This window comes from Lathyrus oleraceus, chromosome 1, assembly GCF_024323335.1.
Source record: "Lathyrus oleraceus cultivar Zhongwan6 chromosome 1, CAAS_Psat_ZW6_1.0, whole genome shotgun sequence".
In the NCBI taxonomy this organism is placed as follows: domain Eukaryota; kingdom Viridiplantae; phylum Streptophyta; class Magnoliopsida; order Fabales; family Fabaceae; genus Lathyrus; species Lathyrus oleraceus.
Window position 1 is genome coordinate 113005147 of NC_066579.1, and position 72089 is coordinate 113077235.

Sequence of the window (72089 nt, forward strand, 5' to 3'; positions counted from 1 at the left end):
GATCTTCATGTGTAAACTCTTTAATGGTGAATATATGATGAAAACTTTGTTCTTATTCAAAACTCTTTGTGTTGGTTTATGATCGAGAGATGTTTACCAACTCTTAACCTAGGTTTTCATCCAATCTTGTTTGTTAGCTAGAGATAGTAATGAATGATTTTGTTCACCATAAGGTTGAACCAAAAAGTTGTCATTTTGATAGGTTGTGTTAGAGATAAACAATCGATCAAAATGGGAAAACTCACAATGTGTGTTCGAGAGAAACACATTGGGAGGACTTTGTGAAATAATTTATCAGCTAAAGGAGTTTATAAGATTGTTGACCGAACAAATACATGCAAAGTGATCGTTGAACCCTAACTTTGGCAATATTTCTCAAATATTCAAATCAAACTTTTACCGCATTGTATTACCTTTTTATACAAGATAACGTGATTAAAACCAAAACCCCTTGTGTTACTTAAGCTAAGATTAATACAACCATCAAACGGCGGTGATATCTTACAATCCCTGTGGATACGATAACAAAAACCCGACACTTAAAATTACAACTAACATGTCCTAGCAACGAAGAAAACAATCCCCTGAAAAAGATGAGGCTACTAGAAACATGGTGAAAGGCTTGTTAGATGCCAAATTCATTTCAGAAGCAAAATATAAAGAATGGCTATCTAACGCGGTTCTAGTTAAGAAGCCTACAGAAAAATGAAGGTTGTGTGTCGACTACACTGACCTCAATTGAGCATGTCCAAAGGATTCATATTCATTTCTGAACATCGACCAACTCGTCGATAATTCAGCCGACTATCAGTTGTTATCTATCATGAACATGCACTATGGATACAACGAAATACCAATGTTCAGACCTGACTGGGTAAAAATGATATTTATGACTGAGCAAGCTGATTACCAATACAATGTCATGTCATTCGGGTTGAAGAACGTCAGAGCAACCTGCCTAAGAATGATGAACAAAATCTTTAGAGAAGAGATAGGGAAAACTTTGGAAGTGTACATGGACGATATGATAGTGAAGTCCAGTACGAAAACATTTCATGCTCGACACCCCCAACGAATATTTAAAAGAGTTTAGGAGTACAATATGCGGCTTAATCCCGAAAAATTCATTTTCACAGTACGGACCAACTACTTTCTAGGTTTCTATTTGACAAAAAAAGGGATTGAGGCAAACTCGGATAAATGTGAGGTAGGTATCCAGATGAAGGAACCAACCAGAAAAAAGGATATACAAAGGCTAAATGGGATGCTAATTGCCTTGAACAGGTTCATCTCCATATCCTCTCAACAGGCGCTGCCTTTCTACATATTTATGAGGAAAAAGACATAATTCAAATGGAATACTGAATGCAACGACGAATTCAAGTCGTTGAAGAAGATTTTAGCTACCTCATCAGTACTTACCCAACCGTCCCTAAGGGAGATTTTATATCTCTACCTATAAGTTGTTAAGGAGGCGGTGATTGTCGTCCTCATAAGAGAAACTGATACCATGCAAAGTCTGGTCTATTTTATACCAAAATCCCTGGCTGGAGCAGAAACCCGATATCAAAAAATTGAGAAAGATGCTCTAACCATGATAGTGGCATCGTGGAAACTCGAAAGATATTTCCTGGCACATAGTGACTCAGACCAATTTGCCATTAAGGCATGTGCTTTATCGACCAAACCTAGCCGTGAGGTTGACTAAATGGGTGATTGGGTTGTCAGAGTTCAAAATTTCTTTTGAAACAAGAAAAACGCTAAAGGCTCAATTATTCGCTAACTTCCTAGTAAATATGGCTACATTATCGTCAGAAGCAGACTGCACCTGGGTAGTTTTTGCAGATGGATCATGAAAAGTCACGGAAGAAAATCAGGGGTCATCCTAGAGAACAATTGCGGACTCATGATAGATGTCTCACTGAGGTTCAAATTTCCAACTCTGACAATCAAGTGTAATACGAGGCGGTAATGGCGGGAATAACGTTAGTTGAATAAGTCAGAGAAAAATGCCTCAAGTTACGTATATATTCCCAGTTAGTCGTTTCCCAAATCATAGGCGACACTCAAGCTAAGGACACGTTGTTGAAAATATACCTTAAGCTGGCTATTGAAAAGTGGGAAAATTTCAAGGAGTATGAAATTACCCATGTTCCCCACGAATGAAATCACCCATAATCAATCATTCGTTCGTCCAAAAAAAACGAGCATCAATTCAAGAAGAAAAGTTATAATGGCCATAAGCGCACCATTCTCCCCCTCTTGGACCATTCTTATTAAATAATACATTAAGCACGAGAATCTGTCACTAGATCCTTCGGAAGCTACGCTCATAAAGAAAAAAGCTAGCGGGTATGCAATAATCTGGGGGGGTATATAAGAGAGGTCTCTCCACTTTCCTATTAAGATGCCTGGAGAAAGTGGAGGCTAATTATACTCTCTTAGAGGTACACTAAGGGATTTACACCTCAAGAACAGATGACGGTCCTCCGGTTTTCACGCCTAAAAGATAGTGAAAATGTTATTCCTCCTATAATATATAGATAATGTCGCCATTTCAGGTAACAGATTTCAAATACAATTACAATTCTCTTTACTCTCTACTTTTTCACATACTGGCTTGAGCGTCGGAATGCTAACCTTGTAGATACACCTCCGTTCCACCGCATCGGAAGCTCTACTCCGCCATAACTTCCGCACCTCTCTCTATTTTTAGTTCCAAAACGGAACAAAACCAAATGAGCCTCTATCATTTTTACTTTGTTGAGAGAAAAGAAGCAAAATCATAAACACAAAATTGATGAGACTAATCAATTGAATGAGTAAGGAAACAAAGTGTAACAACAAAGTCAGAGGAGAATTTTTTATTGTTACAAATAATACATTGAGTCAACCAAGCTCAACCAAGATCTTTAATACCATGTTAACAAAAGAGAAGAGATTCCAAGATTTCCATTAGAATGACAAAAGTCAATAGAATAAGGATTATAATATAGTAGATGCCCCTAGTTTTCAAAGTTTCTTCAATGATAATCACTACTTCTACTTCAAGCATTTCGTCCTTAACACCCATTCATCCTCAACACTTTTTGAGTAAGTTTCTCATTTAACTTATTTTGAGTTTTGATTAATGTATTAGGTAAAATATTTTTTTATAAATGCATTAGGTAGTATTCAAATTCGTAATACATAACTGTTAGAGACATGCACTATAGATTTGGTTAGATTTTAAGTTGTTATGGCAAGACTGATATCAAGTTATGTCATTAATGTAGGCACGATCTTTTTCAGAAATGCATCTTTGAATTGCATCCTTACTGATTTTCGGATTTGCATATTTGAAACTGTTCGGGATGCAAATTAATGTCTTTTTCTCGTATCGTTTCAGGAGAAATGGATGCAAACAACAACGACAAACCGAGACTCGACCGTGAAACTCAACACGCGTTCATTCAACATTAGAAGGCTAGGCTTTAGAGTGAGAAGGTTAGAGTTAGGTGGGGAACTATCCCTAGGCCTAATGAGGGGGAATCATCGACTTCTAGGAGCCGTCTGTCACAAGGGTCCTCATCTCAGGGGCACCTCTCCTCTGATCACATAGACCGGGAGGAAGCTCTTGTTGCTATACATGATGGTGTTCCTCCAATTACATACATTCCAGGTGGGCCCTCTAGCACCTCCTTACTGATATACTATAGAAATCATGTTGTTAGGGATGTCTGAGCTTGAGTGATATTTTTGTTAACGATTGTTATCTATATGTTTTAAACATTTTCCCTGCGACTGATATTTTGTTTTTTAACATGAGCGTGATTCTTTGAAGTCTGTTAACCACAACAGAAAGATTATGAAGCTTTATCCATCTAAGGATCATTGGTTCCAGAGTGTCCTCCAGTACTACGATCTTACAGACCCGTGTTGCTCTGGGTACAAGACCATTAGTCATGGCATGCATGGGGCTTTTGCTGAGAGATAGCATAAGGAAACGTCATTTTTCCATTTCCCCATTATCGAGATTACGACCAATCTGGATCATGTTGCTTGCCTTCTACACCTTCCCATCAGAGGGAGGTTACTTGATTATTCCAGGATCAAATGTGATGAAGCCCATCAAATGATGGTCATCTATTTGGGAGTTGACCCAATGGATGACATGATGCGGTGTGAGAGCACCAGAAGTGAACGTGCAAAATTTTCTTACTTGGAGACGCTATATCAAAATAACTTGGAGTTGGACGAGAATGTCGACGGCGATGATCTACACATTACCTATCACATGGAGTGTGCTTTGAGGTGTTTCCTCCTATTCCTGGTTGGCACGTCCATTTTTGTGGACAAAAGTGCAACCTACGATGTGGCATACCTTAAGTATCTCATCGACTTATCAACCATTCACGAGTGGAACTAGGGGGACGTCTGCTTGATATATATGTACTCCAAGCTACAAAGATTCTCTTTGGACGACAAAGCAAATGATATGCTCCTGCACCCTGCTGACAGTAATTTCCATAGCCACTATTAATATTAAAACTGCTTTTTTTACACTTGTTACTAATACTATTTTCTTATTCATTTTCAGGGATGGATTATATCTCCATTTCACTGCATACACGAGTTTGATTGTGTGCTAGATTATACTAAGGATTGGCCACATGCTTGCATATATTGTTTGCAGAGATTGAATGATGATGTGCGGCTGTTCCGTGTTATATTAATCGGACTAAACACAATGGACACCATACAACACTCATCAGGACACTGTTCCCTTCGATAGTTTGGAGGCATGCGCCAGTTTGAATGCATGCGTCAGTTTGGATATGTGCAGATCATTCTGAGACCCCCCCTTTCGTGTCTGCTCCTAACAACATAGTCCACTGACATCTTGATGTCATACTGGTGGACTACGAGAGCCATCTAGAACCAAAAGAGTATCGAAGTATGTCATCCACAAGTCAACGGTCTTATGTGGACGTTTACATGACTTGGTTTTATAGTATCACACACCATGTCATGTAACCGAACGTTCCTGGACGTCCACCTAGACCTTCTCATGAGAAGATTCTAAAGAATGAGCAGGTCAGGGATGACTATGCCATTGATGTATTGCTGATATGCCAGAATATTATGCAAAATGATTACGTTGGAAGGCATAAAGTTTGGGTTGTTTGAGAGTGATGGCGATGATGGGGTCTCTCTAGCACGTCTCATTCTTAATGAGGCACGAAATACCATGGGTTACTGGCGGCAGAGGAGGAGCCATTGGGTTAGAATTACGCATATGCAGTAGAGTGTGCTTTTATTTTTATTCTGGGATTTTTTTCTATTTCTTTTATGCTTCGAGAACAATATTTATAATATGATTGGATGTTTTTTTAATAAATGCATTACCTTGTTCTACGATATTCATGTTTATTAATGTTTGAACCAAATAATGTCAACGTTAGTCAAATTAAAATGATTGGATTCAAAAAAGAATACAAACTTATGACAATGTTTATGTCCAAAAACTTGCATAGAAGATTTTGCATATGCATCTTCGAATTCACCCCAGAAATATTCGCAGATGCATATCCTAACTAAATTTTGGCAAATATGAGATTATGCGTTTGAAAATGCATCTACGAAAAAATTTGAGAGTATTTTTGGATTTTCAGAGGTGTCACTCACAACATAAAGGTGGGAAAAGAAACCGTCGTAACATTATAGTGCTAGAATGGGGATGCACTTGGTCTCCATTTTAAAACTCCATTCCATGTAAGGGTATTCAAAACCAAACCAATCCAATAGAAAATCGCAAATCGAACCAAACCAAATCAAAAATTACAAAAAATTACATTTGATTCGAATGTGTTTAAACCATATTTTAACATATCCGCATGATTCAGTTTAATTGCGGTTTGTATTTTACAAACCGATTGAAACTGCATTATGTTACGACTCAAATTTCACTTAATTCACATCCAACCCAAACTTAAACCTATTATTCCTTAACTTTACGAATACATACGACTTTCTCTCTCTCACACTTAGAATTTCATACTCAATTTTCGCAAATTTGTCCTAACAGGATCGTGCCTTCTTTGCCCGTCTTCTCTAATCTTTACTCTATTATATAATTATTATTTTTTTTCACCTTATCATTTTTATGCTATTGTCATCTCTTTCAATTTTATTTTTTATCACACCTCTTATTCTCTAATCTCTCGTCTATTTCGAGAACACCCCTAATTCCAAGTACTTATTCATTATAGTGCTAGAATGGAGATAAATTTAGTCTCCACTTTAAAACTTCATTACATGTATTGTTTTAATTGCAACAGATTTTAATTGTTATGTTACAATTATTTGTTTGCCTTGTAAAATCCATAACTTCTCTCTATTAATATTCTTTCTTTAGAGTAATGTTTAAATTAAATCAACTCAATCAATATTTTGAATAAATATAATATTTTGAATAAATATAATATTTTGAATAAATATAATATTTTGAATAAATATAAGTTGTACTATATATATAGATAGATCAATTGAACAAATACATAAATCAAATGAACAAATAATTTTAGTGAACTTGTATCTTTATTAAAAAATAATAGGGATATTAGTGTGTTAGAATTTTTGTAAAGAAAAAGTTAAATAAATATGCGGGCTGCCCGTAACTCAGTTGGGCTAGCCAGGTTAAACATTGGACTTTTAACAGGTCAGTCTCAAAAGCCCGGATATTAAATAGGCTCTAACTTTCTTGTTCAAACCCGAAAACTTTTACGGGCTTTCGGACCAGACCAAATTTATGGGGAGGCCCGATTAGTCCGGCTCTACTCTCAGCACACAAACACCCTCATTGTCTTTTTTTTAGCAAGTACACAACTTGATTATTTCATGAACATCATCCTTAACTAGTAAACATCTTTTGTCTATCATAATGACTCATTTCAAAAGTAACACGTTTTCATTAATATGTTAAAATGAAAACATTCTAAAAATGAAAATGAAAACAATGTTTTTACAAAAGTACATAGACCTAACTTTATGGTTCATTTGATTTGTAAGGATAAGATCAAACGTGATTGCTCATTTCCTTGCAACTTGCAAGTGTGCAGCTTTCAGAGAGAACAATTTAAATAGAAAATTGTTTCTCAGATATGATTGGTTAATAGGAATAAACCTAAGTGTAATTATGCATACAATACTTAATCAAATAGTCAATAACAACTAAATCATTATTCTTCCCAAAGTTTACTTCAGTTCTCTGTAACCAATTTGTATTTGGAGGTTAAAAACACAAAAATGTCTACTTGGTGTTGTTCCAATTCTAAAAAATAACAACTTTAGCCAAACTTCTACCTTAGCCACCATCTTTGAACTGCAGATAGAGGAGTCTTCAAGAACGGTGCATAACGGTGGACGAGTGGATTGATCGTCCTCCCAATTTTAGCCCAAACACTCTGATGGTATGCAGCAGTAACAGGAACATGATACATGAGCTTCAAAAGCTGCAGGATGAAAGACAAACTCAAATAAATGCCAGTATGTCTTGAGGTAATATTTTACTTATTCATTTAGAGGTTATGTATGGATCATCTACAGCTGCTGCACAGCACAACGTCCTGTAGAACCGATAGATTAAGAGAAAAAATATTTCTCTCAAAATCAAACAGCTCTGCAACTTGTTGCACCGTGCAGCGGCAATAAATGATCTAAATATTTAACTTGCGAGGAGATTTCTATCAGCACAAATAAGTTTTTTTTTTCTCTATGTATATTATAGTAAGGACAATGCTCATTGATACCAAAAAATTAAATAAAATAAAACTGGTAACTTTAACATCAACATGTAGTTGCAAAAAAAAAATCATCTATTAAGGTGACTTCTCACCTGATTTTTTGTTTTTCTTTCTATTCTATTCTCACACGTTTATGTAATGGATCTCATATTAAGGAGATATTTAGATAGACAACTTAATTAAATACTTGGTAAATAACCGCTAATTCAATAAACACTTATCATATGAAAGCCTGAATATAACTGTTAAGAGTCCCACATTGGATAATATATGACATGAAAATGTGTTTATAAGTGGGGGCAATCCTCACTCTACCAGCCGATTTTGTAGGGTTGAGTTAGACCCAAGAGAACAGCTTCTTGTCATACAATAAGATATTTCTTGTAAGTTCTACGGAATATTTGTCATCCAAATACTCTTTGGAAAACAAGTCTTTTTTAGTGATTTAGGTATCAAGCAGATTATAGATATTTCCGCCTTAGACAAATTAACTCATTAAATATGGTTTACCTAACCAAGCACTAGAGATAATTTCAGACTGCTTCTAGTCATGCATTTGTTATTCATTACATGAGCATGCACGGAAAGGAGTTTAATAGATTCAATTAGAATTACTCAAACCAATAAAAAATAAAATAGGCATGTATATATGTACAGATCAAATTGAAACAAACCTGCCAGTACATGAATGTTTGTATTATGTTGCGTTGCCACCTGCAAGTGTTGTTCGAAAATAAGGGTTACATGATGCAAACAACAACTTCCATAGAAAAATGATATGTCACGAAATATTAAGGAAAAGGTTGGAAAGAAAAAGTTTGAGAAACTAACGAGAACAGCGAGATGATGAGTAGAAATCCAAGTCCAATCTCTGCGTGCGATGTTAGTATATTGAGAGTAGTATTGTTTGACTCCACCCAAACACAAGGCTCTTCCAAGTACTTCCTATTCAAGCAAAAAAACAAACTTAGATTAGATATTTGACACTTGATGCATACCAAAAAATAGTCTCCCTAAACAAAAATTGCATGCAATCCACTATTTGGAGTTGAGCTAGGTGGAAGTCTAGAAAAATGACTAACAATAAACAATTATTACGCCTACAGATGTGATTATAAACATATATAGAGGGAGTTACGGTCCTATGCTTAATGAGAGTGATGATGTCGCTTTTAGCAATATTATAGTCTGTGGATCGCTACATTTTGGTATAAAACTGTGAGGCTATTTTTACCTGTACAAGGTAGAGCGACTGAAATTACGTCTAAGGAACTTGGCAACGTGTTCAAATGACCAACATAAGATAGGGATCAAAGCAACTGCAACATAATTAAAACTTGTTATTGAAGGCATGATGGGGAAGTATCCCTTCAGGAATAAACAGATAAGAATATGGTGGGATTGGACCAAGGAATACTCACATTTAAGGCAAAGATGCGATGTAACAAAGGTAAGGCAGTACACAAAGTATATAAAATCCTTTGAAGCAATTATTGATTGAAAGTAAACTTGCAAGGCCTGCATATTCCACGCTCTTGGTTTCTGCAATTGCACAAAATAACATACAACATATTGAAGATAGATGAACCATAACATAAAGAAGATAATGTTAGCTGTAAAATCAAAAGCAAAAACTTACCCCATATTGTGAGTACAATGAGTATAGAGAAGAACATGTAGTGCCCATAAAAGAAAGACGATAAGCCCTATGAGAAAGATGCTTAGGTATCACTGGAACAGCTGCAAGGAAAGCCACAACAAACACCTGCAGAAAACGTTTCAATGAAAACATCAGCAACAGCAACAGAAATGTAATTTATAAAAAAAAAATAGTATAAATTAAATTGGCACTAAATAAACATTTTACAACCATCTCTAAGAAGATTTGAACAGTGTCCATTGAGGTTATAACTTGATAAGGTCAAACTTTTACTACTGAGTTTGACACCTCATGGACATCAACAAAAGTGACTCCAAACATAAATAGAAAGAATCATTTATCATGTATATTTGCCAAATTCACAATTTCAATACATTCTTCCTAATTATAATTTCCCTCTCTCTTTCCCCATAACAAGTGCTCAACCTGGAAATTTGAATAGTAATCAAAACAAGTATGTTCGGCAGTTGCATACTAGCATATAATTGACATGTACAATTCTTAAGAACAAAGATCTTTTAGAATATAAATACAATTTCATCAAGTGATCAGAAACAAAGAGTCAAACACAGTAATCAAAACTGTCAATATGCCAATAGGGCATATCTGAACCAGAATATGATATGTCGGAATTTATGATCAACAGTGAAAAGACTTTACCCAAGCATTAACAGAGAATAGAATCGTTTGTCGATCCCAACGCAGAGGAGGTGGATTAGAACCCGCAGTTGCAGATGTTCCAGAAGTTCTATTAGTTGATCCTGCAGAAAAATCCAACGCATATAGTAAAACTCAGCGCAGCATGAAACAAAGATCAAATGAACATGGTAACCAAGATGTGCTCCACCCATCACAAGCTCTTTGTTCAATTAAAAAGATGAAATTAGCAGAAATAAAATATTCACCAGTGCTTCTTGCACGAGCTTGATCATTTGACCGGGGCGGTGCTGATGATGACGAGGGGGTAGGTGTCGGCCGTGGTGGCTGAGATGAACTGCCAAAAGACATCGGTTCTACCACAAGATCTGAATCCTGTTTGGTATCCAATAGTTACAATCAATTTTCGAATTTAGTGAAGACATGACATATTTTCTTGATATAAAATATGCAATTATGCAGCATCAAAATACAATGCCTTGTTTACAACAACAAAAAAGGCTTATATATTATATAAATGATATCATATGTTCTATCGTAAAACATGTGTAGACAATCTCTATACATACATACAACCCTCCAAAAAAGTTCACAATAAAATTAACACAGCCGAAATCTCATAAAGAAAACACGGTTTTGCACTGTTTTGATATACACAACTTTTACATGGAATTCCATTAACTAAGTTTGAAGTGAAGTGATTTATGTCTAGATGTTTTTACTTCAAAAGCAAGTTTGAAGCAAAAATTGGTAAAACAAAAATCAACTCAACGCAAAGGCTACCTGTATTAATTCTAGTCAAACCAAGTGTTGTAGTCAAAGTAAATTTTACCTAGTAGTAACGAAGCACATGTATTGTATTTTACCAAAACAATGTTTAAGAGGAGGCAAAATCAATTCCAACATTCCCACTGAAACTATACACACTATCATGTTAGAACTTTGAGTTCACGTCCACACCACAAATAGAAAGCACGGCAAAGCGAAAACACAAGTTTCCAAATACACACTAAATGTAAATTGCAAGAAGGCATATATATGTGGTGGAGTGCGAAGCTACATTCTAAACAACTTTTTCTTTAAAATCACCCCTATATTGATGTATATTCTCATCAATTTTTTGGTACAAAATAATGTTGATATGCTATTCTGATAAAACCCTCTAATACATACTACAAAATCACAAAACAATCTCAACAAAAACAGAACTTCACTCTTTTCATAATCAACTTTTACTAAAACAATCACCAACGAGCTCATCAAAAGCAAAATTTCACAAATAATCCAATAATCAGGGTTGTCAAATAATCAACTTCATCAACTTTTTATACTAAACAGTGTTGCTATTCTCATAAACATCCTCTAATTTACTAAAGAAAATCACAAACAACCTCATCAAAAACAAAATTTCACAAATAATCCAACAATCAAGGTCGTCAAGCATAGATAATCTAAAACATAGATTTGTTTAAATCGTACTTAGCCGCAATTCTATAGCAGGGATATAGCAACTACTCAACACCATGAATAATTGAATACAAATAATAAACCCAAAAAAAAAATATTTATTACTGTTGAAGATAAATGTAATACTAATTAAAAAATAAAAAATAAAATAAATAACACGAACCAATTCATGCTCTGCTATGGTGACCTAATTAGGGCAAAAAGAATGCTTACAACATAGCGTTGATAGAATTTGCGTTTGAAGTGCGAAACGACGTCGGAGCGAGAGGACATGTGAGGAGGGATGAGAACGTTGGCCCAATAATCGGGCCATCGTGAGTCGTTGTCGTAATCGTATGAATCCGCCGCTAATCGCTTCAGTTTCTGTGGATCTTCTTTCTCTTCCCCCATTTTTGTTTCTGCTACCTAACTTCTCAACACACTCTTCAGTTCTTCGATCACTGTGGTTTTTCTACACAAGTGGGGGAATATTTTTCTATTCTCATTAAACGCAGAACCACGTGTCGTTTTACAATTTTAATTTTTTTTATTGTCATTCCAGTTCAATAAATAGTTACGAGAATGTCCGATTGGAGCATCTCACTTTTACTAGTATATATATTATTTTTCAAGAAAGAAAAAAATATAACTTGTAACTTATTTTTAATTTATAATAAAATATAGTTTTCAAGTATTTATTTTGTTCAGAAGACTCATATTTTATATTCAATTATTTTTAAATTATGACTACTTAAATGATTTTTTTTAAATATAACATCGTATATAAATTTGTTATGAAATTTTATAGATTAAAATATAAATTAAAAAATAAATATATTATTAATTTTTTATGAAAAAACTTAAAAAGTTGATTAAAAATTTTTAAATTCAAAATAAAGAGAATTAATTTTATAAATTAAAATTAGAGGATTACTCGATCTAATTATTACTTTGGAAAAAATAATAGTAATTACTTTCTTTAGTTTATCTAAACATCATGATACTACACTTTCACATTTTGAGCTTAATGTTTTGGCAATGAGTCATTAGTATACTCAATTTGTCTATCATAAGGAACTAAGAAAAACATCATCATTGAGATTTTTTTTAAATAATCAAGTTTTTCAATTAAAATTCTAAAATAATTATTATTTTAAAATATTGATTAAAATAATCACTTTTACAAAAATATTTAACAAAGGCGCCAGATACATTGGCGCATCCAATAAAAATATTATTCATTGACGCTACATACACCGGCGCATCCATGGTCATAACGTCACTAGGAGTGGCGCATGCATATGTAGGCACCACATGCAATGACGCATGCATAGTCCACTCTATATACGTGTCAATGCATGTGACTATTGCTCCACCACTCCATCTATAAATACAACATCACCTTCCAATAATTTTTCACATATCTTCTTACTATCTCATTTCATTTTTCTTCATTCTCCTTTCATTTTTCTGTAAAATGTCTTCATATCATATATGTGTCATTATATTCACAAGAGAAATATCGATTTAATTTTTTCAATAGTGCAATCTCCAATAAAGATCCGACTTTGGAATGTAGATAAGTTCGAACATCTTAACATGATCTTGAACTGTTGGTTAGATGGAGAGATTGCAAAGGGTGAAAATATCAGAAGAATTGAATGGTTTGATACCACGTTCAACCAAAATGGAGAAGTTTGTTTTTGGGTGGATGTTAAAACTGACAGAGACATTCACATGATGATGTATACTTCTCACAAAATTATTTTGATGGTTGTAATCGCATAGTTATATTGTTTATGTGTTGTATTTGTTTGTGATGATATTTTATTTGTTGTAGTTGCTTGTGTTGTTGTTTAATTATTATATTTGTTCTACTTATCATATGAAATGAATGTTATTTTTAATATAAAGCAAAATGGTTACAATTAAACTTATGTTGTTGTGCTTGGTCCAATACTGGAAGAGTTTGTATGATTATGATCGGGTTGGCGACATAAACTACATAATTTAATCATTTTATTCGCCGTATCCATTTCGGTTCAAATACAGGTGCTGTTTGGGCGGTCCTTTTTCTTTCTTCACATTATTTCATTGTGCCAGAGAATGTCTCATTGATATGTAGGTCAGTAATCCTCTTTTACTACCACCGAAAAGCTAATTTCGTAAACATTGCAACAGTTTATGACTTTGTAAACGTTGGATAGTAAGTTGGAAGGATCTTGTCGAACCTTTGAACATGTCGCTATGACATGGGAGCAGGGCATACGAAAGGCTTGGAACTTTCCGCAGTCGCATCAACCTCTATCTAGTTCCACTTGATAGTGTCCCCTTAGCATGCTTTCATTGTGATTCATTGACTCAGCAACACTGTACCAACCTTTAGTACGGTCAAACACCATAACCACATGTGTGTTAGCTTTGACAGCTTCATCTTTAATGAATTTCAATGAAGCATCATTGAACAATTGCCCATATTGTAACACTGAACTCCATTTGGAACGTCTGATCTCAAACAACACCCCTAGCCTAAAATAGGTTGCTTGCACTAAAGCGGTTATCGGTAGGTTTCAGATGCCTTTGAAGACAGAGTTCATTGATTCCACAAGATTAATTGTCATGAGGTCTCATCATTGACCGTTGTCGTATGCCCTAGTCCACTTCTCCAATGGAATATTGTCGATCCACCTTACTGCATCTGCGTTTGACAATCTGATGCTTTCGCGGTAGTGTTTGAAAGAAGGTTTTATTAATGCATATCCTGCGTTGACAACCTTCTTCCGTAACATTTTGTCTTTGATCTCCCGCATAAAATTTTGAGCGATATGTCTAATGCAGTATACATGTGTCGAAGGAGGATCCTGCTAGCCATTATCAATGTTTTTATAGGCACTCACAATTGACGGGTGTCTGTCTGATATCAAACATAAGTTAGGTTGAGGAGCAATGTGCAATCAGAAATTTTTTAGGAAAAAACTCCATCCCCTAGCAGTCTCCCCTTCAACTAGTGCAAAGGCGATTGAAAAAATATTGTTGTTTTCATCTTGTGTCACTGCCATCAGTATCATTCCTTTATATTTCCCGTACAACCATGTACCATTAATTTGTATGATAGGTTTACAAAAATCAAAACATTTGATGCATGGTTGATACGCCTAAGAGAGTCGGTGGAATATGCCATTATCACTAACACAAGTCCCGTCTGGGTATACGCCGACAACATTTCCAAATTGACAATAGCCCCTGAAGCATAATGCTTAAGTGCCACCAAGTATTTTGGAAGTTCTTTGTATTACTCTTCCCAATTGCCAAACACTTTTTCAACTGCCTTAGTCCTAGCTATCTATGAATTCTTGTATGATAGAGTATACTCGTATTGTATAATAATATGCGAGATTATTGTACTCACCTTTAATGACGAATTATCATTAATGACAGACAAAATTTTATCGCATATTAAATGAGAGTTGAGTTTGTGATGATCCTGCACTGGGTTCGTGATTAAGCATGTGTGAACTGGACCCATAGAACCTATCTCCCAAGAATCACTCCTCTTCCAGTAAGATGCTAACAACCGGAATAGGTAGATCTCATTACGATAATAAATCTTATACCTCGTTGCATTAGTTTGATCAACCCTATAATCAACTGATAATTCCATGTGATGCTTTTTAATGGCTCTGACACAATCTTATTTTGTGCAAAATTTGTCTCCTTCTTTCAATGATCCTTGAATTTTCACATAAGGATTGTAAAATATATATGACGAAGGTTCATCTGCACCTAAATTTAAACTTGTCATGTGTTGAGGTGGACAATATACATGACTAATTGGTAATGGCTCTTGCTGGTGGTAGACAATTTCATCGTTCCTCATTTCATCAATCAATAACTCGTATTCTTCTTCTTCCTCGTCAACAACATCGACTTCAGCTTGTTTGTCGTCATCAGTTTCACAAAACACTTGTGACAAACCAACAAACTGAGACAATTGATTTTATTGTGTTAAAATATATAACTCAATATCATTGAATCTAGCTTGTTCATGACTGAGAAACATATGATGAACATCGTTATCATCTCGAATCTTCAACTGATAAAATTTAACTTGGTTGACTGCAAAAAACACCGGATTTTTGTAGATGATTTGTCCCACTTGACTACACTGCAATTTATTTTCTATTCTTTGTTTCAAATGTGAAAAATTTGATCGTTTATTTATTGGAAACCGAGTAACTTCTATGTTATGAAAACAAAAATCGAATAACTCATATTCAAATATTTCACCATCAGTATGGGCATTGATCATGTAATGTGGTGATGAATCCGTTTTTGTAAGATGCAAGTTTAGTGTTTGATAGTGAGTGTATTGATCACGTATTAACATGCATTTAAATAGGGATAATGGTGAATATCCATAAATCAAGGTATGTGACATAAGGTGTGGCGCATGCTATATGGTTTTAACTTAGGCGCCATTTGCAGTGGCTTATAAGAAGAATCTTTCATGCATAAGCCTGAGATTCAAACTACAACGAATCTCTGCCACGAGTCCCTGCATGATTCCATTTTCACTGTCCAACGCATGCGCCCTTACCAATGGCGCATGATCATAGAAAATAATGCATGCGCCATAACAAAACAAGGCATGTGCCATGCATGATTCCCTGCATGATCCCCCCTGTCCTAAAAGGACAAACACATGCACCAACCACAATGATGCCTGCTCTAAAAAGACATAAATGCGCCAACCCTAATGGCGTGTGTTCATACATCACATGCAAAAGAAACTTTTACGTGAATGCAACTTATCCTTAACCTTACACTCAACCTACTTTCACATCTATAAATACTGATGTTTATCAGTCTTTCCATCAAACACTCAACCTATCTGCAACGCTCAACCTATCAACAACAAATACTCAAACGCATTCAACAAAATGTCTCTATTGACCATGGATGATGAACATCGAGGAACAATCGACAATATTGCGACATTTGTATGTTATTACTTATTCTCTATTGTTTATTACTTATTCTTATTTCCTAACAAAATATCTCTATTTTTTATTACTTATTCTTACTTATTTCTTAATTATCTTTTGTTAGGACCCAAAGATATTTCGATCTCGTGTACATGAATATGTGCCACACGACCCTTTGATAGAACTGTATCTATGAAGACGTGATTTTGGTAATCTACTCAACATAGTCTCATACTCAGTTGATTACAAATTTATTCTTGCTTTGGTAGAAAGATGGAGACCCGAGACCCACACATTTCACCTTCCTTTCGGTGAGCGTACCGTCACACTTGAGGACGTCTATATGTTGTTAGGTCCACCTATCGATAGTAAGACTGTAAATGGTAGAGTTAACCAAGATAACTCCATTTGCGAGGAATTGTTTGGTGCCCTTTTGTGTGAAGACGCAACTACGGGACAGACTTCGGGTCAACCTAGGGGTCAAGGTATTAATTTAAAATATCTTAAATAGTATTATTCAAGTATAACATTAAACGAAGAATCTACTGAGTATGAAAAGATAATTAAAGCTCGATGTTATTCTATTTGGTAATTTATTATTTCCTAAAAGTACTGGTAATACGGTAAATATTATGTATTTTCCGTTGTTACGAAACATAAATAAAGTAGGCAGATATAGTTGGAGTTCAAGTGTTTTATCTCATCTATATAGTTTGTTGTGTAAAAATGCCAAAAAAATACTTGTACGTTTTATTCTTGCGCCTATTTGCTACAAGCATAAAGTTGGTCAAGAATACCGTCACTCGTCTCGGTCAACGAGAAACCATTCACATTCCTCTATGCAACAAAGTAAGTTTATCTTAAATCTTCTAATTTGTTAGACTTTATACTACAACTGACTGTAACTAATATATTTTCAATCTTTTCGATCTAAGTGGTTAGTTAAGGGGATGAACTACAACAGGTGTCCTAAACACGCTATAGTAGTCTATCGCAATATTTTAGACCACATTGGACCAGACGATGTATTACTACTAAACAACTATACTTTTGATTTTAAAAAGATCCAATTACATATCCTTTAATCATGTCAAATTCTTATATAGTTTATCTGGAGGCCGTATCTAGGTCTTGACCATTAGGTTAACCATGATGATGGTGCAGTTTGGTCTGCAAAAACACCAATAATCCGGTTCACTACTGTGGAGACGCACCAGAGTGACCATGTGAAACTACAGTTCGACATGCAACAACAAATTCCAAAACCTCCAACGTGTTTGGGAGATTGACATCAACAAAGAGTCGATGGCCAATGGGATTATTCTGATTGGAGAGACTTCGCAAAAGATATGTGTCGTCATTGGAGGAATCAACGATAACACATCTTAAACAAACCAATTATATATGATGCTAGACCAACTCAACTTTATATGACATGGTTTAGATCGGTTACAACGCCATGGTCTGTGTATGAGCCAAGATATTTGATTGATCCACGCCAACGACCTTCGTCATCATACGCCTAACAACAAATCCCTGCCCAAGAACAATGTCAACCACCCAAACCCAACGATCAACCTCACACCATCACCCTACTATATACACTCCACCACCAAACATCCAACCTCGCAACCAATTCATCCCACACACCCAAACTCAAAATCAAGAACCAAATTTTAACCACCAACAACCATACGCAACCACCACATCTGTCTATAACCCGTATGATTCATACGATTCAACCTCATGCCATCATAGCCCCTCACTTATGAACACCCAAACATCCCATCGTCACAATATTCAAACATTGTATGACTTTATTACACCACATGAATCATTGTTTCGTTTCCAAAATGATCCAATGTCCCAATTCGGGCAACTATACCGTCCACAAACAACCTAACCACAACGATCTAACTACGACAACATGGACACCAAACTCAATTACGGCAACACCCCCAATTATTGGGGAGAAATAATGACAAATTTATCAAATACCGCTGGACCTTCCACCGGACCTTCACACCAGCCACCATTGCATCATGTCAGCACTCAAAGACCCCAAACACCTCAAGGAAATTGTGGGAGACCTCGAAGGCAGCCTAATACACCAGGATGTGGAACAGAGACACGTTTCAATCAGGTGGGTTATTGATTTTTTTGTCAATTGTTATGTATTTTAAATTTATATCATAATATTAATAATTATTTTTCATTTATCTATTTATTTAGTTTATTTCAGTTTTATATAAATATAACATATAAAAAGTTCTAAAAAAATAATATAGAAAGCATGCGCCACGTGCAATAGCGCATACATTTGATATAATAGAGTATGCGCCAATTGCATTGGCTTCACCTGCATGCATGTGCCAATGATATTGGCGTTTATGTTCAAATGACAACATGCATGCGTCAGTCCAACTGACACATGTTTTAGAGGAGTGCATAAAACATGATTATATTAATAAATAATTTAAAATAATGGTTATTTTAAAAATTAAATTGAAAAATTTGGTTATTTTAAATAAATAAAATATATCATTTGAAAATTTAAATAGAAGAGTGCATTATAAGAAAACTATTTAAAAAATAGACTGAAGTTGGCTCTTAAATATCTTTATTTAAAATCATAGTATATTCTCAAATAAATGATTTTTCACCCAAAAATAACAAACTTCACATTCTCTTCGACTAATATCAAATATCTCAAAATAAAACATTAAATACACAAACATATATATTTTACACACTTAATCAATATTTTAAAAACCATACCCGTCAACAAATAAGAAAAATCTAAAAATCACACCGGACATCAAACCGGAGAAACCTATAAAAGTACGAATATCAAGACAATATCGCATTAAAATCTTTCAAATAAAGGCCAAACCATTTCCAACTTAATGGCAGTAATGGCCAAACCAGCAGTGTTTTCCATGATCAAACTCCTCTTCTTCACCATAACCTCTACTATGAATCCACCACAACAAATTACTCATTGAGTTACCATCATCAAAACCTTTCAATCCTCTAACCTTTACCAATGCACTTTCTTTATCATAAGTCCCTTCCATTGCATATATAAAACCTTTCCACCCTTCACTAACACCTTTCCTATTCAAATTAGGCAATGTCCACTCCACAAGCTCCTTCACATAACCAACATCAGAGAACAATGCCTCCGTAATCGGCAATAACGGTAAAACCTGAATACCAAGCCTGCATTCTCTCCATTGAGAAGGTGCAAACCATAGTCCACTATCTCTCTTATTAGACCAAACAACACTCACCACTTTGTTCTCTTTGGAAAATTCTTCAACATAGAGTGTATCTCCTCCTTTTATATGCCACCACATTTGAGCTGCATGGATTTCGAGCGCTGCAAGTGTTGATCCGGTTGCGATGAGTTGCGTGTCACCGTACGCCATTCCCATCAACGCTGCAGCATAGTATGCATTCACTGCTTCGCTAGTACTCTCTTGATTTCTTCCGTCTGCAAATTCGATTAACCCTCCAGCCCATGAATGAAACTTGTAGAGATCGAAACATCTTAAACGCGTATAATTTGAGTTTGACGATGATTTTCTTCCCAAGTTCATGAAATCTGCCATAAGTGAATAGGCTTGAGGTTTATTTTTCCTTCCCCAAAATGGATCAATCTTAGCAAGCACTGCGATTCCGTAGAGAAAGTATCCTAAATGGTAATGATGATCGTTATAAATACCGAATCCAAAATCTGCATTGGAATCAGTAGAGCCTTGTTTAGTAACAATTCCTCCCCATTTACCATCATAGAGAAAACCATTTCCATTAAACGTTCCGTTCAACCATGGCTCGATCATCATTTTCAAGAACTTATTGATAGCAGGTATGGAATCAAGGTCATTCACTTCTTCAGCTATCAATGCCAACCTTGCTGCTCTTGCTATCAGCTTTCCATAAAAATAGCATGATGTCGGTGTGGCTATTCCTAAGGGACTTAAAGCATCCACGTCGTCAGAAAGTGCTGAGCAAATTTCCTCATGGAATTCTTCATTGATACCTTTGGTTGAATGCCATGTAACAGAAACAGGATGAGTTTTCAATTGCCATGAGTCTCCAACAACACCAACGAGCTCGCCGTCGATGCTTCTATACTTCAAATCATGAAGCACTGTTACATCACAATTATCACTTGTAGCTAAAAGTTGAAGATGAACTGGATGAGCAAGGATTAACAATTCTCCCCAACCTTTCTTCTCCCATTTATATTCTACGCAGAATGGTTTCGTGAATGTTGCATCACCAGAAGTAGGGTAACAAGAACAGAACCTGTTGAGGATTATCTCGTACTTAGGATCAGAATCAGGCAACACTGCCATCCTTATTATGCCGGAATAGCTTTCGGAGGTAATCTCAGAAAGACTATGATTGAATGTGCTTGGGGAGGATGTGTATATGAGCCATGTTTGGCCATTGTTGAGCTTCAAGGTGTGCTTGGTTAGGGAGTTATTAGACGAGAATGAAAGGATGGAATGAATGGTGGTGATGGAAAGTGGCGTGTGGCCGGTCACTGATGCTGTCAAGAAAGGGCTTCCTCTTACAAGGAAGAATCGTAGGTTAGACGAGGGAATGTCCAAAGTGACACTAAGATCACTGAAGGAAGAAATCACATGGTTTTGATGTGAATCTTGGTTGGTTTTCGTGGAGGCGGAAATGGTGACATCAGGGTTGAAGACTTGGGTTATGAAAGAAGAGTTAGAGGTGCAAGAAGGGTAAGAGAGGGAGAGGGAGGAGTTTGAGGATTTGATGAGGTAAGGGTGAATATACTCAGGCGTGTCTCCATTTTTTAGAACAAAGTTTTGGAAGAAAGAGTTTGTAGGGAGTGGTGATGAGAGAAGGTTTGGAGAGAAGAAGTTTGAAGGGTCGGGGAGAACTGTGGAGTGGACTTGAGGGAAGAGAAAAGGAGTATTTGTTGGTTGTTTTCGAGGAGGAGGAGGTGGAGGTGGAGGAGGAGGAGGTGGAGGAGGTGATGGTTGTTGTTGTGGTGGTGGAGGAGGAGGAGGCGGTGGAGGTGGTGGAGGAGGAGGTGGAGGAGGAGGAGGAGGTAGAAGGGTTGGTCTTGGTCTTGGCTTTTGTTTACCTTTGAGAGTTCGACCGAGTTTTTTCAGCATGGTGAGTTTGAATATGACAAAGTAGCTTGGATTTGGATGTGACAGTTAAAGTTAGTTGGAGAGAAATAGAAAGGTTGGTGAATGTGTTTTATATTGAAGATAAAAGTTAAGCATAAAAGAAAAGAATTTGGAATTGTAAGAAGAAAGGAATTGATTGAACAAAATGAAAGGATCTTTACGAGTTATACATATTTCACAACAAAAACATGGAAACATAGTCCTAAGAAAAAGAACCTACGAAAGAAAATCTGTTTCTGTACTTGAATGTTCAAGGAAGAGATGGCATGAAGAAACTGTTTAGCATATTATGAGGTAACTTGTTTGAAGAAAGATTTTTCTTTTGTAGTTTTAAGAATATTGTTTTCTTATTCTTCCATTTTTATGGAAAAGTTCACTTTCAAATATTCTATAAACATCCTCATCTTTTATTCCTTGTGTGCTTCTGCAAAAAATCTCAACATCAAATCTTCTTTTATAAGAAACTAGATTTAAGACAAAAGTTATTATTTGAAATTTTCAAACTTTTATTGAGTGGCTTGTGGCACAATATATAATAAGCAGTACTGGATTGAAGCCAACATCTAGTTCACTGAAAAATACTCTGTTTTTGTGCACAGCGCATCTCTGCTATATAAAGCACCAGACGCAACACTGACACACGTTATCACTCGTAATAATTTGAAAAAGTGAAAGATTTGAAAATAACTACACGCGTCGGTGTCGTGTAGGAGTGTTCGAAACCAAACAAACCATCAATTTGAAGGGCCGGTGCTACATAAATGCTACATAGGTTTTCGGAAATTTGACTTTAGGATTTTGGATCATGAAGTATAATTTTTCTTGTTAAAATATTATTGGTGCAATGTATCACCAATTTCCCAGATGAAAAATACAGGACTTCCATCATAAAAAAACCTCTTTATGTTTCTGTAATTATAGGTATTACATAACAAGGATATGGAATTTTGGTTTTAGTGTAGTTATAATGTTATATAATACCGACATCTCGGAAAAAAAATGTGTCAATGTCATTGTCGGTGTCCGAAACCGACACCTACACATGTGATTATTTCAATGACTTTGGATAGCATCCATGAACTAATGGTTACCTTTACTTTTAAAATTGAAAATGTCAAAAAAGTATAAAGCAAACTCAGAATGAATTGAAAAGCAAACACAGCACACTTTTATTCACAGTGAAACAATAAGAGACCAACATTTGTTAACTACATAAATAAGAACAATGCATGAACTTTATTATAACTTATTTCAACTAAAATATTTGAAATCATTAAACAATACATAAATCCTAATGACAGTAATGACCAAACCAGCATTGTTTTCCATGATGACCAAACTCATCATCTTCATTACCTCTACTATGAATCCACCACAAGAGATTCGTCAACGAGTTTCCATCGTCAAAACCATTCAAGCTTCTTATCTTCTGCAATCCACTTTCATTATCATAAATTCCTTGCAATGCGTAAACAAACCCTTTCCATCCTTCTCCAACACCTTCCCGATTCAAAGCAGGCAATGTCCACTCCACAAGCTCCCTCACAAAATCGACATTCGAAAACAGAACTTCGGAAATAGGAAGCAACGGTAAGAGTTGAATCCCGAGTCTACATTCTTTCCAAGCAGCAGGAGCAAACCACAGTCCACTGTCTCTCTTGTTAGCCCAAAGAACACCAACTACCTTATTCTCTTTCTCAAAATCTTCGTCGTAAATATTATCACCGTCTTTTACATGCCACCATGTTTGAGCTGCATGAATTTCCAATGACGTAAGTGTCGATCCGATTGCAACAAGATGAGTGTCGCCGTACGCCAAACCCATCAAAGCTGCTGAATAATATGCATTCACAGCTTCACTAGTACTCTCCTGGTTTCTTCCATCTCCGAACTCGGTTAACCCTCCAGCCCATGAATGCAATTTAAAAAGATCGAAACACCTTAAACGCGTGTAATTCGAGCTCGGATTTCTACTCAAGGTCATAAAATCTGCCATGAGTGAATAAGCCTGAGGCTTATACTTTCTACCCCAAATTGGATCAATCTTAGCAAGCACCGCAATTCCATAGAGAAAGTATCCTAAATGATAATGATGATCATTATAAATACCGAACCCGAAATCAGCACCGGTATCAGTAGATCCTTGTTTGGTTATAATACCTCCCCATTTTTTATCATGAAGAAAACCATTTCCATTAAAAGTTCCATTAAGCCAAGGCTCAATGGTCTCCTTCAAAAACTTTCTTATTTTCGGAATCACATCAAGGAAACAAACCTCTTCAGCTATCAATGCTAACCTAGCAGCCCTTGCTATTAACTTACCGTAAAAGTAAGACGAGTTCGTTGCTATTGCAGATGCATTCAAATCTTCAACATCTCTCAAAAGAACCGAAACAATTTCATCATGAGATTCTTCTTTAACACCCTTGGTAGAATGCCAAGTTACAGAAACAGGATCAGTTTTCAAAATCCATGAATCACCAACAACACCAACAAGATCACCATCAATGCTTTTATACTTAAAATCATTCAAAACAGTAACATTATTATACTCATTCTCAGATAAAAGCTGAAGATGAAGAGGGTGTGCTAACAATAACAAATCACCCCAACCTCTCTTCTCCCATTTATACTCAACACAAAATGGTTTTGCAAAAACAGCATCACCACACAAAGGGTAACAAGAGCTAAACCTGTCAAGAACATCCTCATGTCTCAAATCAGAATCAGGCAACAAAGCAATCCGAATTACGCCAGAGAATGCTTCAGAAGTGATATCAGAAACACCATGACTCAACCTTATAGGTGAAGAAGCATACAAAATCCATGTTTGACCATTGTTAAAGCTGAAAGTATGTTTTGTAAGAGAATCATTGGAAGAGAACGAGAGAATGGCATGGATTGTAGTGATTGAAAGAGGGGTTGGTTGTGTTACAGAGAAAGTCAAAAAGGGACTTCCCCTAACAAGAAAAAAACGTAAATTTGAAGAAGGGATATCCAAAGTAACACTGAGATCATTGTAAGAAGATATTCTATGATTGATATTTGAATAAAGATCAGATTTTTCTCTTGAGGAGATAGTTAGATCAGGGTTGAAAACCTGGTATATGAAAGAAGAGTTGAAGAAACGAGAAGGGTATGAAACAGAAAGTGATGAGTTTGATGATTTGATGAGATATGGATGAATGTATTCAGGTTGGTCGCCATTCTTGAGAACAAAGTTTTGGAAGAAAGAGTTAGTGGGGAGGGGTGTGGATAGCAGATTTGGGGAGAAGAAATTGGAGGGGTCAGGGAGAACAGATGAATGAGTCTGTGGGAATTGAAAAGGTTTGTTTTTTATGATTGGATGATGCATTGCTGGAGATGGTGGTTCAAATGGTGGTGATGGTGGTTCAAATGGTGGTGATGGTGGTAGTGTTAATTGTGGTGGTTGTTGTGTTGATGAGGTTTCGGTTTCATAGGTTTTATAGGGTTTGGATTTGGAAGGTTTTGGTTTTTTCAATCCTCTTATGCTAAGGGTCGTGTTTAATTTTTGTTTTAGTTTTTTCATCATTTTGTTTATGAGTTTGTTGACTATAATGTTGGGTTTGGTGACACGAAATCGTTTGTTGTTGCTTGGTGTTACACTAGGAGACAAAATATTACTATATCATAGAAAATATTTCAATCTTATGTTAATGTTAGTGAAAAGATGGTTACCTTATCAAATTTAGTAATTTGACTATGGTTAAATACTACAGTGAAGTTCCGAGGTTTTGAGCCGATAAAAGTTGATCGGTTGATAAGAAATTTGTTCATCCGAAATATCGTGAGTTTAACTTTTATATTTGATGTGGTATTTTTTGAATGATAATCTGTAAATAATTTTTTTGGACTGTTATAATGTCAGTGAACTTTGATATTACTGATCAAACTATTTTATTGAGAATAGTTTATAGGGTTGGATGAAAGATGATGATGAGAGGGCTATTTTATTTTTAGGGTTGAGGTGGGGACTTGAATTTGATGAATGGGATTAGGAAGGTGGGGTTGTGGTGTAGGAGTAAAGAAGATTGAATTGAATGATTTGGTTGAAGGTGAAGAAAGAGGTATCTTAGGCCAACAAGGTATGTGAATGTGACCATTTCAAGAAAGACATAAATTTTAGGATACGAAGTTGCAAGGAAGGGATGGCATGATGATGAGTAGTTAGAATTATTTTAGATGTGACTTGTCTATGTGAGAACATGAGGAAAGAAAATCTATGGAACACTTCTTAGTTAAGGAATTAAGATCTAAGGAAAGGAAATTGGATTTTGTCCTACACACGGTTTGAGATAGTAGTATTTTTTATTCTAATATAAGATATATACTTTTTGGCTATTAGTATTACTATCTCCATCTACACACAAAAATTCTCACACACTCAATTTTTAATTTATTTAGTTTTATTTAAATAGAAAGAGAGAAAAAATGTTTGAGCATGAGTTGTATTATTAATTATTATGGAAATTTAATCTTCTATAACACAAACAAATTATAATATTACTACTTTTCATAGTAATCATTTGTTATAATATTACTTTTCATAGTAATCATTTGTTACATGTTAATTTGTAAGTTATTCTAAAATTATTATTTCAAAATTAAAATTCTAATAGATTGATATTTTACTAACACCTTAATGAAAGTTACAAAACATTTTCTTTTTGAAAAACTTAATATTCAAAAAGTAAATTTATAAATCGAGCATATAATTATTAAGAAATAGTCTCTGATCATATATCTTTTAACATTATTTTTGACATAGTTTTAAGAGAAGTATTCTTTTTACAGAATTCTCTCTGTTATTTTATCTCTTATTAAAATTTAAAAATTGTATTATCTCTATTGTTTTATCTCTTACTAAAATTTTAAAATTATTTACTAAAATCTAAAGATGTTTGAACAACATTGATATCTAATTTTAATTCGGATGATAACGAGATTTAAGAGAATAGTTTTATTCTCTAATATTTTTTAATGTGAAAAATGCTATTGAAAAAGACTCTCAATTACTTGTACTATAAAAGAACATGCAAAATATTACTTGTACTATAGAAGAACATGCAAAATATAATTGTGTCATGTGATCATCTAGACTATAGATGCATCTCACAATATATTGTGTGTCATCGGTCACCAAAACATCATATGGAAACTCGATCCAAAGTCTTTGCTTTATTATCTTCTGGCTAGTACTTATGTCATTACCCTATACTAAAGTGTTTTATAAGCAAGTTATCATATTTCTCTAGTTAACTCTATATTATAAAGTCAAGTTGTTATCTTGTCTGAGTTTTATCATCTGATATAATCAGTCAACTTATTTATTAAAGCGTTTTTTTTCAAATAATCAAAATTTTCAAAAATAATATCAAAATAATCATTATTTTAAAATATTTATTAATATAATCACGTTTCAATTATCCATCTAAAACATGTGTATGTTGGTATGACGCATATATGTAGTACTTGCACCAATGCATCAATGCACATGGCGTTAGCATACGCATCCATTGTGACATTAAAAACATGCGTCATTGCATGTGGCGCATGCTTTGATTATTTATTTTCATTTAAATTTTTTATGTTATAATTATATAAAATTGAAATAAAAAAGTAAATGAAAAATAATTAATAATATTATGATATAAAACTAAAATACACAATAATTGACAAGAAAACCAATGACTCGCCCGATCGAAACGCCCCATGTTCCACATTTCTCGTGTGCTAGTCTGTCTTCGAGGTCTCTCACGATTTCCCTAAGGTGTTTGGGGTGTTTGAGTGCTGACATGATGCAATAGTGGATGGTGTAAAGGTTTGGTGGAAGGTCTAGCGGTATGTGACAATTTTGTCATCATTTCTCCTCAATAGTTGGGGGGTTGCCACCAATGGCGCTGCCGTAATTGAGTTCGGTGTCCATGTTGTCGTAGTTAGGTCGTTGCAGTTGGGTTGTTTGTGGATGGTATGGTTACCCGAATTGGAACATTGGATCGTTTTGGAAACGAAGCAATGGTTCTTGTGGTGTAAGAAAGTCAAACAATGGTTGGGTGTTATGGCGATGAGATGCTTGTGTGTTCATTGATGGGAGACTATGGTGGGATGACGTTGAATCATATGAATCATATGGGATATAGATAAATATGGTGGTTGTGTATGGTTGTTGGTGGTAAGGGTTTGGTTCCTAATTTTGAGTTTGGATGTGTGACATCAATTGGTTGCGTAGTTGGGTGTTTAGTGGTTAGGTGTATATAGTATGGCGATGGTATGAGGTTGGTCGTTGGGTTTGGGTGGGTTGACATTGTTCTTGGGTTTGGTAATGGTGGGGGGTTGGTTGTTTGGAGGGGATTTATTGTTGGGTGTATGATGACGAAGCACGTTGGCGTGGATCAATTAAATACCTTGGTTCAGACACAAACTGTGGCGTTGTAACTGACCTAAACCAAACGATATAATGTTGAGTTGGTCTAGCACCATGTATGATTGATTCATTTAAGATGTGCTGACGTTGATTCCTCCAATGACGACACATCTTTTAGCGAAGTCTCTCCAATCAGACTAATCTCATTGGTCATCGACTCTTTATTGATGTCAATCTTCCAAACACATCAAAGGTTTAGGAATTTGTTGTTGCATGCCGAACTGCAGTTTCACACAGTCACTCTTGTTAGTTGGTTTGGATGGCCTTGTTAGCTTGCTTGAAATCGATTTCTGTTATAAAAATTTGATTCATTATTTTGGCTTTGCGAATTTATGCAGGTTGAAGGGTTTGTTGAACCGGTTATGGAAGGTTGGTTGCAAGGTTTAGGTTTGGAGAGTTAGAGTTACATTGGTGATAAGGTTAATTGAATAATTGGTTCATGATTAAAATTAACAATATATTTGGTTTCGATAATTGATTTTGCGGGTTAGATGTTGGATTTGTTCACGTTTGGTAGCTCATCACATTCGGTTGCAGCACCAGCAGATGAAGAGGAAAAGTCCTTGGCAGTCTCATCGCATTCGATTGCATCTCGAAAAATACGATCCCTCGCGATGGTCGCGAAAAAAATAGTTCGAACAGAGTCGCCACCGAACTTTATTTATCCCAATGAAGGAATAAGAAAATATCAATAAAACCTTTGAAAAATAAAATAATGGTTGTCGTAACCATATTCGGGTTCGAGAGTCGATTACGCAAGGGGAAGGTATTAACACCCCTCTCGTCCGTTGTACTCAACGGGGACCTTTTAGTTCTAATTTGCGATTTGAATGTTAGCTTATGTTTATTTTCTTCGAGTGATAAAAATATTGAAAAGAGATGGATGGAAACCTCAGGAAGGGGGAAAATGGAGGTTTTTTATTAGTGTGCTCGCCAAGATCTCGCAATCTCGTGCCTACGTATCCTTATGGTGCAATAAGGAAATCAGAGCATTTGTAGTTCGGGGAACTACGGTTTGCTGGTGTCTTTTAGTGAATAATTGTTTAGATCTCGTTCTAAAGGCTAAACATTGGATTGTCTACTCTCGGCGGAGGCTTAAGCACTAGTTTGTTGTGCGCGTTAGAAGGGATTAAACAATGTTCTTTCTGAAAAGAGTTTTGGTCACACGAGGGTGACAAGTTGGATTAATATGTTTAATTGTTTTTGTTTGATTGGTTTCGATCGCATGGGGGCGAGGTGTAAGACCCTAATTTTGACCCTAAGATCCCTCATGACATCATTACATTACATTTACATTGCCTCAAGGATCATAAGCATCTTGGCTCCTTACCTTTGGGTGGGATCTCTTGAGATTTGGTTTGAGATCACCAAGCATGCTTGAATTGTATATTGTTACTTTTCTCATCTTATTCACTAACCAAAAGCACAAAAATATGTCACTAACATCTTTTGTTTGTAGCTTGAGCAATCACAAAGTCAAAAGCTTCTAGGAGACCCTATGTGCATTGACATGGCTAAGAAAAGATGAAGGCAAGCATGGCTATGGTTCCCAAAGCTCTCATCCATCAAATATGCCTCCCAAGTATCTCAATTTATCATTTTGATCAAGCAAATTAAAGGGCTTGAGGTTTGTTTCCCAAGGAAATCCTAATTCATCTGTTCATCAATTGTGCCTTGCTCATGAAGCAACTTGAACCCATGGTCAAATGCAATCAAAGGAAGTTATTTAATTCATCATTTCATGCATATTTGAACTTATTTGAGTGCCCTCAATCATCAATTCATCAAGATATGAGTTTTGGACTTGAGAAGTTGATCAGTCAATTCATCTGACTATTTTGAAATGCACTGAGGCCTAACTTTTTATGTGTTGGTCAAATGGAGATTACCCCAAGATAAAAAATGTTCTTAAGAACAATAGGAACAACTTTCATGTTCATCAAAATTTTATTTGAAGCTTGTAAGGTCATCATCCATTCTAAGACATTATAGGTCATTTTGACTGAAACCCTAATTTTGGGTCAACTTCCCAAGAACATAACTCATTCATTTTTCATGGTTTTGAGGTTAAACTTAATGTATTGGAAAGCTTAATGTGTCTACTTCAAATGTTATGTTGAGAAAAATTGAAAAATCTCAAAAGAAATACATGTGATAATGCAAAACATTATAGGTCACTTTGGACCAAATGCATTGAAATGTGAAAAAGTCCAACTTCAAGTGCCCATAACTTCTTCATAAAAAATCCAAATGATGCAAAATTTAAGTCTAAATTGGTTTGCTTGAACATATCTACAACTCTCATGTTGAAGATTTTGTCATTTGGATCTTGCATCATTGAAACAGAAGGGCTTGAACATTGGCCAACTTTGGAAATTTCACATATGCATGTTTTGCACCCTACACTTCAAGTTCAGTTTTCATTAATTTCCAAGGCCCAAATGAAGTTTTGATCAACATGACATTTGTTCCTTATGCAATAAGCTTTCCAACCATTACTCATAAGGTAGCATTTTGATTTTGTACATGGCATTTTCGAAGGCTTCAATGAAATAGTGCATTTTATGAAAATCATTCCAATTGCTATGCATGATGCATTAATACACAATCTGCATGTTCAATTCATATTTAGTGATGTATAGCTTGCAATTCCAATCAGAATTGGGTTCTCCATGCGCCTATACAGGCCCATGCATGGAGGCCCTCTTCTCCCATGCACACGATTTTGGTGATGCTTGCAGCTCCCTCCATCTATAAATACAAGGTCAATGCTCTTCAATTCTTCAACCTTAAGGCGCCCTACATGCCGTGCAACTGAAATCCCACACCCACACCAAAGGAACTTTCTCTTTTCTCTCAAAATTTCAGATCTAGAATTCAGTTTCCTCGACTGTTTTCTTAGATCTAAAAGTTCCTAGACCTCTTCACCTTGATCCATAGAGCTTTCTGTTTGCAAAAGAACTCAAGGATCTTGACTCAATTCTTCACAATTCAAAGGTTTTCCTCAACTGAAGTTTGCTTCGAAACAGCTGGTATATTGTTCCATTTGCCTTGATCTTATGTGATCTGAAGTCCTCTGCATAGAGGCAACATTATTGCGCTTTCAATTTTTGAAAATCATTGAGTTCACTTGAACACCACAAAACTTCCATCTCTGATTTCTCTCAATCTAGGGATCTAGAGTGGAATTGAGTGGCATAGGAGTGATGCACATCACTCCACCTTTCGAATGGTACCTGGATCGTACATTTTGGTTGATGTTTTAATTTCTGCAAATTTTGGCCTTCGCCGGAGCTAGCCGGAGAAGACGGTGGCGCTTGCCACCGTCTGGGCTCCAGATCTAATCTGAGCCATCCATTTACGTTTCCAGATTTAATCCTGGTTGTCCAACAATATGACTTATTTTAATGTACTATATGATTCAGTTGACTAGGGTGTATGGTGAGCATGCGCTTCCTGGCCACGTGATGATCCACGTCAATTAATGAGAGTGCATCAGACAGTCCACGCTTTTCCATCTTTTTTAATTCTGATTTTAATTTCCATTTTATTTTTTAATTCCATCTCATTTTCAAAAATTCATATCTCGTTCATTATTGGTCCAAAAATTATGGGACCAATTGCATTATTTCTCTTTTAATTTCTAGTTTCTAAAAATGATTTTTAATATTTTTTATTTTATCATTTTCTATTTTTTAGTAATTTTCTCTTTTTTGGTCATTTTTAATTCATTTTAAATAATTTTTGATATTCAAAAAATACAAAAATATTTTCTCAACCTCTTTGAATGATGATAGTTCTATGAAAAATATTCTCATCAATTTATTAATTGATTTGAGATTTATTTGAGATTTTAGTTCAATTAGGTTATTTTTATGCATTTTTAATTGATTTAAAATAGTTTCTGACTTCTAAAAATGCTGAAATTTTTTGTCAAACTTTGTTTGACCTTGTTGAATGTGGGATAATTCACTTGGACTTTTCAAAGTTGATTTGAAGTGAATTTGAAGTTTGACCTTTCTTTATTATTTTAATTCAAGTTTTATTTTAAATGTTAAAAATGCCAAAAATATTTGACTTGCTTCTGTTTTCTATTGTTTGACCTTGATCTTCCTTATCTTTGGTCAACATTTGTTGATTAGTACATACCATTTCCATTATATGCACTTGAATTCTTCATCTTCTTTTTTTTTCTTTTTCTTTTTGATCAATGAGTTAAAGGTTGATGGTTAGCATTGATTAGGGAGGTTTAATCTTCCTTGATTTAAATCTAATTCATCTTGATCATGGATCAAGTGAATGGCTTTGCATTAAGGATAGATTGCTTCCTAAATCACGCAAAGGACCTAAATCAATACAAGATCATTTCTCATCTTCTTTTTGGCATGACAAGTTGTTGGAGTTTGATTCACTAATCAAGACCTCTAACTTGTGTTGTTGCCTACATTATTATTGACCGACCTCAGATAGTTATGACTTCTACATAAGTTCAATTACGATTGCTTAACATAGCGCTAAATTTGCCTTATGGCTCACTAACTATTAACACTAACCATTAACCATTAACATTTACTTCTTGTACTTTACATTTATGCAATTTACTATTCTTGTACATATTATTCATTTGCTTTTTCCTTTGCTCATTTGAGCACATGTTTATGTTAATGCAATTTGCCTTTTGCTCACTTGAGCACATAATTGTGTATATATCATTGTGCTTGTGTTTTGTTTTGATTGTTGTGGACAAAAATGCAAAGAAATGAACAATGGACTTAGACTTTAGGACTTTCCCTATGCAAATTTGGAGTCAAAGAGCAACTAGGCATTGGGCCTTTAGAGTGCTATAAAACTCAAAGAGCAACTAGGCATTGGGTCTTTAGAATGCTATAAATGTTGAAGAGAACTTTGAAAGGACCAATTTCTAAACTCCTTCTTGTTCATTCTTGATTTGTTTGATAGAACTTTTTAATATGTGTGTTCTTGTGCTAGGGATTCCAACATTGGGCCTAAGAGATGAACCATTGCCATGAGCTTCTAAGAGAGAGAGAGATCTAAGAGCCATTGAGGAACTTTCCAAGAGCTTGTTTGATTATGTTGATTGCTTGAGCTTACTATTATTTTGCTTGCATATTCCAAAGGATGGGAGCTACTTGGATCATCAATATGATCTCAAGAGAGGAACTCCATTTGTGGTCTTACTTCTTATCCCTTATCTCTTGTATGATTAGGACTTTAGCCATTCTTCTTCTTCCCTCCACTCTAACCCAAGCCAAAACTTTTGTGCAAACATTTAACACTTCTTTTCCAACATTAGAAACCTAAGCCTTATGCTTTTGATTTTCAAACTTTCTTTTCATAACACTTATTTTGAATTGAACTTCTAAGTCAACTTTGACCATATTTTGTACATACTTTTCATTGGTAAATATAACTCATTCAAATACTTTGGTGGTTTCAATGGCCACTTTCTTAATCCAACTTTTCTCATAACCTCTAGCTATTAGGTTTGAGTTATCCTTGAGGTAGATGTAATACTCACCTATATCCTTAGTGATGGACAATGAGTCTTCCATGCTTATTATAGGGTTAACCCCTCACTAGCATGTTGAAGCTATCCTCACATGGTGGATCTGTGGTTTTAGGTTGAGTTTTCTCCCTTGGATAACAAAAGACCTTAAGGCTTTTGGACCAATCAATTCACCAACTCATTTTGAGATTTTTACCCCGAACTACGAGGTTTTGATCCTAATCTTTTTCAAGATGGTACGTAGGCAATGGGTTCATCCATCCAAACACAAAATTGTAAATAACTTGTATATTCTCTTCTCATCTCTTCAATCATGTTTGCACAAACAATTTTTCACAAAATACCAACCTTACAACAAGTGTGAAAAGGGCTCCCTAGGAGTACATAGGATGTTTTGGGTGCTTAAAACCTTCTCATTGCATAACCAACCCCCTTACCCAGATATCTGACATTTTTATTAGTTTTTAATTTGATAAAACTTCTCGGTTTTTGTTCGCTTTCTAACCATTCTTTTGGATAAATAGAAGTGCGGTGGCGACTCGACTTGTATGATTTATCTTAGATTTAGTCAATATCTCTAATGGTAACGAATACTCCGCTACACGAGGACAGATAGATTTGATGTGTTAAGATATTTTTGTTGGATGATAATTACTCGGATAGTCGAGTAAGACGACTCTTATCCTAATAGTCGGGAAAGAGAATAGAAGACTCTAGACCGTTTTCTTTTTCATCCTTAGTAATTGTGAAAATAAGTTTATGTATGGTTGATGTGTTTTTATATAAACAACAAATACTCGAATGGCTGAGTAAGACAATCATATCCAAGCATTTAAGGAGAGGAATCGAAGACTTAAGACCATCTCCCTTTTTGTATAGTTTATTGTGAAAATGATTTGATTAAGTTATAAGTTTGTGGGAAAATGACAATTGTTTGACTAACCGAGTAAGGGAACTTGTACTCAAACAATCGAGGAGAGGAGTTGAAGGCTCAAAACCATATCCCTTTTCATTTAGTTTATTATAAGAATGTTTTGATTTAATTGGGTTTAGAAGTTTGTAGAGAAATGACAATTATCTGACTGACCGAGTAAGAGAACTCGTATTCAAACAATTGAGGAGAGAAGTTAAAGGCTTAAAACCATCCCCCTTTTCATTTCATTATTATGAAAATAATTTGATTAGGTTAAGTTTGGGTGAGTTAGAAATGACGATTATTTGACTAACCGAGTAAGAGAACTCGTATTCAAATAATCGAGGAGAGGAATTGAAAACTCAAAATCATCCCCCTTTTCATTTCCAAATGAAATGGTGTTTAATCGTAATTAGGTGTTTTTAATTAATTTTGAATAAAATACTCGACATTGGGTCGAGGTTTTAAATTTGTGTTTGTAAATAAATCGGATTTTAATTAGTGAATCAATCATCTACTCGATTAATTAAAATCAAATAGGTCTCATTGTGAGAAAGCCCAAGAGTAAGCTATGTGAGGTTGATGGCGATGCTAAAAGCGATCGACTTACAAGGGTATGGAAATGGACTCGATATTAAATCGAAAATTGTATGATTTTAATGGTTTATAATGGTTTTGAATTGATGAAGAATTTGAATGAGTTTTGTTCATGATTGTAACACAACACACACATGGAATCAAACATTTATACAAATGACTAAACAAGTACCAACACAAATAGAGTTTCAGTGTGAAACTCTAATTTAGAATTTAGGGATTTTGAGCTCTAAGTGAATGGTTCTTGGGTGAACTTTGACAGAGTAACGGTGAGAGTCCTTTGCAATGATTGAGTCGCTCTCTTTTATAGAGGGGTTATGGATCTCAAAGATTGTCCGATTCACCAAATCTAGTTGTAATCCCGTTAGAGATTTTCGTTAGATACTGTGGGGACCAAATTTTTGCATCCCTGATCTTGTGGGATCAAATTGTGAGGGGGGGGGGGGGGGCGACCATTCTGGCTACGCTTGGTGTATTCCTTATGTTCTTAACTTCTTGCTGTGGTCCCCTGTATACTTCTTCTTTAAACAATTATTAATCCTTTTTAATTGTTTTTAGGTTTTGGATGCTAATGATTTGTTTTCTTGCAGGTTATGTATGTGATGGCTTGGTGCGAACGTGAAGACGATGAGGACGTGAAGACGATAAGGAAGTGGATTGCACACTAGTACGTAAGCTATGGTCCCAGCTCAATAAATCTTTTTTCAAATGGGATGGATTTACATCGAATTGCACCTTGGTCGAAGACTTGGTTCCACAAATTGTAATTAGTACTGTATTTATTTATAATGATGATTTTGGAAAAGCAATATGTACAATTTCTCATTCTCACGTACTATCCCAAGTTTTGTGAAAAGAAAAAACCTGAATACATTTGGTAAATGTAAACAACTTTGTATTAATGGACCCTTTTGGACAGTTGAGACCTTCCTTTATTTCTTTGTATTAAACATTGTGGAACAATGTTTTATACTAGTAAAGATGTTTTTACAATGTAATGTGAAGCTTTCATCCAATGGAGTAATTATTTCAATTGCAAGCTAATTACTCCATCTTATTACAAAATAGAATCACTAGGTATAAGACCATAGTTAAATCCTAAATAATATAGAATGAAGATTAAGAGAGAAACGAAAATAAAATATACTTAGGGAAAGAATGTTAACCTTTTTTTAAAAGTAAATCCCTTTGACTTTTTTTGTTTTCTTGCTTATTACTATGAATGACAAGAAATGATAATGTAAACATAAGTGCCAAGCCAACAATACTGACAAGTACCCTTCTTTTGAATAAAAGGGAAAACAAATGTGGTCATTCATTCAAAAACTTCCATTAATGTGGTCATTTATTCAAAAAAAACTTCCCCTTAATGGATTTACACAAATGATATTTTGATTAGTGATGCAACATGACCAAATCAAATGGTCATGAGACCACCAATTAAAACTTTATGATAAAGGAAAAAATTGGGGTATGACACATCGCAAGCAGATGAAGGGGATGACTCATTGATACCACCAGGCTTGACTGAACTGTGTAGTTCTGCTACAAGCAACTTGTGGATTTTCGCTCTCAAACTGGACGCTTCTTCAGGTTTCAACCATTTCTTGCTAAACATTGCTAAATTTTTCTTTTTCAGTCGATCGGGTGCCTTTTCCATGAAACGCCTAATGAAGTACAACACAAAAAGACCACAGTCATACTCATTCTTTTGTTGGGGAACCTTCATGATTATAGTTTCAATTGTACTAGAAAGAGACTTCCATATTCTGTTTGCAATCGGAACATCTGATGACATGCATTCCTTACTCAAATAGTTCCTTTCTTCTATCAAATAGATTTTAATGTTTTCAAAAAATGATCGACTAGAGTGAAGCCCCAAAGAGTCCAAATGAAGTATTATTGGTCCCGATTCATCTTCTTTGTTGGGGAAACAAATAATGCTCAAGCTCCAATAAAGATCCTGGTGTATTGGAATCACAACATATGCCTTCTGAAAAATATTTACACTCTTCCACCACCTTCTGAACTTTTCAAATAGTGTGTTTCTGTTACTATCGTTGCAGGAAACAACTTCTTTAAGTTTCTTGTAGAAATATGTGTTGAAAAAATGGTAGTCTGATATTGTAGGAGATACTTGGTGATTGCCTTATGGTCAAGCGGAACCAGGTTTTGGATTCAGCTTGGGATTATATTTGTATGTTTTACATAATGTTGTAATTCATTTGGAATTTTAATTTACGGACATGTGCGTACGAAATTGTTATTGAATTTGTAAAAAAAACAATGGTTGAATGTGAAAATGTAAAAGAAAGTGGATTGGAATGCATTTAGAATGTGAGATATTTTTGTAATGTAAAGTTTATGTAATGAATTTGAAATGGTATATAATGAATCATGGTTTGAATCATTTTTGTTGTTAGTGTTAAAATTGAATGAAACTATGGTTTTATTATGAATGTTATAGAAAACAAAATGGACTGTACGTAATCGAAAATTGTATATAAATGATAGAATTGGAATTGTATTGTATAAGAATTTCTAATGGTTTTAGGATTTGGTTTATGAATGGTTATTGAATGTAATACATTTGTGTAAGACCCTAATTTTGACCCTAGGATCCCTCATGGCATCATAACATTGCATTTGCATCTTGCCTCAAGGATCATAAGCATCTTGGCTCCTTACCTTTGGGTGGGAACTTTTGAGGGTTGGTTTGAGATCACTAAGCATGCTTGAATTGTATATTATTTCTTTTCTCATTTTTATTTACTAACCAAAAGCACAAAAATATGTCACTAACATCTTTTGTTTGTAGCTTGAGCAGTCACAAGATCCAAAGCTTCTAGGAGATCCTATGTGCATTGATATGGTCAAGGGAAGATGAAAGCAAGCATGGAAATGGTTCCCAAAGCTCTCATCCATCAAATATGCATCCCAAGTATCTCAATTCATCATTTTGATCAAAGCAAACCAAGGGGCTTGAGGCTTGTTTCCCAAGGAAACCCTAATTCATCTGTTTATCAACTGTGCCTTGCTCATGAAGCAACCTCAACCCATGATCAAATGCAATCAAGGGAAGTTCTTTAATTCATCATTTCATGCATATTTGAACTTATTTGAGTGTCCTCAATCATCAATTCATCAAGATATGAGGTTTGGACTTGAGAAGTTGATCAGTCAATTCATTTGACTATTTTGAAATACACTGAGACCTAACCTTTAATGTATTTGTCAAATGGAGATTACCCCAAGAGAAACATTGTTCTTAAGAACCATGTGAAAAACTTTCATGTTCATCAAAAATTTATTCGAAGCATGGAAGGTCATCATCCATTTCAAGACATTATAGGTCATTTTGACTGAAACCCTAATTTTGGGTCAACTTCCCAAAGACATAACTCCTTCATTTTTCATGATTTTGAGGTGGTACCAAATGCATTGGAAAGATTAAGATGTCTAATTCAAATGTTATGTTTATCAAAATTTCAAAATCTTAAAATAAATACATGTGATAATGCAAAACATTATAGGTCACTTTGGACCAAAAGCATTGAAATGTGAAGAAGTCCAACTTCAAGTGCCCATAACTTCTTCATCAAAAATCCAAATGATGCAAACTTTAAGTCCAAATTGATTTTATTGAAAATATCTACAACTTTTATGTTGAAGGTTCTATCTTTTTGAGCTTTCATCATTGAAATAGAGGTGCTTAAAGTTTGGCCATTTTTGAAAATCTCACATGAACATGTTTTGCACCCTACACTTGATGATCATTATTCATCAATTTCCAATTGTCAAATGATGTTTTGATCAACATAACAAATGATACTCATGCAAAAAGCTTTCCAACCATTACTCATAAGGTTGTGTTTTAAGTATGGACATGGCATTTTCGAAAGCATGAACAAATTGGTGCAATTTTGGAAACCATTTAAATTTGCATTGCATGAGCCAATACTACACCATCTGCACGTCCAATTTGCATCTACTGATGATTAGCTGCCAAATCCAAGTGGAATTGGGCCCTCCATGCGCCTGTACAGGCCCATGCATGGAGGCCCTTTCCATTCATGCAACACTTTGATCATGCATTTCAGCCATGCTTTTGTTATAAATACAATGCTCATGCCTCTCATTTCAGCAACCTAAAGGTGCCTTAAATGCTGCACGACTGATCCCTCAACCACACTCAAAAGGAACTCACCAATTTTCTCTCAATATTTCAGATATAGAATCCAATTTCATTGATTGTTTTTTAGATCTAAAGTTCCTTAGCCTTGCTCACTTTGATCCCTAGAGTATACTGCAAGCATCCATAGCAAGAAACTGTGCTCTCAAACTCTGCAAATTAGAGGTTTACTTCAAACTTTATTTTCTTCGAATATGCTCATATACTGATTGTTTCTTGTCATTGTTGTGTGATCTGAAGTCCTCTTCATAGAGGCAGTTGATTTGAGCCTTGAATTTTCAAATTCTAGCAAGTTCAGTTGAACACCATAGAAATTCCATCTCTGATTTCTCTCAATGTAGAAACCTAGAGTGGATTTGGTTGGTACAGGGGTGATGTACATCACCCCAGCTTTCGATTGGTACCTAGATCGTGGCATTTGGTACACATTTATTTCTCTACAAATTTGAGCTTCACCTGAAGCTGGCAGGAGAAGACGGTGGCGCAGGTCACCGTCCAATTTCCAGATTGAATCTGAACCATCCATTTGCTTTTCCAGATTTAATCTCGTCCACTCAATGTTATGATTTGTTTTAAGGTCATGTGTGTTTCAGCTGACTAAAGTGTATGGTGAACGCGCGCTTCCTAGCCACGTGATGTCACGTCAATTAATGAGATCACATCAGACGCTCCACGTTTTTTCATATCTTTTAAATTCTGATTTTATTTTATTTTATTTCTTTTAATTCCATTTCATTTTAAAAATTCACATCTCCTTCATTATTGGTCCAAAAAATGAGAGACCAAATGCATTTTTCTTCTTTTAATTTCTAGTTTCTAAAAATGATTTTTAATATTTTTTATTTTATCATTTGATATTTTATGCAATTTTCTCTTTTCTGGTTATTTTTAATTCATTTTAAATAGTTTTTGATTTTCAACAAATACAAAAATATTTTTTTAACCTCTTTGAATGATGATAGATCTATGAAAAATATTCTCATCAATTTATTAATTGATTTGAGATTTATTTGAGATTTTAATTCAATTAGGTTATTTTTATGCATTTTTAATTCATTAAAAATAGTTTCTGACTTCTAAAAATGCTGAAATTTTTTGTCAAACTTTGTTTGACCATGTTGAACTTAGGATAATTCACTTGGACTTTTCAAAGTTGATTTGAAGTGAATTTGAAGTTTGACCTTTCTTTATTATTTTAATTCAAGTATTATTTTAATTTTGAAAAATACCAAATATTTTATTTGTTTCTTGACTTCTAATCTTCATTTTGCTTCTGTTTACCACTGTTTGACCTTGATCTTCTCTATCTTTGGTCAATGCTTGTTGAATATTTCATTCCATTTCCATTAATGTACTTTAATATTCTTCTTCTTCTTCTTCTTCTTCTTTTCTTTTTTAATCAATGAGTTAAAGATTGGTGATTAGCCTTGATACATGGGAGGTTTAACCTTCCTTGATTCAAATCTAATTCAACTTGATCATGGATCAAGTGAATGACTTTGCATTAAGGATAGGTTGCTTCCTAATCAAGCTAAGAACCTAAATCAATACAAGATCATTTCTCATCTTCTTTTTGGCATGGCAAGTTGTAGGAGTTTGATTCACTAATCAAAATCTCTAACTTGTGTTGTTGCCTATATTATTATTGACCGGCCTCAGATATTTGTGACTTCTACATAAGTCCAATTACGATTGCTTAACATAGCGCTAAATTGCCTTATGGCACACTAATACTAACACTAACCATTAACCATTAACATTTAATTCTTGCAATTTACTATTCCACTGTACATATTATTCATTTGCTTTTTCCTTTGCTCATTTTAGCACATGTTTATGTTAATGCAATTTGCCTTTTGCTCACTTGAGCACATAATTGTGTATATACTTTTGTGCTTGTGTTTTGTTTGATTGTTGTGAACCAAATGCCAAAATGGACAAAAAGGACTTAGACTTTAGGACATTTCCTAAGCAAAATTGGAGTCAAAGAGCAACTAGGCATTGGGCCTTTAGAGTGCTATAAAAGTCAAAGAGCAACTAGGCATTGGGCCTTTAGAGTGCTATAAATGTTGAAGAAAACTGTGGAAGGGCCAATTTCTAAACTTCTTCTTGTCCATTCTTTGTTTGTTTGATAGAACTTTTTGATGTGTGTGTTCTTGTGCTAGGGATTGAGCCTGAGTGAAGAACCATTGTCATGAGCTTCTAAAGAGAGATATCTAAGAGCCATTGGGGATCTTCTAAGAGCTTGATTGATTGATTGATTGCTTGAGTTTATACTTATTTGCTTGCTTATTCCAGAGGATGGGAGCTACTTGGATCATCAATATGATCTCAAGAAGGGAACTCCATTTGTGGTATTATTTCTTCTCCTTCATCTCTTGTATGATTAGGACTTTAGCCATTCTTCTTCTTCCCTCCACTCTAACCCAAGCCAAAACTTTCGTGCAAACATTAACACTTGTTTTCAAACATTAGAAACCTAAGCATTATGCTTTTGATTTTCAAACCTTCTTTTCATAACACTCATTTTGAATTAAATCTTTAAGTCAACTTTGACCATATTTTGTACATACTTTTCATTGGTAAATATAACTCACTCAAATGTCTTTGTGGTTTCAATGGCCACTTTCTTATCAAAAACTTTTCATAACCTTTAGCTATTAGGTTCGAGTTATCCTTGAGGTAGATGTAATACTCACCTATATCCTTAGTGATGGACAATGAGTCTTCCATGCTTATTATAGGGTTAACCCCTCACTAGCATGTTGAAGCTATCCTCACATGGTGGATTTGTGGTTTTAGGTTGAGTTTTCTCCCTTGGATAACAAAAGACCTTAAGGCTTTTGGACCAATCAATTCACCAACTTATTTTGAGATTTTTACCCCGAACTACGAGGTTTTGATCCTAATCTTTTTTAAGATGGTACGTAGGAAATGGGTTTATCCATTCAAACACAAAAATTGTAAATAACTTGTATATTCTTCTCTCATCTCCCCAATCATGTTTGCACTAACAAATTTTCACAAAAATACCAACCTTACAACAAGTGTGAAAAGGGCTCCCTAGAAGTACCTAGGATGTTTTGGGTGCTTAAAACCTTCCCATTGCATAACCAACCCCCTTACCCCGATCTCTGACATTTTTATTAGTTTTTGATTCGATAAAACTTCTCGATTTTTGTTCGCTTTCTAACCTTTCCTTTGGATAAATAGAAGTGCGGTGACGACTCGACTTATATGGTTTACTTTTCAAGTGTAAGATTTGATACGATTGTTACGCGATACTACACTCATAAGAGTCTCTCTTGAGAATATTTTTGGAATACGAGTAGTCGTTTATCCAATAATATCCGAAAGACGGGATGATGATTATGGGAACTTCTTGTAGAACATGTTTGGCAGGTTTAAACCCTAGTACACTCCCTTTGGGTGGTTCTTAATCGAGACTCCATGCTCGTGACTTGCAACAAACCCTTGATTCATGGTTGATCTGTTCTTGTATCCTTAATATCAATGGAACTTGGGTGTTGATAAGGTGTAAACCATAATCCACCAAAATGGATGATTGATATTAAGGATGACATGATCCATCCCATGACCTTTGTGTGGTGTGCTTTGCTTGATCCTTGAGTGTGATTGTTGCATCCATGCATTCATGCATCCACATACATCCATATCATCAAATAATGAGAAAATTTTCAAGGAACTTAAGAGGTCTATTTGCAAATTTTCAGACATGGATAGACAAAGAAGGAATACGAAGAAGTACAGTTTCAGACAACCCGACTTGAAAGAGCTAAGGAATTTGATATCGTATGTATTAGATCTCTTGGGTTTCAAGGCTTGTCATGGGAAGCTTCTATCTATTCTGGCTACTCAAGTGGACGAAGGTTTGATGAGCGTATTGGTGCAGTTCTATGATCCCTTGTACCATTGCTTCACATTTCCGGATTTCCAGCTTTTGCCTACGCTTGAGGAGTATGCCTATCTTATCGGTATACCTATCCTAGACCAATTGTCGTTCAGTGGCTTAGAGAGAGTTCCTACTTCTCAAGAGATAGTTTGTCTGTTACATATAGATGAATCTCTGGTTGGTTCTCATATGACTACCAAAGGTGGAATTCGAGGTCTCCCTTCTGAGTTCCTCATTACTCAAGCTACTATGTATGGGAAGGCCATGAGTGAGGACGCCTTTGAAGCCATATTTGTACTTCTAATCTATGGGTTAGTGTTATTCCCCAACATCGACAAGTTTGTGGATGTGAACGCTATTAGGATTTTCTCTACTCTTAATCCTGTTTCGACTATGTTGGGTGACACTTATTTCTCTTTGCGTATGAGGAATGCAAAGGGTGGTGGTACCATTGTGTGTTGTTTGCCTCTGCTGTACAAGTGGTTTATTTCGCACTTGCCACAGACGGCCGCCTTCAAGGAGAACAAAGGATGTCTACGGTGGTCCACGAGACTCATGTCTCTCACTAATGATGATATCTGTTGGTACAACCGTGTACATGATGGTGTGTAGATTATCGATTCTTGTGGTGAATTCTCCAATGTGCCTCTTCTTGGTACATGTGGTGGGATTAACTACAACCCTATTTTGGCACGTCGTCAGCTTGGGTTCCCCCTAAATGATAAACCTAATAACATTCTGTTAGAAGGTGTGTTCTTCCAGGAGGGTAAAGATCCCCAAGGCTTGAAGGGCAGGATGGTTCGCGCTTGGCGCAAGATCCATAGGAAGGGAAGGAAGGAGCTTGGTCCGAAGAACTGTATTGCTTTGGAACCCTATACCTCTTGGTTTAGGAGGAGAGCTTCCGAGTACATCATGCCTTATGAGTATCCAAGACCTACACCTTTGGTTGTGGCTGGGCCTTCAACCCTCTCTAACCAAGGAGTAGAGGAGTTGAGAGACGAAGACCGTTCACGTGCCTGGATCCGTGAATGAGAGGAGTTGCTTTAGCAGATCAGAGAAAAAGATGCTTTGATATAATTCCTTGAGCACCAACTTATTGATGAGCCTGATGATGCATTAACTTCTCTTCTTCCTCTGTCTTCCAAGTTTTGGAAGAGGAAGTATGATCGACTCGCCAAAGAGAAGGCAGATATGGAGGCAGCCTATGAGAGGGAGGTGAAGAGGCTTCGTGCAGCTTATCTTCCAGTCTCCAGAGCTTTAGATGATTATTTCTAGGGTTCCATAGGATGCTCATTTTCCTTCTCTCTTGTATTGTATTTGGTTACCAATACTGTACTTCTTTGGTGTAAAAATATTTTCCAGATATTATTGATGTGATATTTCCATATATGTATAAATGATTAATATTTTCAATGTTTGCAAATAGAGCTCTAAAGTTCCTCTAATAAAAAATAATAAATCATATGCACAAGCATTACATGCATCATGTGCACAAGCAGGTTTTGCTCCAGGCTTCTTATTCAATGGTCTAACTCTGTGTTCTTCATTTATTTTGAAGACAAGCTGACTCACCGGTATTACACTCGAGCCAACACTTCAAAACTGATGGATCATCTAGAGCAAGAGAACCATGAACTGAAGGAAGAAGTGGCCAGATTGACTGCACTGATGGAGTCTTTCATGGCCTCCCAAAGCCAGTCATCTCCAACGCCTTCAACTCCTCCCCAGAGGTCTGTCATATCTGAGGTCGCAACTTCTACTGTGCCTGCTGCAATAACCCATTTTGCGCCATCTATTCCAGCCGGGTTCCCGTGGGGAATGCCCGCCAACTTTGTGCCAGAGGGTTTTGCTCCTACTCTCGCTTCTTTGCCAGCGTCTAGCCCGGTCCTTTCTGTGCCACCTCCCGTTGTGCACACATTACCAAGAGTTGAAGACACCATCTACCATTCTAAGCCATCTGAGGGCCCAGATGTTTATGAGAAGATGGATGAAATGAAAGACCAATTCCTTGAGCTGCGCAAGGAACTGAAGACTCTGAGGGGTAAGGACCTCTTTGGTAAAAGTGCTGCTGAGTTATGCCTTGTGCTCAACGTGAAAATCCCTATTAAATTCAAAGTACCTGACTTTGAGAAGTATAAGGGAAACACGTGCCCTCTCAGCCATCTTGTGATGTATGCTCGCAAGATGTCTGTCGCATCCGCGAAAAACAACCGGCGGGCTGAAACAAAACACAACACAGAGCCGCCACCGTGCGTTATTTATCCCAAAGAGGGAAAGGAAACGCTCGAAGTAAACCTGGGAAAAGCATGGTCTCGCGACCAAAGAGAATGGGATCGGGAGTCGGTTACGCAAGGGGAAGGTATTAACACCCCTCACGTCCGTCGTACTCGACGGGATCCACGCTCAAAAGATAGAAAAAGGTTGCTAAAACAAACATCACACACACACCGAAGACAACACAGGTGGGGGAAAAAAGGAGAGGGCTCGCTAGGACATCGCATCCTATGCCTACGTATCTCGTCTGGAACGAGAATCAGAGCTGCCGTAGTTCGGCTCACGCACGCCAAACAGGACACACACAAACACAGGCAAACCTGGAACCCGAACGCCAATCGCTGGACTTACATCGGCTTCCGAACCAAACAAACACACTCAGGATACGGACAGCCAATCGCTGGGCTTACATCCATATCCTGACACACAAGAGGGTTAACAAGCAAACACACACAAAAAGAAAAAAAAGTGCCCGAAGAGACCTCGCACAATCTCCTGCCTACGTACCTCATCTGGTATGAGGATCGGGGCGACGTAGTTCCCCTGAACGGGAAAGAAATTCTAACCAGATACAAAGGGAGACACACTACTAGGGAGCTGGACTCGAGCCTAGGTGTTATCATGCATCATTGCCCTATGTTATGGTTTCTATCTACTTGCACAACAGCAAGCTAATCCTAACCAGGAAAAACAAGCATGCAAGCATAAGCAAAATAAAGCAAACATTTCACATTTAGCACACACTATATCCAGTCAAAAAGTGGGCTCAAACAAAGGGTCAGACTGCCAAGGCAAGTCATCTGTACAAGGGTGGTGTTTAGCTCTTAACCCTGACATTGAGAGTCAGGGTGAAGCCAGATGAAAGGTGAGTGAAGATTAGACTTCACAGCTCTTATCCCTGGCCAGGGAGAGCTTCAGACAAAGTAGCGTGGGTTCAGAATGGAGGAACCCTTCTACACTCAAGACTCAGACTCAACTGTACAAATGTACAAGATCTTCGGTTAATGTCCCAATGCATCAACACAGTGGTGCGAGTAGAGGGACGACTCAACAGAATAGCGGGGGATGGATTGCACATCCCTTGGGTTCCGCCAATTGCCTTAATCAAGGTCTTTTCCTGCTTGGGGACAAAAATAAACAAACACAATCATCGCCTCTTAAGGAGGACTTCAGACAGGTGCCTGGCCAAGTAACAGGCCAGGTCTTCCAGACTACATGGAGACAAGAGAGTCTACCTCAACTGGTTTATACAACCAAGCAACAGCAAGCAAGTTCTTAAAGAACTGGAGCAACTAAAGTACCTGAAATCAATCTAGCACAATTAGTATTCAGCTCAAACAGTCAAAACAGACAGCATAAGAACCAACCGTATAATAACCAACAGTCAATGTACAATCAATGCAATGTGCAAAGCACAACCAACTCAATTGAGCCAAGCATCCTACAAAACACACAAGTTAGTCCATAACAATTAACCAAATCAAACTCAATTAACTTGCATTATTCTCCTTTAAAGCATTTGCATCTCAACCTGAAACACAATTCAAAAGTGAGAAACAAGACCACTAGGACAAACCTAGGGTCCAAAGGAGATGAAAAATCCAAAACAGCAAGTGAAAATCATCCAAAATCACAATCAAACAAATTAAAAACAAAACCAATTGGTCCCATGCTCATATCATTCATTATCATCATTTCATGAAAGAAAAGGCATAAAACATGCAATTTGCAACCTCAAAGGACCAAACAGAATGATCACCATCAAATCATTATCAAAACAGCTCAATAAATTCCACAAAAATTCCAGCCTAAACAGAACACATTCAATGAGCAGCATATCAATTTTCATGCAATTTGGACAAGTGGAAGTATGGAAATTAAATTCACTAAGTCCAGACAAGTTCAAGCAAGCCAACACAAGGCATCAAAACAAGCATCAACTTCCAATAATCATAAAACAGTGACAATACATGATAAATGAATGGGATCAAAACCACAATGACCTATAATGTGTCTAGAATTCACATGTCAAATTTCACATCCATCCAATTAATGACCAGAATTTCACAAGCCAAATACAAACATGTGTCACAAAAAATCAACAAATGACCAAACAGGGGAAAAAATTCCAATCAAATAGGAAACGCCATCAAAAATTCCAGAAACATTCACATGTATTCTCAACATCCATATGCTCAATCATGCAAAAATTCAGCTCAATCCAATGTCCCTAAGTACATCAAACAAAATCATGAAATGCACAGTGAATGGTGTGACGCAAATTGTCACACCTCTATTCAAAAAATCATATCTCATTAACCAGGGATCCAAAAATTGCAAACCACATATCAAAATCACCAGAAAAGAGTCAAGAACATGCACAAAAAATTTCAAGCATTTCTATTGAAGCATCATCGTTTTACAAGCAAAAATGGCATGGTATACACAAATTGGACACATTCAATCAAACCCTAGGCAATTTTAAAATTCACATGTGCACAAAAATATTAAAATTCATCATAAAAAACTACACATCACAAGGAGAATGGTGAAAAAAACCTCATCAAATTTGGAGTAAAAATGAATTAGATATAGATTTTTGATTGTTGAGAAAAAAAATAAAAAAGAATGAAATAAGTATGTAGAATCATGAAGCCTAAGGAAAATAAAGTAGCAACGTAAAATTGAAACCGCTGTACAGCAGGTTCGAACCGTATACGTAGCGGTTACAGGCCTCCCATCTAACCGCTAGGCCAAGGAGGCCGCGCTACAACAAGATTGAACAGTGGTACTTTTTAAAGCCTAGAGCGCTTAAACATCAGCAGCATGAACAGTGCGCGCGAAATTGGATCTAACACATGTTTTTTTGAAATTTTTCAAGTTCTTCATGACATTCATACATTCATAGGCTCAAGAACAAATGTTCACCAAATTGGACAAACTTTATATCAACGGAAAGGTCTTTCAACGTACATCATGAATCCATAATTATTTTGATCTAATTCTTGATAAATAAAAAAAATCGAAGCAAAACATAAACATGCATGAAACTTCAAATCATCATAACTTCCTTGTTTCTCAACCAAATTTAGTGGTTCAAAGTGCAGAATTTTCTACTAAACAAGATCTATCCAAAGCATCAAACAATTTCAAGAATCATTGAAGTCGAAAACTCACCTTAATTTGAGGACAGTTGCTAAATCGCGCGTTTTAGGCCTTGAAATGTGAAAACAGAACTTCTATGATGCTTGTAGAAGTGAATGGAACAAGTCTTGTTGCTCAATTACGCACGATCTTGATGAAATCTTGAATTGCCATTGTTGCACCTCACTTTAACAGTCCAAAATTTGGCTTGGAAATGATGAATTCTTGCTTCAATTAGCTTCAATAATGCATGTGGATGATGAAACAATGAAGATCTAAGCAAGGTTTTTGAAGAAATTGCAAAAAAAGTGAAGATGAAAAGTTGAGAGAATTGGAGATTTTGGATCTAGATCTGAAATTCTGTTATGATTAATCAAAAAACAGTTACAATTTAGTTTATATATGTTATGTTAATGATGTTTCTAATCAAGATTAGTAAAAATGGAATGGATTAGTGAAAATGCATTTCCATGCTAAATGGACAATTACCAATTCACCCTCACTCATGCAATGCAATGTAACAGTAGAATTTTCTGGTTTGAGCAAGTTACAAATGACATTTGTGAGCTAATGCAAAAGGAATGGAGTGAAAATAATGAATATTTCTCAAAATGCACTTTTTCCCTCCACTTTTTAAATTAAGTCCACTTGAAAATGCACTTTTTATGTGATGAGTTTTCATGAAATGTGATGATGGATCATGATAGTACATGTCAAATGGAGTTTGCTCAAAGAAACCTCACTCAATTTGGCCATTCCATGTGAAAGTTATGCCACTTTGAATTTAGGCATTTTTGGAAAATGATTTGATCACAACTTGCCAACCACACATGAGAAATTCATGTTCTTGGACTTTTTAGAAAGGTGAGAGAAATATCTACAACTTTCATGTTGAACAAAATTTCATTTGAAGCATTTTTGGACACGTAATTTTGAGGAGCAATACTTTCCATTTTTGGAAACTTTCAATTACAAGTCACTTTCTATTTTTGGAAAGTTTCCATCTGACTTTATTTTCTCCATTCTTGATGTTTGAAATGTCAAATAAAACTTGTTTGAACATGAATGAAGTGTCTCTAACTCTCTCCCACCTCCAAGTCCATCAATTCAGGCACAGTTGACCACAGTTGACTTTTCTGACTGATAGATGAATCTAACTATGCACTGATCAAGTTGAGCCTCAAACTCCTGATGAAATGGCTCAAGGATGAAACCCTAGCTTCCATAAGCTCAATATAATCATGTAATGATCCCCATATCCATTGTAGACCCCATCTCCTTGCCAAGCCCTGATTGGCCCAATACAACTGATTAGGGTTAACCAGTGGTCAAAACCCTAATCTCAAGGTATCTGATCAAGCATAAGGAATCTCTTGGTGATGACAAGACCATGATGATGATGATGTACCATTGCTACCAAGATCAAGTTCAATCTCCTTGAGAATCAAGAAACCCTAATTTGAATCACAAACCCTCAGATGGCTAATGATCCATTCAATGAAACCCTCAGCTTGAATCTTTTGACCTCTTTATCTTCTGATCAAGACCCAGGAGGATGACTTGCTCAATGTTACCACATGATATGCAACATGCAATGCCTAATGACCTACAAATGATGCAATGCAATATGTTAAGCTAGTCCCAAGAGAGGAGGGCAAATTTTGAGGTGTTACAGCTGCCCCTATTCAATCCACTGTGAACCTGTCGATATGAATAGCCTCGGCTTTCAGATGATCAGGATGAAGAGTGATTGAATACCAAGAACAGACGAACAATTTGCACTCTGATGGGAAAATAATTAGCAATGCCTGCCAGAATCGGCAAAGAAACAATCTTGAAGAAAAATCCGTCTGGTACGGAGAAAGTCGGCTTGATCACCGAAACAGCAACGTCGACCTGGATACCAAAATAAATGGTAACACAGGGATAACCATGGCCTGAACACCACATCCGCTGGGGATTATTATTTCTTTTTTTGCTTTTCTTGAACCCCGAAATTTTCTCATGATTTCTCTTTTTTTTTCTATTTTCTTGAACCCCGAAATTTTCTTCGCACAAATGATCCCGGATCATTGCATTTAAACCCCGACACCTTGTTTGCCAAAATAATGAACCCCATTCTCCATTTTGAACCCCAGTCGCCTGACGATAACTTGTGATCGCCATTGTGAACCCCGTTCTCCAGAAAACACCTCGTGTCTCCTTTTCTCCATTTGAACCCCGCTCACCAGAAAATGCCTCAACATTTCCTTTTCTCCATTTCAACCCCGTTCTCCAATTTCTTGTGATAATTCCGCTGGCAACATCGGAAATAACACCAAACACCACTCTGAGGGCGACATATCAGAGGGTACACCTTCAACCAGACACTTACTGATGACTGGGAGGAAACTCGACGTTTACTGGACATCGAACAATGATGTTGACAGACACCAAAGAAAACTCGACCAGACATTAACCAATGACTGGGAGGAAACTCGACGTTTACCGGACATCGAACGATGATGTTTACTGGACATCGAACAAGGATGTTTACAGGACATCGAACAAGGATGTTTACAGGACATCAAACAAGAATGTTTACAGGACATCGAACAAGGATGTTTACAGGACATCAAACAAGGATGTTTACAGGACATCGAACAAGGATGTGTACAGGACATCGAACAAGGATGTTTACAGGACATCAAACAAGGATGTTTACTGACACCAAACAAGGATGTTTACAGGACATCAAACAAGGATGTTTACAGGACATCAAACAAGGATGTTTACAGGACATCGAACAAGGATGTTTACAGGACATCAAACAAGGATGTTTACAGGACATCAAACAAGGATGTTTACTGACACCAAAGAAAACTCGACCAGACACTTACTGATGACTAGGAGGAAACTCGACGTTTACTGGACATCGAACAATGATGTTTACCTGACACCAAAGAAAGCTCGACCAGACACTTACTGATGACTGGGAGGAAACCTGACGTTTACTGGACATCGAACGATGATGTTTACTGACACCAAAGAAAACTCGACCAGACACTTACTGATGACTGGGAAATACTGTTGCTCCAAAATCACGATGCTGAACCCCTCAGAGTAACATCTTCCAACTTCCATCTCGCACGATAGAAATCTTCCTCCAGTATCGCACTACTGAGGAATACCATTGACCTAACGTCAAAACGCTGAACTCCTCGGAGTATCATCTTTACTGACCGGCCAAAACCCATTCTCGAATGGTAACCACGACTCAAGTCGCGCTGATCGCGTAACATTCCCATCTCTTTCCGACGGAAAAGTCTCCTCCAGTATCGCGCTACTGGGGAATATTGTTGTCACGATACCAAACTCCTCGGAGTAGCATCTTCACCTTTGGGCAAAACCACCTCTCAAACGATGACCACAGTCTGAGACTAGCTCATGCTTGCAATGATGCATGATTGATTTTTCTGCGTAATGCTCCATAATTATGGAAATGCTACGCGATTTACCTTTTTTGTTTATGCAATATGCTATGCTTATCTACATGATGAATGCATAAAAAAGGCATCCCCCTCGAGGGACTTTTCTGGAGAGCTCGAGGCACTCTGCTGAGGAACTTGCCAACACTCCGACTCCACCCTGCTGGGGAATAGCACTGCTGCTGTGGAAAAGGCAACCCTTGCTGGGAAAAAACCTCCTCTGCACCCGATCCACTTGGGGAATTGCTGGGGATAGCACCACCAGCGCTCTGTGGGAATACACCAGTCTTGACTAGCTGGGGATATCAATCCCAACTCCGCTTGGGAAACCACCACACACAGATACTTCCGCTGGGGAAATTGTAACCTTCAGGCCTGGTGACTGGGGAAGCATCGATCTAAAACCTGCTGGGGATAACCATCCTGACCCTGCTAGGGAAGCTACAGACTTTAGATCTGTTGTGGAGTTAGTCCTCACGACTCTGCTTGGAGAGATGAGGAAACTCTGGTACTGAACACTCGTCGACTCGTCGAACCATGGTATTCACTGTCCAATCCCAATGTCAGCCTTCCACTTTTGAGAACTCCCAGACTCGTCTGGACTTTTCTGCTCCATCATCTTGTATTCCAAACCGCTTCGCGCTCGACGGAAAGCGAACTCCTGGGACTTATACAGACTTTTCAATTTTCAGACTTTGAAGAGTCTTCTTGATTAATTCCAAGGATCGTCGTACGTTTCACCGTCGTCTTTTCATCGTTCTTTTATTCATTCGTCCCTGATCGGACTCCTCGGGGATTTGTTTCGTCAAAAGCTTCCACATCACAACCTGCAAGTGAGTGAAAAATATCTAACCGTTCCTGCAAAAGAGATCGTTAAATAAAACCGTGCCCCAGGTGTGTCAAGATTTCAACACTTGGGTCACTCAACCTTCCGAATAAGATTTCAAGCTTTCAATCTTATATACATGCATTGGAAGGGACCTGTTTGTCTTAAAATGCAAGATTCTTTATCAAAATAATCGGATGTTTTTGCAATCAAAGCGGTAATGAAAAACAAAAACAAAATTATTTGACTGAATATGCACTTTATTGATTGAAAAATGTGTGGCTCAAATTGAGCAATACAAAGGAAGCAATTCTTGAAAAGAGGTAATTGCGCACAAAAGGAAAAATCTATCCTAATGGCAATGTGAAACCCGCGATCTCATCGAGTTCCAACTCAGTTACACCCCCTATTGTAACACCCTTCTAAAATACCCCAAATATTTAATTAAAAATAATAAACATATAACAATTCAGAGTAATTATGCCATTCAAGGGTGTCACACAATTATTCACACCATTCAACAATATAACGGTCATGCTCTTTTATTAATTCAAAACATAAACATTTGCATAAAACGCAGCGGATAGAGATCTCCTCAATCATGTAAAACATGTAACATTCACATGTAAATTATTCAACAACATAAAACATCCCATCCCGATGTTACATCTATCAGAGCACGACCCACTAAGGAGACTACACTAGACTCCAAGCATTCCCTTCTACTCAACTCATTTCTCGTTACCTGAAAAATAGTTGTAAGGGTGAGTTCCTCAATCAATATAATAAGCATTATAGAATATAATGTCATGTTAAGTAATTTAACACATTAATCACCCTAATCGCAACATACAATCAGTAACAGCACATCAGCTCAACATCAACATAAAGCACAAGTATAATCTCAAATCATACTCCACAACAACTCAAACACACGTATAATATTGGAATACATCCATTCATATTATACGCCATACATACATTATGCAATGAGACTCCACATATGCGGTACCGACTATTCTTGAACATATAGTTCAAGCTCACCGATCCCTCCAGATACGGCTACTAAGCTCACTAGTCCCACTCATTTGAGACCTAGTGACTCACTCACTAATTCCTCACCATGGGAATTAGCTACAGCCCCGAAGGCTAGACTATGCACACTAATCATCTAGCATGCAAACATCAACAACAAATCCACAATGATTCACTCACTAATTCCTCACCATGGGAATTAGCTACAGCCCCGAAGGCTATGCTATGCATGCTAATCATCTAGCAATGCAGCATCAACAACAATTCACAACGGACATATGCTCACACTCTAAGCCATACAACAGTCCATTCACATATACATGCATAATACATACATTCACATCATTATGCATACCATCATACATCATCAACACATGTATCAACACATCATTATCATGTAAATCAATTAAACACAGTATTAGCACACTCTACTAATACCTATACTGCTCAAAACAGCGGGAAATAATCCCTATTACATCGTACGCCAACATAGGCCAACTCTCAATTATGTACACAATATTAAAAAGCCAATTTTTCCACTCTGCAACAGTGTTAACCGGTTAACGCCCTGGGTTAACCGGTTAACGCAGGCAAAAACACATTTTCTGGCAAAACGCAACAGTATTAACCGGTTAACGCCCTGGGTTAACCGGTTAACGCAGGCAAAACAGTACATTTTCACAATTCAAAACAGTGTTAACCGGTTAACACCCTGGGTTAACCGGTTAACGCAGACAAAACAGCAGTTCTTGCGCTAACACAAGGCAGAATGCAGAATTCTCCGCATTTTCCGCCGTTGGAGGACTTCCGGACCTCCGATTCCGATTCCGTAAAAAGCTATACGTTCGGAATTTCACCACTAACCCAAACACAGATTCAATTACAGTCTAAATACAATTTATCCAATTCAATTCTTCAGCATCAACAATCCCAATTAGGGTCAAATTAACGGCTTATCACTACCCATCACATATTATCCCATAATACCCATTAATCGACGATAAACCCCCCTTACCTGATTAATCCGGCAAATCTTTGAGCTCCAAGCTTTCTCTTCTCCAACCTTCTTCCTCTTGCTCTGCCTCTTTGCCCTTTTCCTCTTTCACGATCGCTTCTCTGTTTTCACGTGAAACTTTCTTTTTACCAAATGGGATTCTTTCTCTTATTTCCAACATATATATATTTTCCAAATAATAATAATAATCCAAAATAATAATAATAAAATTTCCAATTATTTAATTAAATTAATAAGTAAATTATTAACTCAATTTAAATAATTATTTTATTATTATCGGGGTGTTACAACTCTCCCCCACTAAAAGAGTTTTCGTCCTCGAAAACATACCTCAAGCGAACAACTCTGGGTAAGACTCCTTCATCTTACTCTCCAGTTCCCAAGTCACATTGCCACCTGCTGGTCCTCCCCAAGCTACCTTCACCAAGGCAATCTCTTTACCCCGCAACTGCTTCAACTCTCGATCCTCAATCCTCATAGGTGATGTTTCAACAGTCAGGTTATCTCTCACCTGTACATCATCTACTTGGACTACATGCGACGGATCACGAATGTACCTCCTCAACTGAGACACATGAAAAACCTCATGCAAATTCGCAAGCGACGGTGGTAAAGCGATACGATAGGCTACCTCCCCTATCCTCTCCAAAATCTGATAAGGACCAATAAATCGAGGTGTCAACTTCTTCGACTTCAAAGCTCGACCAACACCAGTTATCGGAGTAACACGAAGAAACACATGATCTCCCTCTTGGAACTCAAGTGACTTCCTCCTCTTATCATGATAACTCTTCTGACGACTCTGAGCAATTCTCATCTTCTCCTGAATCATCTTAATCTTTTCTGTAGTTTGTTGAACAATCTCCGGTCCAACCACAACACTCTCACCGGACTCATACCAACATAACGGTGTCCGACATCTCCTACCATACAAAGCTTCAAACGGTGCCATACCAATGCTCGAATGAAAACTATTGTTGTAGGTAAACTCAATCAAAGGTAAATAACAGTCCCAAGCACCTCCTTTTTCCAAAACACAAGCTCTCAAAAGATCCTCTAATGACTGAATGGTCCTCTCAGTCTGACCATCAGTCTGCGGATGATATGCAGAACTCAATCTCAGCTTAGTTCCCAAAGCTCTCTGCAAACCTTCCCAAAACTTCGATGTAAATCTAGGATCCCTGTCCGAAACAATACTCGACGGAATACCATGCAAACTTACAACCTTCTCAATATACAACTCAGCTAATCTCTCTAACGGATAATCCATTCTGATCGGAATGAAATGAGCCGACTTTGTCAATCTGTCAACAATCACCCAAATAGCTTCAAAATTCTTATTTGTCCTCGGCAAACCAGAAACAAAATCCATACTGATACTATCCCACTTCCACTCTGGAATAGCCAACGGTTGCATTAGCCCAGACGGCTTCTGATGCTCAATCTTTGACTTCTGACAAGTCAAACAGGAATAAACAAAACTTGCAATTTCTCTTTTCATTCCCGGCCACCAAAATAACTTTTTCAAATCATGATACATCTTCGTAGCTCCAGGATGAATACTCAAACCACTACGATGTCCTTCCTCAAGGATACTCTTCTTAAGTTCGGTAACATCCGGAATACACACCCGATTACCAAATTTCAAAACACCATTCTCATCAACTCTGAATTCACCACCTTGGCCTTGATTCACTAAAGTCAACTTATCAACCAAAAACACATCGAATTTCTGACCCTCTCTGATCTCATCCAGAATACCACTCGTTAACTTCAACATTCCCAATTTAACACTATTGTGAGTACTCTCACACACCAAACTCAAATCTCTAAACTGCTCAATTAAATCCAATTCCCTAACCATTAACATAGACATATGCAATGATTTCCGACTCAACGCATCAGCCACTACATTTGCTTTACTCGGATGGTAATTCAAACCAAAGTCATAATCCTTCAGAAACTCTAACCATCTCCTCTGCCTCATATTCAACTCTTTCTGATCAAACAAATACTTTAAACTCTTATGGTCACTGAAAACCTCAAATCTTGACCCATACAAATAATGTCTCCATAACTTCAGAACAAATACCACAGCTGCCAACTCTAAATCGTGCGTCGGATAGTTCCTCTCATGAACCCTCAGTTGTCTCGAAGCATAAGCTATAACCTGCTTATTCTGCATCAACACACCACCCAAACCCAACAATGAAGCATCACAGTAAACCTCAAATGGTTCCGACGAACTCGGTAATATCAGAATAGGAGCAGTAGTCAACCTTCTCTTTAATTCTTGGAAACCTTCTTCACATTTTGAGTCCCAAACAAATGCTTGCCCCTTTCTAGTCAACATCGTCAACGGTAACGCCAACTTAGAAAATCCCTCAATGAACTTCCTATAATAACCAGCAAAGCCAAGAAAACTTCGAATCTCAGCAACAGACTTCGGAGCTTCCCACTTAGACACCGCTTCTATCTTAGAAGGATCAACAGCAACACCGCCTCTTGAAATCACATGACCAAGAAAACTAACCTCTTCTAACCAAAATTCACACTTGGATAGTTTAGCAAACAACTTCTTTTCTCGTAGAACTTCTAAAACCACTCTCAAATGCTCCGCATGCTCTTCTTCAGATTTCGAATATACCAAAATGTCATCAATAAACACCACAACAAACTTATCTAGGTACGGATGGAAAATCCTATTCATATACTCCATAAATACTCCAGGCGCATTAGTCACACCAAAAGGCATTACAGAATACTCATAATGTCCATACCTTGTTCTGAAAGCAGTCTTCTGAATATCCTCAGTTTTCACACGTATCTGATGATACCCAGATCTCAAATCTATCTTGCTGAACACACTCGCACCGACCAACTGATCCATCAAATCATCAATCCTCGGCAAAGGATACCGATTCTTGATCGTCACTTTATTCAGTTGCCTGTAGTCCACACACAACCTCATAGTACCTTCTTTCTTCTTAACCAATAACACTGGTGCACCCCACGGTGACACGCTCGGACGAATAAACTTCTTATCCAACAGATCTTCCAGCTGACTCTTCAATTCAGTTAACTCAACAGCAGACATACGGTACGGAGCCATCGATATCGGTCTAGTACCAGGTACCAAATCAATCGAGAACTCAACTTCGCGCTCTGGCGGCAATTCGTTCACCTCTTCCGGAAACACATCAGGGAAATCACACACCACGGCTAGATCGCCAATTACCAGTTTATCTTTAGCCTCCAAAGTCGCTAACAGCATAAACAACTCTGCCCCATCTGCGACTTCCTCATTCACCTGTCTTGCTGATAGAAACAAACTCTTTCCTTCCTCACTCTCAGGAAATATCACAGTCTTATCAAAACAGTTGATAGAAACTCGGTTAACCACCAACCAGTTCATACCCAAGATAACATCAATCTGCACTAGTGGAAGACACACAAGGTCTATCCCAAAGTCTCTGCCAAAAATACTCAAGGGACAATTCAAACAAGCTGAAGTAGTAGTCACTGAACCCTTCGCAGAAGTATCAATCACCATACTTCCAAGCATCTCAGATATCTCTAACTTAAGTTTCACAGCACAATCCAAAGATATAAAGGAATGAGTAGCACCGGTGTCAATAATAGCTACAAGAGGAAAGCCATTAATATAACACGTACCTCGGATCAAACGATCATCTGCAGAAGTCTCAGAACCTGATAAAGCAAAGACCTTGCCTCCCGACTGATTCTCTCTCTTTGTCTTAGGACACTGTGGGCTAATATGACCCACCTCTCCACAGTTGAAACAAGTTACAGTCTTCAACCGGCACTCTGCAGCCAAATGACCACCTTTGCCACACTTGAAACACTTCATCTCAGCACTGGTACACTCATGGACACGATGTCCGGCCCGACCACATCTATAACACTTAGCAGGGGCACTAGAGTCTCCCCCACTAGGCCTCTTCATCCCACTCTGCTTCTGGAAACCTTTGCCAGCTGCATACGGTTTCCCACGATCATTCTGATTCTTGCCTTTCCTATCAACTCTCTGTTGATAACTCTCTGCTCTGGCTTTGGAATCCTGTTCAAAAATCCTGCAACAGTCAACCAAGTCAGAAAACACTCTGATCCGCTGATATCCAATAGCCTGTTTGATCTCGGGACGCAACCCGTTCTCAAACTTCACACATTTCGAAAATTCTCCAGCAGCCTCATTATAGGGAGTGTAATACTTCGACAGTTCTGTGAACTTAGCAGCATACTCAGTAACAGACCTGTTACCCTGCTTCAATTCCAAAAACTCTATCTCTTTCTTTCCTCTAACATCCTCTGGAAAGTATTTCCTCAGAAATCTCTCTCTGAACACAGCCCAAGTGATCTCAGCATTCCCAGCATTTTCCAACTCAATGCGGGTAGCAACCCACCAATCATCAGCTTCTTCTGACAGCATATGCGTACCGAACCTGACCTTCTGGTTATCGGCACACTCAGTTACTCGGAAGATCCTCTCGATCTCCTTCAACCACTTCTGAGCGCCATCTGGATCGTATGCTCCCTTGAACATTGGAGGATTGTTCTTCTAGAACTCACTCAGTTGACGAGCAGCTCCCATTCCCACAACATTCGGATTTCCTCCAAGTACTCCAGCTAGCATACCCAGAGCCTCAGCAATCGCAGCATCATCTCTACCTCTTCCAGCCATCTCTATTCTGAAAACCCAACAAACTAAAACAATGAGTACTGATAGGGTTACACAACACCTATCCCGTACAGGGGAAACAGAATAATTACGACTCGACTCGACCGACTATGCTCTGATACCACTAATGTAACACCCTTCTAAAATACCCCAAATATTTAATTAAAAATAATAAACATATAACAATTCAGAGTAATTATGCCATTCAAGGGTGTCACACAATTATTCACACCATTCAACAATATAACGGTCATGCTCTTTTATTAATTCAAAACATAAACATTTGCATAAAACGCAGCGGATAGAGATCTCCTCAATCATGTAAAACATGTAACATTCACATGTAAATTATTCAACAACATAAAACATCCCATCCCGATGTTACATCTATCAGAGCACGACCCACTAAGGAGACTACACTAGACTCCAAGCATTCGCTTCTACTCAACTCATTTCTCGTTACCTGAAAAATAGTTGTAAGGGTGAGTTCCTCAATCAATATAATAAGCATTATAGAATATAATGTCATGTTAAGTAATTTAACACATTAATCACCCTAATCGCAACATACAATCAGTAACAGCACATCAGCTCAACATCAACATAAAGCACAAGTATAATCTCAAATCATACTCCACAACAACTCAAACACACGTATAATATTGGAATACATCCATTCATATTATACGCCATACATACATTATGCAATGAGACTCCACATATGCGGTACCGACTATTCTTGAACATATAGTTCAAGCTCACCGATCCCTCCAGATACGGCTACTAAGCTCACTAGTCCCACTCATTTGAGACCTAGTGACTCACTCACTAATTCCTCACCATGGGAATTAGCTACAGCCCCGAAGGCTAGACTATGCACACTAATCATCTAGCATGCAAACATCAACAACAAATCCACAATGATTCACTCACTAATTCCTCACCATGGGAATTAGCTACAGCCCCGAAGGCTATGCTATGCATGCTAATCATCTAGCAATGCAGCATCAACAACAATTCACAACGGACACATGCTCACACTCTAAGCCATACAACAGTCCATTCACATATACATGCATAATACATACATTCACATCATTATGCATACCATCATACATCATCAACACATGTATCAACACATCATTATCATGTAAATCAATTAAACACAGTATTAGCACACTCTACTAATACCTATACTGCTCAAAACAGCGGGAAATAATCCCTATTACATCGTACGCCAACATAGGCCAACTCTCAATTATGTACACAACATTAAAAAGCCAATTTTTCCACTCTGCAACAGTGTTAACCGGTTAACGCCCTGGGTTAACCGGTTAACGCAGGCAAAAACACATTTTCTGGCAAAACGCAACAGTGTTAACCGGTTAACGCCCTGGGTTAACCGGTTAACGCAGGCAAAACAGTACATTTTCACAATTCAAAACAGTGTTAACCGGTTAACACCCTGGGTTAACCGGTTAACGCAGACAAAACAGCAGTTCCTGCGCTAACACAAGGCAGAATGCAGAATTCTCCGCATTTTCCGCCGTTGGAGGACTTCCGGACCTCCGATTCCGATTCCGTAAAAAGCTATACGTTCGGAATTTCACCACTAACCCAACACAGATTCAATTACAGTCTAAATACAATTTATCCAATTCAATTCTTCAGCATCAACAATCCCAATTAGGGTCAAATTAACGGCTTATCACTACCCATCACATATTATCCCATAATACCCATTAATCGACGATAAACCCCCCTTACCTGATTAATCCGGCAAATCTTTGAGCTCCAAGCTTTCTCTTCTCCAACCTTCTTCCTCTTGCTCTGCCTCTTTGCCCTTTTCCTCTTTCACGATCGCTTCTCTGTTTTCACGTGAAACTTTCTTTTTACCAAATGGGATTCTTTCTCTTATTTCCAACATATATATATTTTCCAAATAATAATAATAATCCAAAATAATAATAATAAAATTTCCAATTATTTAATTAAATTAATAAGTAAATTATTAACTCAATTTAAATAATTATTTTATTATTATCGGGGTGTTACACCTATGTCCTCAGACTCTCCGTACTTTCTGCCTTCTGAAAAAGACGCTTCTGATCGATCCCTACCGGGTATTATCCATGATGCCTTAACCAAAGCAAAACGATCATGCCAGACGCAGTTGTTCGTTTCAATCCCTCTTTTGCCTGGACCGCCCTTTCGGGTTTTCAGTCCACCGGGATACCCTTTTTTGCCCAAGCCGCCTTTTCAAGTTTTCGACTTGCCGGGTGTACAATTTTTCTTTTATCCCTAATTTTTGCCCGAACCTTTTCTTTCTGTTTTTTGGTTCGTCGGGATGCCCTTTTTTGCCTGGACTATTTTATTCTTTTCGTCCAGCGGGTCTCTTTATACGAAGTATTTTTTTAATTGCGTCCGCATCTGTAGGGGATGGAAAATCCTCGCCACTCATGGTCGTCAGCAACAAGGCTCTGTCGGAGAAAACCTTCTTGACCATGCTGGGGATTCATGATTGGGTGTCCACTTGCCCCTACGATCGTTGAGGAGGAAGGATCCTTTTCAGCACCATATCACCCACGTGATATACCCGAGGTCGTACCTTTCTGTCAAAAGCACGCTTCATTCTCTGCTGGTATAACTGCTCATGACAGATGGCTGCCAGCCTCTTTTCCTCGATCAGGCTCAACTCTTCGTATCGGGTCCTTACCCATTCGGCCTCTTGCAATTTCACGTCCATCAGGACTCTCAAAGAGGGAATCTGAACCTCAACCGGTAGCACGACTTCCATTCCACATACCAACGAGAAAGACTTTGCCCCAGTAGGCGCACCGAGGTACAATACCCAGGATACAAGCTTCACACTTGCCCATATTGTCGGTGCATTCGAATGCTAACTTGGAAACGAAGGGAACATGGGATCCCTTCGGCGTAACCAAAGCACTAACTCGTCCACATTAACCCCATCAGACATCAGAATCCGTTCGGATTCAGGGTCAGGCCCCTCCTCCGGGATCGGCTACTCTCAATCTTTCGATTTGAGCACCTCGAGATGTCCTCATCAGGGAACTCAAACTTCATCGGTTGATAATCCTCCACGGGTTGCCGGGCGAGGTAATCAAACAATACACTCCTCCCTTGATTGCTTTCTAGGAGGTGTACCAAATATCGTATTCAATCAAAATCATTGGCCCTTTCGCAACCCGTCCGGTCATTGCTGGCTCTTTCAGAAATCTACCTGATCAGATCCATCTCGAAATCCACAAAGTGGTATGAACCAGCATATACTGCCTTAGTCGGCGAGCAGCCCAGACCAAAGCACAACAAGTTTTCTCGAGCAGTGAATATCTTGTTTCACAGTCGGTAAAATTTTTGCTAAGGTAGTATATGGCATGCTCTTTTCGACCGGACTCGTCATGCTGCCCCAATACGCACCCCATAGACCCCTCGAGGACTGTCAGGTACAGAATTAACGGTCTTCCCTCCACAGGAGGCATCAGAATCGGAGGCTCCTGCAAATACTCTTTTATCTTTCAAATGCCGCTTGGCAATCATTATTCCACCTGACCGTTTGATCTTTTCTCAACAATTTGAATATAGGTTCACACGTGGCTGTTAGATGAGATGTGAACCATGGCATGTAGTTCAATCTACCTAATAGACCACGAACCTCTTTTTTTGTTCTCGGTTCAGGCACTTCTGGTTTTTCTTTCTTTCTTTTTTTTTTTTTTTTTTTGCAGGATCAACCTCGATTCCTCTCTTATAATGAACCCCAACATCTTACCAGACCGCACTCTGATAGTGCACTTATTTGAATTCAACCTCAGTTTGAATTGTCTCAACTAGTCTACTCAGCTTGGCCAGATCTGCCAGATGCCCCTCTTCTGTTTGGGGACTTTGCTATCATGTCATCAACATAGCATTCGATTTCATGATGAATCATATCATGAAACAAAGTCACCCTGACTCTCTGATAAGTAGCACCGGCGTTCTGCTTCTCTAGAGGACAGTCTTCTTTCCATGGTAGCTTGTGCACAACGACACCAGTATCCGCCCCTGGCATATCCTGACACGACCAGGTGAAGGTATCCACATGCTCTTTCAACAGGGCTACCATTCTGCTTTCGACTTGCCTCTGAAGCGGCCCCAACTTTCGTTTCCTTTCCTACCTCGGCGGCGCTTGGAATAACAATCTCAACTCGCTCCTCATGCGGCTGAATCACCTTCTCCTCTTGTCTTGACAACCTGGCTAACTCCAGCAGATCACCATCTTCTTCGCCTTCTTCTTCGGCATGATAGATCGGATTGTCGAAGTCATACAGAGGTGTAACCGAATTGTTATCAATGAGATCCGGAGAATTATTTGTCGAAGTCGGAACGAGACAAAACGCAAGGAAAGAAAAATGAAAACAAACATTGCCATTTTTATTTGTTTTTAAACTGCAAAAATAAATGAAAAACAGGGTACACCGCTTTTAATTGAAAAACATCCATTTATTTATGATGCAAAATGCTGCAAAATGAAACATGAGGTGGCCCTTACAATGAACCATTACGTGTCGGGCAACACGTATGGCTTTCATGCATATAAAATCAAAACAGAAAAATTACTCTTCTAGTAGAATGACAGTGATGATCTTTTTTAGGCCTTCCAGTTCTGGACTTCCATCCCTGGTACGCACGGTTTTATCCAACCCTCAAACTCACAGTCACTGTCGGTTTCTTCACCCACCGCACAGGTGTGATCCGAATCTTCAGCAATTGCACCCACCATTTCCTGACCATGCGCCGGCATGGGATTGGCCTTAACATTTGGTGATGGTGCAAAATTGATGGCCTTGGAGTCTACCAGATCCTGGACAACATGCTTGAATGCTCTACAGCCCTCAATGTTATGCCCTGGTGTGCCAGAATGGAATTCACACTGGGCGTTCTCATCATAATTGGGCGGCCTCTGGTCTGATCTTAACGGAACCATCGTCCTCGGCTGAACCAACCCAAGATCCATCAACTTCTTGAACAGAACAGCATATGTCACGGGTGGCCTGTCAAAATGGTGATCAATCCCTTTTCCTCTCACTTGATACCCGACTCTCTGTTGAGGTGGCTGACGTTGCTGTCGTACTGACTGATTACCAGCAGGGGTGGTTACCGCAGCAGTGTGCTGGTAGTAACGATCCCTACCGTGTCCTCTCTGGGCATACGCAGCACTTGATTCTCCCTCATTCTTCCTTTGGCCATTTCCAAAGGGCTTCTTCGATCCTGATGACGAAGCATTACCACCCTGGATCTTCCCCATTCTCAGCCAACTTTCAATTCTCTCCCCAGCCACCACAATGTCAGCAAAGTTAGTGACGGGACAACCCACCATTCTTTCAGCAAATGCCCCCTGTAGGGTACCCATGAAGAGATCAGACATCTCTCTGTCCACCAATGGAGGTTGCACTCTGGCAGCCAACTCCCTCCACCTCTGAGCATATTCTTTAAACCCCTCATTATTCTTCTGAGACATACCCTGCAGCTGGGTACGACTCGGAGCCATATCAGCGTTGAACTGATACTGTTTAAAGAAGGCATCGCCAAGATCTTGCCAGCTATTGATATCAGAAGATTTCAGCTTGGTATACCATTCCAAGGATCCTCCAGACAGACTGTCTTGGAAGAAGTACATCTAAAGCTTTTGATCCATAGTGTATGCAGAGATCTTGCGGACAAAGGCTTGAAGGTGAGTCTCCGGGCAGGAACTCCCATTATACTTATCAAATGCGGGCGCCTTGAACTTCTGTGGGATCACAATCCCCTCAACCAGCCCCATGTTTGACATATTTACCACACCGGGAGTGGCATAACTTTCAAGAGCTCTGATCTTCTCAGCCAGCAACTGAATCTCCTTATTCTGAGGTTGGGCACCATACTGACCGAACGGTTCGTTGTGCATGGAGAATTGATCAGCTTCTCGGTCCTCCTCTCTGTCGTCATCAACCCCAAAGAATGGAGGGAACAAACTGTCTTTCAGATTCTGACCCGGTTGACCACCAGCAGTGCCAAAACCAGCAGCATTATTATTTACCATACCCACAATTGCCCTCTTGCCACCATCTCGAGAACCGCCCAGCCCCTGGTTGGAGACACCATCCAGGTTGACACCACTATTAGCCGCTGAAGCCCGCTCGAGCTTCTCGACTTTGTCAGCTAGAGCTTTCTGACCAACTGCAAAACCCTGCATGATGTTGATCAGCTCATTCATTTTATCTTTCAGCTCGAGAACGTCTGTATTTGGGAGATCCACCAGTCTTGGAGTATTGCGTCTGGTGAAGTATCTGTGAGGACGGGTTGAGTGCAAAGGTACAGTTCTACGAGCACGAGCAATGATTCCTGCAAAACAGCAAACAGGTTAATATGCATGAATGCAACGTCTATCCATACGAGGAAGCTTCCGTCCTTTGATTCTGATTTCATCGAGACGGATAAAAAATCGACAATAATATTCTGACATCCGGATGTCTCTCAACCAGATTCTTAATCAGTAATACTCCCCATATGGCTAGGCATAGGTTAGGTGCATATGAATTCAAAATATGGATGATGCTGATGCGTGAATGCAATGCACTGTGCCATCCTCCCAGTCCTCTGATCATCTGTTGCACTGAAGCTCTGATCTATGAACTGATCACAACCACCTGAAGGAAGATGTAACCACAAATCCAACTCAAGGGTTCCGAAATAAACGGAACTGAATGATACATCACCATCATCACCAGACAATCTCTGAGCAAATGACCACAACAATCTCTGAATCGGCCCGGGGAATCCTGAAATAAACGGATTCCCACTGATAAATACCACGGACAGAACTCCGACGTCTCAGCAATAAATGACCATAAATCCGACTTATAAATAGGACTCTGATTAACGGAACCAATAGTCACCATCAAAGTCACCATCTGACCATGCATCCGTAAGAAACACCCTCCCCTCACAGGTAAATTCTAATTAGGTCATCCTAAGGCGGATAATAGTCTCGACAATCGGGCAGAGATACTCAATGGGTTTGCCCTTTCGGGTGTGCCATTGTAGCTCTCCTGAGATCGTCTAAACCAAAGATCCGGGAAATGATCGGTCACCGAAGTCAATAGTTCAGATGAAGTGACACAACCAAAGTGGATACTCCACAAAGGAAGGGCACTATCAAATGAACCTCGTCCGGCTTGTGGTATGTCACGTTGCAACAATATGCTGATAAAGCAAATGAGGAACGTGAGACCACACTAATCCTAGGTGTATACTCGGGCCTGGGTTTTAGCCCCACTCAGAACACCCACCCCAAAACAGAAGAACCACCTGTACAGAGGACAACAACATGATAGTATGATGCATGCAAACATCTAAATATATACACAATCAGAATAATAAATGCAATAAATAAAGCGACACAAGCAACCTAAACTATCCTAGAACGCTAGGAGAGACTCGCTTAGGGAAGATGGACCAGCAATAGGTCAACTTCTAAGTCCCCAGCAGAGTCGCCAGCTGTCGCATCCGCGAAAAACAACCGGCGGGCTGAAACAAAACACAACACAGAGCCGCCACCGTGCGTTATTTATCCCAAAGAGGAAAAGCAAACGCTCGAAGTAAACCTGGGAAAAGCATGGTCTCGCGACCAAAGAGAATGGGATCGGGAGTCGGTTACGCAAGGGGAAGGTATTAACACCCCTCACGTCCGTCGTACTCGACGGGATCCACGCTCAAAAGATAGAAAAAGGTTGCTAAAACAAACATCACACACACATACCGAAGACAACACAGGTGGGGGAAAAAAGGAGAGGGCTCGCTAGGACATCGCATCCTATGCCTACGTATCTCGTCTGGAACGAGAATCAGAGCTGCCGTAGTTCGGCTCACGCACGCCAAACAGGACACACACAAACACAGGCAAACCTGGAACCCGAACGCTAATCGCTGGACTTACATCGGCTTCCGAACCAAACAAACACACTCAGGATACGGACAACCAATCGCTGGGCTTACATCCATATCCTGACACACAAGAGGGTTAACAAGAAAACACACACAAAAAGAAAAAAAAGTGCCCAGAGAGACCTCGCACGGTCTCCTGCCTACGTACCTCATCTGGTATGAGGATCAGGGCGACGTAGTTCCCCTGAACGGGAAAGAAATTCTAACCAGATACAAAGGGAGACACACTACTAGGGAGCTGGACTCGAGCCTAGGTGTTATCATGCATCATTGCCCTATGTTATGGTTTCTATCTACTTGCACAACAGCAAGCTAATCCTAACCAGGAAAAACAAGCATGCAAGCATAAGCAAAATAAAGCAAACATTTCACATTTAGCACACACTATATCCAGTCAAAAAGTGGGCTCAAACAAAGGGTCAGACTGCCAAGGCAAGTCATCTGTACAAGGGTGGTGTTTAGCTCTTAACCCTGACATTGAGAGTCAGGGTGAAGCCAGATGAAAGGTGAGTGAAGATTAGACTTCACAGCTCTTATCCCTGGCCAGGGAGAGCTTCAGACAAAGGAGCGTGGGTTCAGAATGGAGGAACTCTTCTACACTCAAGACTCAGACTCAACTGTACAAATGTACAAGATCTTGGGTTAATGTCCCAATGCATCAACACAGTGGTGCGAGCAGAGGGACGACTCAACAGAATAGCGGGGGATGGATTGCACATCCCTTGGGTTCCGCCAATTGCCTTAATCAAGGTCTTTTCCTGCTTGGGGACAAAAATAAACAAACACAATCATCGCCTCTTAAGGAGGACTTCAGACAGGTGCCTGGCCAAGTAACAGGCCAGGTCTTCCAGACTACATGGAGACAAGAGAGTCTACCTCAACTGGTTTATACAACCAAGCAATAGCAAGCAAGTTCTTAAAGAACTGGAGCAACTAAAGTACCTGAAATCAATCTAGCACAATTAGTATTCAGCTCAAACAGTCAAAACAGACAGCATAAGAACCAACAGTATAATAACCAACAGTCAATGTACAATCAATGCAATGTGCAAAGCACAACCAACTCAATTGAGCCAAGCATCCTACAAAATACACAAGTTAGTCCATAACAATTAACCAAATCAAACTCAATTAACTTGCATTATTCTCCTTTAAAGCATTTGCATCTCAACCTGAAACACAATTCAAAAGTGAGAAACAAGACCACTAGGACAAGCCTAGGGTCCAAAGGAGATGAAAAATCCAAAACAGCAAGTGAAAATCATCCAAAATCACAATCAAACAAATTATAAACAAAACCAATTGGTCTCATGCTCATATCATTCATTATCATCATTTCATGAAAGAAAAGGCACAAAACATGCAATTTGCAACCTCAAAGGACCAAACAGAATGATCACCATCAAATCATTATCAAAACAGCTCAATAAATTCCACAAAAATTCCAGCCTAAACAGAACACATTCAATGAGCAGCATATCAATTTTCATGCAATTTGGACAAGTGGAAGTATGGAAATTAAATTCACTAAGTCCAGACAAGTTCAAGCAAGCCAACACAAGGCATCAAAACAAGCATCAACTTCCAATAATCATAAAACAGTGACAATACATGATAAATGAATGGGATCAAAACCACAATGACCTATAATGTGTCTAGAATTCACATGTCAAATTTCACATCCATCCAATTAATGACCAGAATTTCACAAGCCAAATACAAACATGTGTCACAAAAAATCAACAAATAACCAAACAGGGGAGAAAATTCCAATCAAATAGGAAACGCCATAAAAAATTCCAGAAAAATTCACATGTATTCTCAACATCCATATGCTCAATCATGCAAAAATTCAGCTCAATCCAATGTCCCTAAGTACATCAAATAAAATCATGAAATGCACAGTGAATGGTGTGACACAAATTGTCACACCTCTATTCAAAAAATCATATCTTATTAACCATGGATCCAAAAATTGCAAACCACATATCAAAATCACCAGAAAAGAGTTAAGAACATGCACAAAAAATTTCAAGCATTTCTATTGAAGCATCATCACTTTACAAGCAAAAATGGCATGGTATACACAAATTGGACACATTCAATCAAACCCTAGGCAATTTTAAAATTCACATGTGCACAAAAATATTAAAATTCATCATAAAAAACTACACATCACAAGGAGAATGGTGAAAAAAACCTCATCAAATTTGGAGTAAAAATGAATTAGATATAGATTTTTGATTGTTGAGAAAAAAAATAAAAAAGAATGAAATAAGTATGTAGAATCATGAAGCCTAAGGAAAATAAAGTAGCAACGCAAAATTGAAACCGCTGTACAGTAGGTTCGAACTGTGTACGTAGCGGTTACAGGCCTCCCATCTAACCGCTAGGCCAAGGAGGCCGCGCTACAGCAAGATTGAACAGTGGTACTTTTTAAAGCCTAGCGCGCTTAAACATCAGCAGCATGAACAGTGCGCGCGAAATTGGATCTAACACATGTTTTTTTGAAAATTTTCAAGTTCTTCATGACATTCATACATTCATAGGCTCAAGAACAAATGTTCACCAAATTGGACAAACTTTATATCAACGGAAAGGTCTTTCAACGTACATCATGAATCCATAATTATTTTGATCTAATTCTTGATAAATAAAAAAAATCGAAGCAAAACATAAACATGCATGAAACTTCAAATCATCATAACTTCCTTGTTTCTCAACCAAATTTAGTGGTTCAAAGTGCAGAATTTTCTACTAAACAAGATCTATCCAAAGCATCAAACAATTTCAAGAATCATTGAAGTCGAAAACTCACCTTAATTTGAGGACAGTTGCTAAATCGCGCGTTTTAGGCCTTGAAATGTGAAAACAGAACTTCTATGATGCTTGTAGAAGTGAATGGAATAAGTCTTGTTGCTCAATCACGCACGATCTTGATGAAATCTTGAATTGCCATTGTTGCACCTCACTTTAACAGTCCAAAATTTGGCTTGGAAATGATGAATTCTTGCTTCAATTAGCTTCAATAATGCATGTGGATGATGAAACAATGAAGATCTAAGCAAGGTTTTTGAAGAAATTGCAAAAAAAGTGAAGATGAAAAGTTGAGAGAATTGGAGATTTTGGATCTAGATCTGAAATTCTGTTATGATTAATCAAAAAACAGTTACAATTTAGTTTATATATGTTATGTTAATGATGTTTCTAATCAAGATTAGTAAAAATGGAATGGATTAGTGAAAATGCATTTTCATGCTAAATGGACAATTACCAATTCACCCTCACTCATGCAATGCAATGTAACAGTAGAATTTTCTGGTTTGAGCAAGTTACAAATGACATTTGTAAGCTAATGCAAAAGGAATGGAGTGAAAATAATGAATATTTCTCAAAATGCACTTTTCCCTCCACTTTTTAAATTAAGTCCACTTGAAAATGCACTTTTTATGTGATGAGTTTTCATGAAATGTGATGATGGATCATGATAGTACATGTCAAATGGAGTTTGCTCAAAGAAACTTCACTCAATTTGGCCATTCCATGTGAAAGTTATGCCACTTTGAATTTAGGCATTTTTGGAAAATGATTTGATCACAACTTGCCAACCACACATGAGAAATCCATGTTCTTGGACTTTTTGGAAAGGTGAGAGAAAGATCTACAACTTTCATGTTGAACAAAATTTCATTTGAAGCATTTTTGGACACGTAATTTTGAGGAGCAATACTTTCCATTTTTGGAAACTTTCAATTACAAGTCACTTTCTATTTTTGGAAAGTTTCCATCTGACTTTATTTTCTCCATTCTTGATGTTTGAAATGTCAAATGAAACTTGTTTGAACATGAATGAAGTGTCTCTAACTCTCTCCCACCTCCAAGTCCATCAATTCAGGCACAGTTGACCACAGTTGACTTTTCTGACTGATAGATGAATCTAGCTATGCACTGATCAAGTTGAGCCTCAAACTCCTGATCTCAAGGATGAAACCCTAGCTTCCATAAGCTCAATATAATCATGTAATGATCCCCATATCCATTGTAGATCCCATCTCCTTGCCAAGCCCTGATTGGTCCAATACAACTGATTAGGGTTGACCAGTGGTCAAAACCCTAATCTCAAGGTATCTGATCAAGCATAAGGAATCTCTTGGTGATGACAAGACCATGATGATGATGATGTACCATTGCTACCAAGATCAAGTTCAATCTCCTTGAGAATCAAGAAACCCTAATTTGAATCACAAACCCTCAGATGGCTAATGATTCATTCAATGAAACCCTCAGCTTGAATCTTTTGACCTCTTTATCTTCTGATCAAGACCCAGGAGGATGACTTGCTCAATGTTACCA

The 72089-nt window shown here is 37.6% G+C and overlaps 4 protein-coding genes across 4 annotated transcripts; all 4 read right to left on the reverse strand.

The window, feature by feature from the left end:
* Positions 1-7160: 7160 nt before the first annotated feature.
* Positions 7161-12129, reverse strand: LOC127120444 (uncharacterized). The gene is made up of 9 exons (XM_051050875.1): positions 11782-12129; positions 10350-10476; positions 10105-10205; positions 9424-9549; positions 9206-9326; positions 9019-9103; positions 8616-8729; positions 8459-8498; positions 7161-7493 (listed from the first exon to the last, which is right to left on the reverse strand). Exons 1-9 carry the CDS (start codon positions 11956-11958, stop codon positions 7341-7343), a joined length of 1044 nt encoding a protein of 347 aa, XP_050906832.1. The 5' UTR covers positions 11959-12129; the 3' UTR covers positions 7161-7340.
* Positions 12130-19216: 7087 nt separating this feature from the next.
* LOC127120453 (ascus wall endo-1,3(4)-beta-glucanase) lies at positions 19217-21912 on the reverse strand. The gene has a single exon (XM_051050888.1). It carries the CDS (start codon positions 21686-21688, stop codon positions 19436-19438), a length of 2253 nt encoding a protein of 750 aa, XP_050906845.1. The 5' UTR covers positions 21689-21912; the 3' UTR covers positions 19217-19435.
* Positions 21913-22851: 939 nt separating this feature from the next.
* LOC127120462 (probable endo-1,3(4)-beta-glucanase ARB_01444) lies at positions 22852-25699 on the reverse strand. Its single transcript, XM_051050897.1, has one exon. It carries the CDS (start codon positions 25257-25259, stop codon positions 22998-23000), a length of 2262 nt encoding a protein of 753 aa, XP_050906854.1. The 5' UTR covers positions 25260-25699; the 3' UTR covers positions 22852-22997.
* A 10906-nt stretch (positions 25700-36605) lies between these two features.
* LOC127094529 (ubiquitin-like-specific protease 1D) lies at positions 36606-37518 on the reverse strand. Its single transcript, XM_051033355.1, has 2 exons — positions 37431-37518; positions 36606-37336 (listed from the first exon to the last, which is right to left on the reverse strand). Exons 1-2 carry the CDS (start codon positions 37516-37518, stop codon positions 36606-36608), a joined length of 819 nt encoding a protein of 272 aa, XP_050889312.1.
* Between the last annotated feature and the right edge of the window lie 34571 nt (positions 37519-72089).

Bases quoted from the DNA above. Each gene is read 5' to 3' on its own strand.
- LOC127120444 (XM_051050875.1), bottom strand. From the start codon at position 11,958: ATGGGGGAAGAGAAAGAAGATCCACAGAAACTGAAGCGATTAGCGGCG. The intron at 8,730-9,018 runs GTAAAAATAGCC...TTGCTTGAATAG, and splicing joins AGTCGCTCTACCTTGTACAG to GAAGTACTTGGAAGAGCCTT. The intron at 7,494-8,458 runs GTTTGTTTCAAT...TTCATCCTGCAG, and splicing joins AAACATTCATGTACTGGCAG to CTTTTGAAGCTCATGTATCA.
- LOC127120453 (XM_051050888.1), bottom strand. From the start codon at position 21,688: ATGCTGAAAAAACTCGGTCGAACTCTCAAAGGTAAACAAAAGCCAAGA.
- LOC127120462 (XM_051050897.1), bottom strand. From the start codon at position 25,259: ATGATGAAAAAACTAAAACAAAAATTAAACACGACCCTTAGCATAAGA.
- LOC127094529 (XM_051033355.1), bottom strand. From the start codon at position 37,518: ATGCATTCCAATCCACTTTCTTTTACATTTTCACATTCAACCATTGTT. The intron at 37,337-37,430 runs GTAAATTAAAAT...CTTGACCATAAG, and splicing joins AATTTCGTACGCACATGTCC to GCAATCACCAAGTATCTCCT.